Source organism: Amia ocellicauda, chromosome 10 (assembly GCF_036373705.1).
Source record: "Amia ocellicauda isolate fAmiCal2 chromosome 10, fAmiCal2.hap1, whole genome shotgun sequence".
Lineage (NCBI taxonomy): Eukaryota > Metazoa > Chordata > Actinopteri > Amiiformes > Amiidae > Amia > Amia ocellicauda.
This window is the reverse complement of record NC_089859.1, coordinates 4,836,914-4,909,002: the sequence shown is the minus strand read 5'-3', so window position 1 is coordinate 4,909,002 and position 72,089 is coordinate 4,836,914. Positions and strand designations below refer to the sequence as shown.

The 72,089-nt window shown below is 41.1% G+C and overlaps 3 protein-coding genes across 5 annotated transcripts; 1 reads left to right on the top strand and 2 right to left on the bottom strand.

The window, feature by feature from the left end:
• Positions 1-30,782: 30,782 nt before the first annotated feature.
• On the bottom strand, positions 30,783-38,920 carry LOC136759757 (LON peptidase N-terminal domain and RING finger protein 3). Its single transcript, XM_066714777.1, has 12 exons — positions 38,089-38,920; positions 36,832-36,950; positions 35,891-36,013; positions 35,503-35,655; positions 34,984-35,239; positions 34,534-34,624; positions 34,190-34,304; positions 32,901-33,022; positions 32,616-32,774; positions 31,772-31,934; positions 31,188-31,337; positions 30,783-31,069 (listed from the first exon to the last, which is right to left on the bottom strand). Exons 1-12 carry the CDS (start codon positions 38,759-38,761, stop codon positions 30,911-30,913), a joined length of 2,283 nt encoding a protein of 760 aa, XP_066570874.1. The 5' UTR covers positions 38,762-38,920; the 3' UTR covers positions 30,783-30,910.
• Positions 38,921-40,303: 1,383 nt separating this feature from the next.
• On the bottom strand, positions 40,304-52,065 carry commd5 (COMM domain containing 5). The gene is made up of 7 exons (XM_066714781.1): positions 51,673-52,065; positions 49,538-49,698; positions 49,166-49,194; positions 47,014-47,064; positions 44,552-44,647; positions 42,517-42,592; positions 40,304-40,659 (listed from the first exon to the last, which is right to left on the bottom strand). The coding sequence occupies exons 1-7, from the start codon at positions 51,821-51,823 to the stop codon at positions 40,558-40,560; spliced, it is 666 nt and encodes a 221-aa protein (XP_066570878.1). The 5' UTR covers positions 51,824-52,065; the 3' UTR covers positions 40,304-40,557.
• A 1,829-nt stretch (positions 52,066-53,894) lies between these two features.
• On the top strand, positions 53,895-63,050 carry fam199x (family with sequence similarity 199, X-linked). Of its 3 annotated transcripts, none has more exons than XM_066714780.1 (7): positions 53,895-53,993; positions 54,843-55,029; positions 55,696-55,915; positions 56,875-57,027; positions 57,950-58,111; positions 58,384-58,644; positions 60,232-63,050. In XM_066714780.1, the coding sequence occupies exons 2-7, from the start codon at positions 54,863-54,865 to the stop codon at positions 60,400-60,402; spliced, it is 1,134 nt and encodes a 377-aa protein (XP_066570877.1). In that variant the 5' UTR covers positions 53,895-53,993; positions 54,843-54,862; the 3' UTR covers positions 60,403-63,050. The 3 variants fall into 3 exon arrangements, with proteins under 3 accessions (XP_066570877.1, XP_066570875.1, XP_066570876.1); XM_066714778.1 differs by having other exon boundaries at positions 53,988-54,087; XM_066714779.1 differs by lacking the exon at positions 53,895-53,993 and adding an exon at positions 54,119-54,348.
• The last annotated feature ends 9,039 nt before the right edge of the window (positions 63,051-72,089 follow it).

Here is a 72,089-nt window from a genome sequence, read left to right as displayed (position 1 = left end):
GTGGTTTTAACACTGACACAGAATAGTGCTGTTTGTTTTCCAGGAACTAGCCCCCACAGAGCCCTGATCTCAACATCATTGAATCTGTCTGGGATTACATGAAGAAAGAGAATGGGCATTGAATGATCTTTTGGACGCTTCCAATTTCCTACCAGGATGAAAGGTTGTTTGTTTTTGATCATCTCTGTCAGGGGGTGGGCTAAAGTTGCGAAGTCAGGAATAAAATGTCTGTAGTAACTGGACAAGGAATGTTTGCACTTGCTTTTTATTAACCGGACCACCGTCAGATGGTGATCACTTTCTTTTTTTGTGGCTTAAGTAGTCCTTGTTCTATGGTGAATCCCAGGTATTCTGTTTCTTTGTGTCCCTCTTAAAAATTAAATTCACAGGTATTTTAACGTACCGTGACAGATAAGAAAGGATCAAAAACTCCCTTTCAGTTTTGACTAATTAGCTTCATTTTATTGGCAACATGAGTGTGGTTGAATGGATCAAGCAACTTCCTGATAGTACAGTTTAAATCTGAAGCATTTCTCTAAGCATGACAACATATTGAAATGAAGTGCAAATCGAATCCATTTAGATAAGGCATCAACTCCATTGAGTGATATCTGTGGGTAGATAAATGTTGTAAAGGGTTGGTGTGTCGATCGCTGAGTGCCAAATTAATCATCAGGCACACCATACGCAAGGTGTTTAACACAGCTTGCACCCCTCGGAGGTGTGAGGTCCAATCTTTGCTATGAATAACAATATAATGTAGATAGACAGCTGCGTAGGGGTGGTGTGGTCTTGTGATCGCATTCATGAAGCACTAGAAGATAGCAGGAGCAACATGTAGTCCAAAGGGCAGCCATCTATATTGATACAGACCATTTTCACTGGGAAAAAAGGTTTCTCTTTCAAACCTGGGTTGAGGGGTACCTGCCAGTAGCCCTTCAGAAGGTCAAGAGTGCTAATAAGCCTTTCCTAGTCGATCAATTAGCTTGTCTACCCTGGACATAGGATAGCAGTCAAAGGCAGAGATTTCGTAAAATGTACGAAAGTCATTACAGAAGCGAAGGGAACCGTATTTGATTAGGCTTGAGCAAGACTGTTTTTCTTGGGGGCGTGTGGATGTGGTGTGTATGAAATTAATCCGGTCTTCCCACTGAGATTTGAGAAAATTTGGGCAAATAGTTCCTGAAGCTCCTGTTTTTGGAGAGGTGCTAATTCAGGCCCAGAGCACACGGTCATGTTGGGGAATACCTGGAATGCTGGACCCAGGTGCAGAGTGCAGGAGACAGGCCAGATAGACCGAGAGGTCAGCGGCAGGCGGACAGGAACAATAGAGGCTATGCTTAACTCATAATCAAAGGTTCAGGCAAAAGGTCAGGCTATCAAAAAATGGTCGGGGATATCCAAAGGCCGGTGGTCAAAAAAGGAAACACAGGACTGATACACAGAAAGGCTAACACTAGGGAAAAAGGCTCAGTATTACTACTCAGAAGAATACAAAACTGCCGGAAAATTGCATGCAATGAGATGGGAGAGGAGCAGAGCCGTTTCTAGGCATAAGCGACATAAGAGGCCGCTTAGGGCCCCCAGTCTTTATGGCCCCCCTCGAAAAAATGAATAATTCATAAATTGAATATATTTTCAATTATTTTCTATAATTGATCACAGTGATCAGTTTTCAGATTGGATTTTTTGTTTCATCATGGAATCAAGCATAAGTTAGAAACCCATCATCAATCTGGTTTTGGTATGCATTTTGAAAGCAAAAAACCGACAAAACCAAATTATAATGGCGGAAAAAAGACCAAGAATGCACCAATCTGGCACACAAAAGCACAAAAAAAAACTGAAGGAAAAACAAGCACAAGAGAAAGGTATTGTCATGTTTTTTGATCATGCTTCGTTTTATTGCTGTACAGTAGCTCGCTTGCATACAAACTGTTTCAATGACAATGACATTTATGTGTAGCTATACCTTGCTTTTTTCCCCTCATTACTTTAACTGGACAGTCCAAGTTCACCTTACCTGCCACCAAATAGTGTTTTATTATAACATGGTGGCAGTGTATTTGCATCTGTTGGGAGTTTTACCTTGAATAGGATCTGAAAGAGGTTTGTTCTTTTTTATTTTTCTTTCTGCCTCAGTGAAAATCTATGGACTGAGCTTCCTTCATTGTGTGGCTATTGGTTCTAATCAGGGCACCGGTTCGGTTCAGACTCACTAGCAAGAACTAGTCAGGAGAGAAAAACGATACGTCAGATGGCATTCTGGGCCGTGTCATCAGAGCATGTGCGAACCAGCTGGCTGGTGTTTTTACGGACATTTGTAACCTTTCCCCCTCCTTGTCTGTGGTCCCCACATGCTTTAAAACATCTATCATTGTGCCTGTACCGAAGCAATCCAAAATCACTGGCTTAAATGACTGGTGTCCTGTTGCTCTGACACCCATTATTAGCAAATGCTTTGAGAGGCTAATCAGAGACTATATCTGCTCTGTGCTGCCTGCCTCATTGGACTCCCTGCAGTTTGCTTAACCGCTCCACTGATGATGCTATTGCTTTTACATTACACACTGCCCTTTCCCACCTGGAAAAAAAGAACACATATGTGAGAATGCTGGTTGTAGATTACAGCTCAGCATTCAACAACATAGTGCCCTCCAAGCGTGATGTGAAACTCTGGGCTCTGGGCTTAAACAGCTTGCTGTGCAGCTGGATCGACAGAATGGGCAGTAATACCTCCTCATCAGTGACCTTAAACACTGGAGCCCCTCAGGGCTGTGTTCTCAGCCCACTCCTGTATTCCTTGTACACACATGATTGTGTGGCAACACATAGCTCCAATGCCATCATTAAATTTGCTGATGATATGACAGTGGTAGGTCTGATTACTGATAATGATGAAATCGCCTATAGAGAGGAGGTGCACATTCTGACACGTTGGTGTAAGGAACATAATCTCTCCCTCAATGTCAGTAAGACCAAGGAACTTGTGGAAGACTTCAGGAGAGAACACAGAGAACACAGACCCATCACCATCAATGGAGCACCAGTGGAGAGAGACGGTAATCTCAAGTTCCTCGGTGTCCACATCACTGAGGAACTCACATGGTCCGTCCACACTGAGACTGTTGTGAAGAAAGCACACGAGCGTCTCTTTTTCTTGAGACAGCTGAGGAAGTTTGGAATGAACTGTGACATCTTCATATGGTTTTATACCAGCACCGTAGAGAACATCCTGACTAGCTGCATCACTGCCTGGTACGGCAACAGCACCGCCCTCAATCGCAAAGCACTGCAAAGGGTGGTGCAAACCGCCAGACACATCATTGGAGGTGAGCTTCCCTCCCTCCAGGACATCTATTGATTAGTATGCGACCATCTCCGTAAGGGCTGCTGGGAGATGAGTGAAGGGACTGTATAAAGTTAATGATGTGTTAATTGTAATTGTTCACCCCGTTCTGCATTGTTGTGTATTGGAGTTGTTTATTTCTCTTTTTCTGTATTTCTGTTTTACATTTGGTTTCCCCTGTCTGTGTTATAATAATCAGGCTCTGAATAGCCCCAGTACTTCTCCTGCAGTTCAGCAGCTATTTTCACTGCTTGATCTCTTTTTGATAAGATTGATTGTTTTGTTTAAATGTTTTTTGTTGTTTACACTATAGATTCAATACTTGAATTTGAATTCATTTTGCTAAATGGTTTATTAGGTTTTGTTTTGTTATTTGCATTTAGAGCCATTATGATGTTTCTGTTAACTATTGATTCTCTTCACTAACAGGACTGAGATTTTCTCAGAGTGCGAGAATTGGGGGAGGTTTTTCTTAAGAATGTCCCTTATTTGGGCATATTGATTGCATTGCATGAGAATGTGAGACATGGAGACAGATATACACAGTGACCACAATACCGGTCCTCTCTGGGCAGCCAGGTCTGCCTGTCTCGGCCTCTTTCTCTGGCCAGGCGGTGGGCACTGACCCTGCACTCGGTCAGGATCTGTCTCTGCTTCGTATCTCTGCCTGTGAAGAGAGAATCTGCCAGGGTTTCTTCTCTGTTTGGGCCCAATAGCAATCCAATTTACTTTGGGATTAAGTGTCATTGTCCCAGTTTTCCAGATAGGAGGTGTTTTGTGTTTATTAATTTCTCTCTCTCTCTCTCTCAAGTTTGTGCTTCCATGACCGTGTGATAGATGCAGACACTGTAATTGTAAAGTAACAATTTGCAAAGTAGATTTCTTTCCTTTATTAATAAGACGTCACGTCATCGAGCGATTCAAACACGAGCACAGGACAGCACTCAGCACATTAAAGGAACTGAAACCGCATCAACAACGCTAATTTTACTGACTGTTTCTAGGACAACTATATTTTTGTCTGTGATGCCATGCACCATTTGAGATAAAATAAAAATCGAAATACTTGTCAAAACTGCTGTCGCTGCTTCTCTTCAGGACTGCCCTGCTGGTCAGTCGGTGATCAGAGCAGTCTGTGTGCAGGAGCGCTCTTCCCCCGGGACAGAGGACGACTCCACTGGACAGCACAGGGGTCTGTGAGTTATACAGCGGGGGCTGCTGCTGTTCTCCCCTTTTCTCACACAATTGGACAGCATATGCAACAGGTGTGTGTTGAGTTGAATTTAATGTCAGCTACTGAGAGTTATAATTGAATGGGCAAATGTTTGTAAACTTTTGATCACAACAGGAAGATTGAATTGTGCAATTTTACTGCATTTTTCTGTAGATAGTTGCTTTGGGACTGAATACTATTTACTACATTTTTTCTTTTCATTGTTTGGAAAAAACAAACAAACCATGCTAATATTTGATCATCCTGTAAACGACTCCTGCACAACACTGTGACTTCACAGTCCACTAATACAGCACTTCTTACTGCTTTATTCTCAAAGCATGTTTAATGATGATTCTGGAAAGAAGTGACTCATTGTTTTACTGTTTAGGAAGAAACTCAGGAAGCGTTTAAACTCTCAGCTCTTGTTTACTGTGTCTGCAGTGCCCCCCCTATAGGAGGTGGTCTGACTCCTCATCACTGACAGAGAGCAGAAGGACAGAACTGAAGCTGCAGCGATGGGTGTGGAAGAGACACTGCGCTTACTGGGGGCGACTCTGCTCCTCCTGCCTGGTAACACTGCCTTCTGTCACCGTTTCACACACATATCACAATATCAAAGACATCTTCTTTATTATAGTGTGTGTGTGTGTGTGTGTGTGTGTGTGTAATATAAATATAACTTATATAATTAACATTACAAAGTAAGTAATATAAAATAAATAATTGTGAAAATTGAATGAGGACATTTTAAGACATGAAATGACAGGTGAGGGAAAAAGCCATCATTTATTTTCAAATGTTATAGACAAATGATTTTTGTAAAGAAAAACAATTGTATTGAAACATCCATTTGCTCAGATTCAGACTTAGCAAATAAGGACATATATTGATAATAATTGAGTGTTTGCTGACACTTCACTGTGTCTGGAGTTTGTCTGTGTCCTGTGAGGCTGTCATTACTCTGAGCTCTGCTGGACTCTTCACTGGTCAACACTGACCACTGAGCTGCTGTTTCTGCAGGTGTCCTCGGTGGGAACTGGGCTGTGTGGTATCGACCTGCATATATCTGTGCTGTGAGGGGCTCCTCTGTGGTCCTGCCCTGTTCATATGATTATCCTGATACCTTTACCAGCAATTTAAGAACATATAGATATGAAATGAACACAGTGATGTGGTGTCACAATGATCGGCACTGTCATGTTGCCCCATGCGTGTATCACAGTGGAGGGGGTTCAATCAGCCCTGAATACCAAAACAGAACAGAGTACCTGGGAGATAAACTGAAGAACTGCACTTTGAAGATAAAGGACATAAGAGCAGCGGACAGTGGAGAATATAGATTCAGATTTGAAACCAAAGATCCTAGAGGTAAATGGACTGGTCAGCCTGGAGTGACTCTCTCTGTCTCTGGTAAGATCTGTGATTGTTTTAATGAATCAAGAGTCTGGTGTCTGAAGTGTAGATTCAGCAAGAAGCCACGGCCAGTTTTAGTTCAGTGGTGTTTTAAGACGAAGAACAGTGTGTAGGAATCAGTCTGAGGACTCAGTCAATAGAGGCCACAGTGCAGAGGTCCAGGGGAGAGACGTCTCTGTCATTCACTCATATTCAGTGTGCTGCCCTGGCCAGTGACAAGGCCTGCACTCAGTGGATTGACACACCAACCCTTTACAACATTTATCAACCCACAGATATCACTCTATCTAAATGGATTTGATTTGCACTTTATTCATTTCAATATGTTGTCATGCTTAGAGAAATGCTTCAGATTTAAGCTGTACTATCAGGAAGTTGCTTGATCCATTCAACCACACTCATGTTGCCAATAAAATGAAGCTAATTAGTCAAAACTGAAGTCAACATTTGCATTCAATTAAATAAGGGTTACGACAAATCTTGTTTGTCAAAAACAAATCACAAGTCTTTCCTGCTTTGAAGTCATAACTATAGGTTTATTTTTCATAATGAAAGGGAGTTTTTGATCCTGTGACTGCTTTCTTATCTGTCACGGCACATTAAAATACCTGTGAATCCCACAGTCACCCGGCGTCTGCTTCCTTACACTGAGCTGCAGTAATCTGCCTGCCATAACCAATCCAGGATCTGCAATTTGCCTCATGCACTGGACTGCTGTTTAATAAGCAATACTGGATTCTTATTCATCAAAATAATGTCACTCATGGCAGTGCCCTTAAGATTTGAATATGATTAGATTGTTTTCCAAAATGTGCTTTTAAATAATTTCTAAATGTAAACATGCTCTTCCTGCAAACACCAGTGAGGTCACGGGACGTGGTTGTGTGGCTCCAGCACAGACTCACCCTTAGTAACTGTACTGTGACAACCACAGTCTAAATGCACTTCCACTGTTCCCCACCTGAGGTCACCATCACCCCTTCCATACCAGTCACCTCTCCCAGCTTCAATCAGTCACTCATTCAATCTTCACAACAAACACTCTGATTATTCACCACACATCTGCTTCTCCCACCGGCCTTTATAAACCCCTCCCTGACTCTCACTCCCTGCGAAGCTTTGTCAGTTCATACTACATGTCTGAGCAGTCTCCTTGTGCCTTGTAAAACCATTGTATCCTCGACCCCCGGCTTTACCTCTCGACCACGACCTTGGACTTCCCCAGATCCTCTGTCTGCCTGATCTCCCGACCCTTGCCTGTGACCATGACCACGTCTTGCCTTGCCTTTGTTTGCCCTGTCCTGCCGGTATCTGACCCACGCCTGTCTGACCACCTCTACCACAATCCGCAACTGGGTCTCCATTCCCCTGTTCCGCGGGCCATGATGTGTACAGCCCTGTAGCACCGTGTTAATCCTCAGCAGCACGAACAGAGTCCTGCTCTGCACACAGAGCCAGGGGAGCTTTATTACAGAGCTGCCTGCTCTCTCTCTGTACTGAGAGCCTGATCGAGGCTCGGAAACTTATAAACAGGCACAAAGGTTAGGAAATTACTGAAGCTGAATGTATTCTTCTCTTCATCTTCATCTACTTATTATCATTATCATCGTAAGATTATAATCATTATTAATCATATTTTAATTTCAAATTGTATGAAAGATGTCGTAAGTTTTTGTTGCACCTCCACTAGAGGTCACACAGTCTTTAACCCTGCTCTGGTACCATGAAAAAAGTTATGTTGACAGTATCATTTGGGGTGGGGTCACAGAGACCCCATGGTACCACAGCAGGGTTAAGGAACAGCATCTGTTGGCAGTCTGCAAATTGAAAGATTCTTGTTCACATTTATATTTTTGATTAAATTGTTGCCCACAATAAAAATGTTTGGATAATTGCTAAAGAATCATATTCTCATATTGACTGGTCTTCATAAACCCTTTAACTTCCGTCAGAACTACAGGTGAAGATGAGCTCATCAGGAGTGAATGAATCAGTGACAGAAGGAGACGCTGTGACCCTGACCTGTGACACAGGGAGCTGCTCTCCAACACAGGCACAGATCACCTGGTTTAAGAATGGCCGGCCGATCGCTCACACACAGACACTCAACAACACACTGCGCTTTAACCCTGTGTCCTATGGTGACTCTGGACACTACTCCTGTGCTCTTAGAGACGACAGAGAGACCCGATCTCAAGAGTTCACTGTGGACGTCTACTGTGAGTACCTTCAATTACAGCCTGTGTGCAATTCCAGTTTGAGTTACATTATTGGAAGCTTTTCACAGAATTACAACTCCATTTCTCATCCAGGTTTACTAGGCACTTGTTCTGCTTTATTAAAATCTGCTCTTTTAAATGTTCCTTATTTCAATGTTTTAAGGACTTCATGACAGCTGACTCTGCTTGGTAGCTGTTACAGGAAAGTGGATGAGGGTTGACTGTTTGACTGACTGATGCCCCCAAAAACACCTCAATATGACCAGGAAGAGATCAGTTTCACAGATAACTGATTTTGGTCAAAGACAATACTGTGCATTCAGTAGTGAGGCACATTCTCCCATCAGTGAAGCGGTTTAAAGCTTATCTTTTACATGTTGAATGTTTATCAAATGCTTACAATTGTTAAAAAACAGATAATTGCTTTACAAGGGATTTAAGGGATTACACCTTAGCCTTAGACGAGGGATAGCCTTGTGGAAAGCTGTCATCCAACCCATTGGTTGCCCTGAGTGTTTGCACAAGGGGAGTAGTTTCATGTCAAAACTAATGGCTGACCTGGCAAACATGTATGTGGTAAGAGAGCAGGAGAATACCATCCACATGGCATTGGGATCTGAGAACTGATGAACTGGACCCTGCTCTCCCTGCTGGGGACATTGGAAGAAGCATCCTCAAGGCCCGCATTTGGCCCCTGGGCCGCACTTTGGGAACCCCTGCTTTAAAGTATTTAAAGAATAAAAGCTAATATAAGTTTCCGTTGACAACAACACATGCAGTTCAGTCCCTCTGCTGAAAATGTCACTTGATGCTGTTTTAACTATTTCTTTGAGGTCCAGCCAAGTGGAAGACAGTGCTGCCAGCTGTCCTGGGCAGTGCGCTGTCTGTCTGTATCGTCACTGCACTGATTCTCATCTGTGTCAGGAGGTCAGTGGGATTGATCTTCAGTGAGATTTGGGTCAGTGAGTCAGGATGAGGCTCAGACTCTAACAGAGTGAGCACAATGGAGCTGCATTGTCCTGTGTAGCTCTCAGAATAGTGCTGTCTGGAAACAATCTGGTGCTCTTGGGGTCTGTAATTTTAGGGAATCTTTTGTCAGGGATTTTGAATATTAATAATAACAATAATGCTACTGCTAGTGCTGCTACTGCTGCTATATCACATGTGGTGTTGACTCCCTGTGCTTGCTCTGATCTCTGTCTTCTGCTCTCTGAAGGAGGAAGGCTGGTCCACCTGGAGAGGAGAGCAACACAGGGACTCAGGAAAAGGTTTGGCACTGAAATACAAGCCGACGGAAAGGAGGACATTGTGTTGAGCACATTGTACTCCATGATCCATCCACTCTCCACAGCACAGCCTCTGCTCTGGCCACACAGTCTTCACACTGAGCACAGGGGCACAGAGTGAGAGACTGTGATACCCCTAAACATGGTGATGATCCGGGGGCTTACTCTCTGTACATCTATTCATCACTATGTGTGCATGTATAACTGTGTCTGATTGTCCCAGCCTTTCTGCACTTCTCTCTCTCTCTCTCTCCAGAGCACCCCATCTGACTCACACAGTGACACTTACACAGCTCTGAGTATAAGGGCTGTGTCTGGAGAGTACGACACTCTGAAGGTGAGTGTGTCAGTGAGAGGACAGTGGGGGTCAGTAAGAGCCTGATCTGACCCTCAGGACAGTGTCCAGTCCAGCAGCTGCAGAGTGACAGTGTGTCTCTGGCTTTGTGTCTTTCTCAGCACAGCAACACCTGCACTGCACTGCACACACCAGCTCTGTCCTCAGAATACAAGACTATGAGATCAGAGAAGTGATGGGGGAATGGGCACAGTGGGGCACAGGATGAAAAACTGATCCAGGCAGGGCAAAAGGACAAACAAGAGAAAGAAGAAAGTGCACAATTTTAAAATTGAAGCGGATTTGCAGAACAAATCTCAGTAGAGGAAAATAATATTTACAGTATAACATATATTAATGGGATACTTTATTTCTCAATCAATCAATTTATTAAATCTTAATATATTTAATATCAGTCTGTCAGAGAGCGATGTTCTCTTCTATGAGAGCTGCCTCAGTGAGCTGCTGTGATTTAACAATTGAAATACATCATTGTGTGAACCGCCCCATTGCAGTCCAGAATCACAGCCTGAACCCCAAGCAGAGCCAACACCTCCACTTCAAGCAATGCCATACAAACCTACACTTATTGTGCTTATTGTGTGGTCTCCGTAGAGAAGCTGAGTTTACTGGGGACTGGCAACAGCCCGGGCCAGCATGCAACTCGAACATCTTTAATACATTACAGTTTAGTGCCCGATTGAGCAAAATCAAAATAATGCTCTCTTTACAATGTTAGTGTAGCTAAATAGTCTAACCTTTAGTTAATAGAGATATTTCAGTTAAGTTGCCTGATACCTAAACAATATTCAGATAATTTTTCTTGACTGTGATACTTTGTTGTCTGCAGTATCAGAAGATGAGACCTGCAGTAATAGGATGGTGTGTAATGTGAGAAGACCTACATTAAAACCTACAAAAGGCAAATTGTCCCATTTCAAATGTGCCACATCATTTTGGAAGACATCCTAGTGAAATAATACATTTGAAATGAATGAATGAATCCCAGCAGAACTGCACAGCTCTGGACATCAGGACCAGCTCAGGCTTCTCACTGAGAGTCAGTTTGTTTTTGAGTTCAGAAGAGGTTGGTGTGCTGAACAAAATGTGATATCTGTGCAACAGCCTCTCCACATCATTAGAAACATGCAAACAATGTGCAAGGGGTTATTTCTGTTTGTGAGTGGATGCTCTCTTCATCACGTCAGGGTTTCTCCTGCCCTCACAAGGACCAGGGGTGACTGGGGCCTGCGTTGGCTCTCTGTTGGCTGGAGATTGTTTCGCATCTCTTGTTGCTGAATCCACTTCACACCTTGTAGCTACTTCCTGTAAAAACTGACCATTCAAAGGCAACCTAGATTGACACTTTCCTTGTGAAAAGAGCTGTTAATCCACACTAACAGCAACACATACTTGACAGACTATAGCTGAGCACGTCTCTGTGGGTCAGTCATGAGCAGAGCAGATTCTGAGCACAAGCAGCTCTTCATCAGACACTGAGCACTAATCCACTGCACAGCAGAGGGGCCTGAGAGTCAAACAGCTGCTGCTCTTATCAAGGACAATACTGCACACGTCCATATGCATCCAGTGCTGCTGGAATACGTCCGTAGATTAACTCCTGTAAATGTATACTTTCATCTGCAACATACAACTCTGTGAATTTGTATTGGTTTACCAGATTGGTTTATAGAAAATAAAGCTATGCTGTTGACCACACATGACACTGGGAACACTTGAAATCTATATGGTTTTATTTTGTAGTTGATATTTAAATGAAAGCAATCTGAAATCTGTTACAGCCAGTCTGTACCAATGTGGACACCATCCTCCCCACCACTGTCTTCACCCGCCCTGCCCTTGAGTATTAGCATAGCAGTGTCTTAGCAGCTTGTGACGTCCCCTGAGCTCCTGCAGTAGCCACATGGGGGCGCCAGAGCCCAATTGTATTTTTATAGATGCATTTGATCCTAGCACTTAATCTAAAACAGCTATGGCATTTATATATTTTCACCAATTAATTATATACAAAAAGTAATCTTTTAATATTAACTTGTGAATGATATAGACATGGGATGAGCATACGGCCCACATCCCTGTCATAGGGTCCTGCTGAAATATTTTTGACAGCCTAATTGATGCGGAGTTGTGATTCATCCTCCCAACACATCGAATGTTCAGCAGACAGGCAGCTACAAACGCAGCTCAAAAATCATTAGGCTAATAAAAATATTAAAAGCACCTTTAAGCCCAGTACAATTACTCTAGCCAGCAGCAGAGGAGCCAGGATACAATGATTTCTAAAAAAGAAAAATTGATCACGAGAACCATGTGTTCCAGTCAAGATGTGAGACAGATTATCTTTTTACAGAATTCCATGGCAAACCAATGTGTTCAGTTTGTGTGAGACAAAATCGGTCAGGAAGGATTTCAACTTAATTCACCACTCACAAAGAACAATGTGACAAGTACACCAGAGCTGCTACAGCCAACATCATCGCTGACAATAGGTGTTGCCCATTTCGCAAATTGAACAGGTTCTATGATTTTCTATTCATGTTCTACCTATCAACAGTCATTCCAGCTGTCATCCAACCCATTGGTTGCCCTGAGCGTTTGCACAGCAACGGGGGGGTAGTTTCAAGTCAAAACTAATGGCTGACCTGGCAAACATGTATGGGGTAAGAGAGCAGGACCACTCCCTAACATCCACAGGGCATTGGGGTCTGAGAACTGATGAACCGGACCCTGCTCTCCCTGCTGGGGACATTGGAAGAGGCCAAACAGAGTAAATGGTTCAGTTCAAGTCAGACTCATTAGCAAGAACAGTCAGGAGGGAAAGACAAGCGATACGTCAATCTAGGTGCGTCTTCACGCTATGACTAGTTCTGTATGCTTGTGCATATTTTTGATTATTAGCTGCTAAGAGTTTGTAATTGTTTACCAAGGAGGAAAGTATTTTTTATATACTTTTACTTGCTATTTTCTTATTATTTCTTTGTTATTTTGGGTAGGGTATTTAGTGTTTTATGCACCAGACTATTAAAGGCAGATTTTAGTATTCGGTTTTATATATATATTTAACTTTTCCCTATACAAATACAGTTTGTTGATGTGTTGTGTTTTGATTGACTAGCGCAGCCTTCGTGCCCTGTGCTCGGAATTAACCCTATGAAAATAAATCATTATTATTACCGTCCATGTTGTGGTGTCATGGGGACCCAACGAACCTGCCAGGAGAGAGAAACAGCAGGGGTGTAAGGAGTTCCTTCTCACTTGTAAACTGAGATGGCGTAGTCAGATTACGTGGTCATTACCAAGCCCTCTAAGGTGTGACACGGTTTATTGTCACTGTCGGATGGAGGTCACTTTTTGTCTTGTGGCTTAAGTGATCCCTATCCCTTGGTGAATCCCAGGTATTCTGTTTCTTTGTGTCCCACTTTAAAACATTTTGTATTAGTCATCAGGCACACCATACGCAAGGTGTTTAACACAGCTTGCACCCCTCGGAGGTGTGAGGTCCAATCTTTGCTATGAATAACAATATAATGTAGATAGACAGCTGCGTAGGGGTGGTGTGGTCTTGTGATCGCATTCATGAAGCACTAGAAGGTAGCAGGAGCAACATGTAGTCCAAAGGGCAGCCATCTATATTGATACAGACCATTTTCCCTGGAAGAAGCAGTTTTCTCTTTCAAACCTGGGCTGAGGGGTACCTGCCAGTAGCCCTTCAGAAGGTCAAGAGTGCTAATAAGCCTTTCCTAGTCGATCAATTAGCTTGTCTACCCTGGACATAGGATAGCAGTCAAAGGCAGATATTTCGTAAAATGTACAGAAATCATTACAGAAGCGAAGGAAACCGTATTCGATAAGGCCTGAGCAGGACAAATTTTCATGGGGTCGTGTGGTTGTGGTGTGTATGAAATTAATCCGGTCTTCCCACTGAGATTTGAGAAAATTTGGGCAAATAGTTCCTGAAGCTCCTGTTTTTGGAGAGGTGCTAATTCAGGCCCAGAGCACACGGTCATGTTGGGGAATACCTGGAATGCTGGACCCAGGTGCAGAGTGCAGGAGACAGGCCAGATAGACCGAGAGGTCAGTGGCAGGCGGACAGGAACAACAGAGGTTAGGCTTAACTCATAATAGATCAATCATCTTCAATCAGGTTGGAACGTTTGTTGCAATGCCTTTAATACACGTGACGTGGAGAACAGCAGTGAATCAAGAAGAATCCAAAGTTGTTCTGCTTTAATTTTAACAGTCAGAGCTTTTATACACAAAAATCAAAGATCTGGTTATAATCAGAAAGTCATTACTATGTTATCTTAAAAGTTAGCTAAGCAGAATATATATAATTATAGGACAGAGCTCATAGATCAACACATGGATTAGGGAGCAGGCACTTCAATCATACTGTTTGACATTGTCTCCAAGATTCTCATCGTAAATAACAAACAGAAATCAAGCTTCCTTCTGGCCTGATCTTCTAGCTTGACCTTATCTTTCTTAAGTATACAAGAGAGGAAAAACAGGTATTAGAAACTGAATTTCTAACTTTCCTTCCACAGGAAACAGAGGTGAGGAAACTTTCCTATTATATACATTTGTTTAACAGATTTACATTATTTGTGTAGGTTTTCACCTGTTGGGCTAGGAAACCTTATAGTTGACAGCACCCACTTGATAGTCCCTTTCAGTGGATTAAAAACGTTTTTAGTGATGGGAACCAGGGGTGGAAAGCAACGACTTACAACTACACTCGTTCCTGTAATCGAGTAACTTTTCCATGTACTTGTACTTTTTTGAGTATTTTTCAAATTTGGTAATTTTATTTTTACTTAATTATGTTTTGAGTAAAGTATTGTAATATATTGTAATTTTAAAAAGGCATTCGTTAAACAGCACAAATAGGCTGTCTTTGGAAAAAAAAATGTGTGTGATAGACAAATGGACCAATAAATGAAGCAGCAATTAATTCAAATGTCAAGCTTCCCGGCCACAGCACTCAACAGGCCAAACACATTGTGTATCTGATGTTATGGTTGGTCAATCATTAATCACAGATTTGAAGTCAGTCCTCCAGTCCAGCAGCAGTGAGGTCATTTAACTGGCTGTCTAGCCACCACTATTAGTCAGTAGGGTGAACAGTTTTTAATTGAAATCGAAGATCGATCAAAACGAGTGTTTCATTCGACCATGGAATTTAAAGATGGGATTGTGATTATTTATTTGTTTTGCTTTGCCAAACTAATATTAATTCAAGTGTCAGCAAAAACAAAACGACAACAGACAGTAAATACCTCTGCTTGTGCATTTCTCCCGCTTATCAGTTCTTATGTTGATAAATATTTTAATTAAATATCTATACCGCGTTTCATTTGTAAACTCCTCAACATTAATAAGTTATAAACACTTTCTTCTCCAGCCGCCGGACCTGCAGTTTATGCGGTAGGATACACTGAATATAATAGAGCCGACAATCTGGGCTGTGTAATAACATTAGTCATTGTGAAAGTTATAATCGTGATGATTGCTGAAACGATTTTCTACACATCATATATTATTATTATTATTATTATTATTATTATTATTATTATTATTATTATTATTATTATTATTATTAGCAGATTTGCAAGTGCTATATCTCTCATCTGTCTCCTCTGTCAGCTTTCCTTTGGAATTAAATCTTGACACTTTGCAAACCCAGGTCTCTGGATCAATGTTTGATCTGTTTGATCTGTTTGATCTGTTTCCATTATAGCGCACTAGTGTTGAGAAGCGCGTTTTCTGTTTGATGTGCGCATGTGTAAGACCGAGCCATTTCAAAGCGCTTTCACGTCGCTTGGCTCTTCCAGTTTTATGCTATTTTTATAACTGGTTCTTTGTTGTATAATTGTATATGTCTGCTAAAATATATGCATACTGATTTATACACCAGTTTACACACTTTATTGTGCAAGGTTTATTGTATTGTAATTGTTCTTGTATATGTATATGCTCCCGTTTTGATAACTTGAAGAATCGCAGGTGATCCAGCTCGTCTGTCTGTCCTCTGATCGGATCAGCAAATTTCAATCATGAAACTCCAGAAAAGTGTTCATGCAAACCTAGAACTCCTGAAAGTCCATTCAAGTGTTTCATAAGCCCTTACTGTTCATTTACTGTTCATATACTGTTATTGGTGATTTCCTGGCTGGCAGTGTTAAAATAATTTTTCGTCAAAAAAGGTTATTAATTTGGAGACAAGTGTGTGAAGAAAAATAAAATCGAAAATTAAATTGAATCAAAAATGTGTGGAATCGTTACACCATACAGTGAGTAAACATTTGAAGAGCTTTGTGGCAAAACGTGATAAAAGCCAATTCCACACATAATTCAAGATAGTCCTATGGATATACTCCTAGAGGGTACCTTTTTCACATAGTATACACAGTTTAATATCACAAATTACAAACCCGTATAGCAATATGCTCTTTTGAAAGATGTTTCTGTAAAATACAGACTCCTGTCCTGACCAGTGATGTCCCCCACAATAAACTAACAATGAAGTTATATCAACATTTGTTAGTGTTCTAGGTTGTGATTTTATTTGTATTTATTTATTTATTTATTTATTTAAATATCAGCAACAGCCATTTAGAAATAATAATACAAACTTTAAAATCAATAGAACAGTTACTTTATTGTTATACACTCACCTAAAGGATTATTAGGAACACCATACTAATACTGTGTTTGACCCCCTTTCGCCTTCAGAACTGCCTTAATTCTACGTGGCATTGATTCAACAAGGTGCTGAAAGCATTCTTTAGAAATGTTGGCCCATTTGAAATGATTCGACCTTTGTGACATGGTGCATTATCCTGCTGGAAGTAGCCATCAGAGGATGGGTACATGGTGGTCATAAAGGGATGGACATGGTCAGAAACAATGCTCAGGTAGGCCGTGGCATTTAAACGATGCCCAATTGGCACTAAGGGGCCTAAAGTGTGCCAAGAAAACATCCCCCACACCATTACACCACCACCACCAGCCTGCACAGTGGTAACAAGGCATGATGGATCCATGTTCTCATTCTGTTTACGCCAAATTCTGACTCTACCATCTGAATGTCTCAACAGAAATCGAGACTCATCAGACCAGGCAACATTTTTCCAGTCTTCAACTGTCCAATTTTGGTGAGCTTGTGCAAATTGTAGCCTCTTTTTCCTATTTGTAGTGGAGATGAGTGGTACCCGGTGGGGTCTTCTGCTGTTGTAGCCCATCCGCCTCAAGGTTGTACGTGTTGTGGCTTCACAAATGCTTTGCTGCATACCTCGGTTGTAACGAGTGGTTATTTCAGTCAAAGTTGCTCTTCTATCAGCTTGAATCAGTCGGCCCATTCTCCTCTGACCTCTAGCATCAACAAGGCATTTTCACCCACAGGACTGCCGCATACTGGATGTTTTTCCCTTTTCACACCATTCTTTGTAAACCCTAGAAATGGTTGTGCGTGAAAATCCCAGTAACTGAGCAGATTGTGAAATACTCAGACCGGCCCATCTGGCACCAACAACCATGCCACGCTCAAAATTGCTTAAATCACCTTTCTTTCCCATTCAGACATTCAGTTTGGAGTTCAGGAGATTGTCTTGACCAGGACCACACCCCTAAATGCATTGAAGCAACTGCCATGTGATTGGTTGATTAGATAATTGCATTAATGAGCAATTGAACAGGTGTTCCTAATAATCCTTTAGGTGAGTGTATATCTGTGCACTCTGGTCATGATTGAAAATGTATTTATGTATTTATAGTTTAAATTATGGTCAGAGTGCACATATATGTAACAATGAAGTAATGGTTATATTTAAAAGTTTGTGTTAATAATAATAATAATAATAATAATAATAATAATAATATTTATAAATGGCTGTTGCTGATATTTAAATAAATACATATTCAGATGGGTGACACATTAAAGGAGAAACCTGAATAAATGAGTGGAGGAACATAACGAATGCAGATGCCTCCAAACAGGTGAACTGCATGATACAATTAAGCAATTAACATCCTATCCTGCTCTGTGGCATGTATACAAATGCTGAGCAGCAGAGTGACCTCGATTTTGGATCAAGATGGCAAGAGGAAAGGATCTAAGTGACTGTGAAAGAGGGGTCATTATTGGGGCACAAATGGCAGGAGCTTCAGTCACACAGACGCTCAACTGGCTCGTGTTCTGGACAAGTGGGCGAGTGCATGTGTGGGACACCAAGAGAACGGGACAGGCCTGACTGCTGGACCCCTACAGTGAGGGGGTCTGGAGGCTCTGTTATGCTGTGGGGGCATTTTCCTGGCATGGTTTGGGTCCACTTGTCCCCTTAGAGGGAAGGGTCACTGCAAATCATGACAAAGTTATTCTGAGTGATCACCTTTATCCTGTGGTGACACATTTCTCTCCTGATGGGAGTGATCTCTTCCAGGATGACAATGCTCCATCCACAGGGCACGAGGGTCACTGAATGGTCTGATGAGTATGAAAATAACAATAACCCAATTGAACACCTATGGGAGATTGTGGACCGACGTGTTAGACAGCGCTCTCCACCACCATCATCAAAACCCCAAATGAGGGAATATCTTTTGGAAGAATGGAGTTCATCCCTCCAGTAGAGTCAGAGACTCTAGGATCTGTGCCAAGAGCATTGAAGCTGTTCTGGGGCTCGTGCTGCCCAACACCTCACTGAGACGCTTTATGTTGTTTTTTTCTTCTAATCTGTCACCTGTCTGTGTGTGTGTGTGTGTGTGTATGTGTGTATATATATATATATATATATATATATATAGTATATATACTCAGCAAAAAAAGAAACGTCCCTTTAACAGGACACTGTATTTTAAAGATAATTTTGTAAAAATCCAAATAATTGTACAGATCTTTATTGTAAAGGGTTTAAATCATGTTTTCCATGTTTGTTCAATGAACCATGAACAATGAATGAACATGCACCTGTAGAACGGCCATTAAGACTAACTGCTTACAGACGGTAGGCAATTAAGGTCACAGTTATAAAAACTTAGGACACTAATGAAAGATGCCCAGGGTCCCTGCTCCTCTGCGTGAACGTGCCTTAGGTACAGGTACAGGACGGCCAACAACTGCTCGAGTTACACCAGGAATGCACAATCCCTCCATCAATGCTCAGACTGTGTGCTGAGAGAGGCTGGACTGAGGGCTTGTAGGCCTGTTGTACGGCAGGTCCTTACAGACATCACCGGCAACAGCGTCGCCTATGGGCACAAACCCACCTGCGCTGGACGTGATTTCCTGCAGGACAGGAATGTCAGTGTCTGCCACGGCCAGCGAAGAGCCAGATCTCAACCCCATTGAGCACGTCTGGGACCTGTTGGATCGGAAGGCGAGGGCTAGGGCCATTCCCCCAGAAATGTGCGGGAACTTGCAAGTGCGTTGGTGGAAGAGTGGGGTAACATCTCACACAAGAACTGGCAGATCTGGGTCAGTCCATGAGGAGGAGATGCACTGCAGGACTTAATGCAGCTGGTGGCCACACAGATACTGACTTACTTTTGATTTTGACCCCCCCTTTGTTCAGGGACACATTATTCCATTTCTGTTAGTCACATGTCTGTGAAACTTGTTCAGTTTTGCACAGTCTTAGTTGTGTAAATATTTGTATGAACATAAAAAGATTCAACATGTTAAGTTTGCTGAAAATAAAAGCAGTTGAAAGTGAGAGGACATTTTTTTTTTTTGCTGAGTGTGTGTGTGTATATGTATATATATTTTGGAGTTAGTGTTTGCTTGGAGATCATGTGACAATGCTTTGTTAAAAGTAACTAAGTAATTTGTACTCAGAGTAATTTTTAAATTACTACTTTTTACATTTACTTGAGTAGTTTATACCAGTACTTTTACTTCTACTTGAGTAAAATTTCATCAAAGTAACAGTACTTCTACTTGAGTAGGATTTTTCAGTACTCTTTCCACCTCTGTCCCCAGTCCCTAGTTAAAAAAATTCTCCACTACTCTCCACATACGCTCTCCCAATGCATTTGCCCCAATTCTGTTTCGATGTAGACCGTCTGGTTAGTACAGGTCCCATCTATCCCAGAAGAAAGATCAATACCCATAAATCTTAAGCCCTCTTCCCTACAGCAGGATTTCCACCACATGTTGAACTTTCTAATCTCTGGCTGTCTCCCTGGCCCGGCACGTGGTACTGGAAGTATTTTGGAGAAAACTACCATGGAGGTTCTGCTCTTTAATTTCTTATGTAACTCTTTAAATTTGTCTTGCAGAATCACTGGCCTACCCTTTTCTATGTCATTGTTCCAATGTGGATTCCCCCGTCTACTAGTTATTATTATCTTTGTCATTTAGCTGACGCTCTTATCCAGGGCGACTTACATTTGTACCCATTTATACACTCACCTAAAGGATTATTAGGAACACCATACTAATACTGTGTTTGACCCCCTTTCGCCTTAATTCTACGTGGCATTGATTCAACAAGGTGCTGAAAGCATTCTTTAGAAATGTTGGCCCATATTGATAGGATAGCATCTTGCAGTTGATGGAGATTTGTGGGATGCACATCCAGGGCACGAAGCTCCCGTTCCACCACATCCCAAAGATGCTCTATTGGGTTGAGATCTGGTGACTGTGGGGGCCAGTTTAGTACAGTGAACTCATTGTCATGTTCAAGAAACCAATTTGAAATGATTCGACCTTTGTGACATGGTGTATTATCCTGCTGGAAGTAGCCATCAGAGGATGGGTACATGGTGGTCATAAAGGGATGGACATGGTCAGAAACAATGCTCAGGTAGGCCGTGGCATTTAAATGATGCCCAATTGGCACTAAGGGGCCTAAAGTGTGCCAAGAAAACATCCCCCACACCATTACACCACCACCACCAGCCTGCACAGTGGTAACAAGGCATGATGGATCCATGTTCTCATTCTGTTTACGCCAAATTCTGACTCTACCATCTGAATGTCTCAACAGAAATCGAGACTCATCAGACCAGGCAACATTTTTCCAGTCTTCAACTGTCCAATTTTGGTGAGCTTGTGCAAATTGTAGCCTCTTTTTCCTATTTGTAGTGGAGATGAGTGGTACCCGGTGGGGTCTTCTGCTGTTGTAGCCCATCCGCCTCAAGGTTGTACGTGTTGTGGCTTCACAAATGCTTTGCTGGATACCTCGGTTGTAACGAGTGGTTATTTCAGTCAAAGTTGCTCTTCTATCAGCTTGAATCAGTCGGCCCATTCTCCTCTGACCTCTAGCATCAACAAGGCATTTTCGCCCACAGGACTGCCGCATACTGGATGTTTTTCCCTTTTCACACCATTCTTTGTAAACCCTAGAAATGGTTGTGCGTGAAAATCCCAGTAATTGAGCAGATTGTGAAATACTCAGACCGGCCCGTCTGGCACCAACAACCATGCCACGCTCAAAATTGCTTAAATCACCTTTCTTTCCCATTCAGACATTCAGTTTGGAGTTCAGGAGATTGTCTTGACCAGGACCACACCCCTAAATGCATTGAAGCAACTGCCATGTGATTGGTTGGTTAGATAATTGCATTAATGAGAAATTGAACAGGTGTTCCTAATAATCCTTTAGGTGAGTGTACAGCTGGGCATTTTACTGGAGCAATCTAAGTGAAGTACCTTGCTCAAGGGTACAACAGCACCACCCCACCTGGGATATGAACCCACAACCTTCCAGTTAGGAGTCCAGAGACCTAACCACTACTCGATAGTGCTGCAAATGGAGTTTAGGGAGATCTGCAACCTGAGCACCAGGCAGGCAAGATACCATGCGGGTCTCCTTGTCACTAGAACACACTGTGTGATCTACACCTCTAAGAATTGAGTCTCCTACTATAACTACCTCCCTGTTCTGGGGGGGAGTAGACACCATGGTGCTCTGGTGCTCAACTGCCCTCCCATCACCCTCTGAGCTGTCACTGTCCAACTCGGTGTCCAGCAGTTGGAACCTGTTGGGCATTTCTAGCTCTTGGCGTGTCAGTTCTACAATGTGTGCTCGTCCTTTTTTGTGGTTATGACCTACTGTAAATACACTTTCCTGCTCTAAGGTCTCAACTCTCCTAGGGTTTGGCTGCACACCATAACTCCAATTATTCCACATTACTAATACAGCACAGATCAGCAAGCTGAGCCTCAAGATCATGGACTTTGATCTCTAGGACCTCAACATACTGACATAACAAACACAGCAGCTTTACTGAATTAACTTCAATTAAGAGCAAAATAGAAATAAGGTTAGGAGTGCCAAGACTATCTGAAATTAGAAACACAACAAAGTAGCTCTCACCTGTCCTGTGTCTGTTTTAGACAACCTAATCTGGGGCGATTTGCAGTTTACTTAATACATTTTTTACAGCATTTCAAATTTGCAGTAATTTAACCAATACAAAAAGCAGAACTAATACAGTTAAGTCGCAGGTATGTGCTAACAGCAGGGGTAGGCATAGGAAAGTTGCAGTTAAACTAAATGTGCTAACAATATAAGTAAGCAGGAGCATAAAGAAGCATAGTTTAATAAGAAAGGTAGTCCAGGAGATTGTGTTGCTGTATTACAGGTACATATTAGAAAGAAAATATAATTGTATTTCACAGTATTTCAGGACATGTCATTTTACAGAAGCTATACAAATGTGCAGTTACTCTGATAGTTCCCACTATCATTCATATATCATTTCAAGGTTAATGTTCTCTACAGCTTCTGTATTTCTCACCATGCTGTCAACATACTGTACATTTAATGCTCTTAAAACTCATGTCTGCAATTCTTACTGTGTCCACATGGTGGAGACAAACACCAAAAATAAGATTTATGCTTCTTGTGTTTTAAAAATACACTGCAGCTTGGTGTTGGAAGGTTTAAATACATGTGAAAACAGTCCAAGAGGAGTGGATTCAAGTGTACATACGTGAGTTTCAGCCATTTTCAGATTTTTAATTCCGAAAATAAAGGGATTGAGAGAAAAGGAGTTATCGAAACCTGTTTTTTTTTTTTTTTTTTTTTTTTTAACAAAACCTTTGTCTAGTTAGCAATGTATTTTCCTGGAATTCTTAGACTAAAAATAGTATTTATCTTTCTCTGAATGAAAACTGCAGTTTCTTGGCACCAATGCGTTTTCTTGAAAAATGCTGTGAGGATCAGCAGTTTGAAAATTAACATAAATATTTAATAATCACAATATACATTTACAACCTGCCTTTCCTTGGAAATGTTTGAATTTCTAAATACAAAAGGTGAAATCGAAGAGTGCAGTTTATGTAACAAACCACATTTTTCATCCCCATCTTTTCAGCATTGTTTCACCATCAACTGTCTCAAGACTTGTCTCTTCTCCCCATACTGTCCCTGGCCCCTTTCTCCAGCCCTGTCCAGTGTCAGCAACCATTTTCTCCATCCTGTTCTCATGCAAAGAGCTTTTTTCAATACTATAAGAGCAAGAGGTCAGTAAAGGAGGAAGTGAATGGCTAAATGCTAAAAAATGGAAGTAGCATATGTCCTAATTAACTATTTTACATAGATTTTTTACCAAAGAAGATACAGATAACATGCCACAGGTTAACAATAAGTCCAGTCAAACCCTAAGAGAGATCAGGATAAATAGGAGGAGGTACTAAAGGGACTAGCAGAATTAAAAACAAACAAATCACCTGGGCCAGATGGGATATTTCCAACAGTACTTAAAGAAATGAGGGAAATGATTTATAGGCCGCTAAGTCAAATATTCCAAATGACACTTAGAACAGGGGATGTGCCAACTGACTGGAGACAGCAAATGTCATACCAATCCACAAGAAAGGAGACAAAACTGAGCAGGGAAATTACAGACCAATCAGTCTCACCTGCATCACCTGTAAAATGTTGGATAAAATGATTAGACAGAAAATAGAGGAGCATCTTAATGAAAACCATATTCTTGGAGATAGTCAACATGGGTTTAGACGAGGGAGATCATGTCTTACTAATTTATTAGAGTTCTTTTAACATGCAACTGCAGCTGTAGATCATGTGAAAGCATATGATATGATATACTTAGATTTCCAAAAAGCTTTTGATAAGGTTCCACACCAAAGACTGATCCTCAGATTGGAAGCTGTAGGCATTCAGGGTAATGTAAGTAGATGGATAATGAACTGGTTGATGTCTAGGAAACAGAGGGTGTTGATTAGAGGAGTCGCTTCTAACTGGAGTGAGGTTGTTAGTGGAGTTCCACAGGGATCAGTACTAGGGCCTTTGCTTTTTCTAATCTATATTAATGATCTGGACTCTGGGATAGTTAGCAAACTTGTCAAATGTGCAGATGATACCAGAGGGAATACTACCTGGTGACTTGATTCAAGTCTTCAAAATCATGAAGGGCATCGACCACATCAAACCAGAGGAGCTTTTCCAGATCTGCAGGGACACACGCACCGTGGGACACAAATGGAAATTGGGCTTCAAGGCATTCAAGACAGAAAACAGGAGACACTTATTCACACAGAGAGGCGTCACAATCTGAACAAACTCCCCAGCGATGTGGCTGAAGAGACAATTTGGGAACATTCAAAAACAGACTGGATAGGATCCTTGATCACTTAGTTATTAATGGACACCAAACCAGCACGATGGGTCGAATGGCCTCCTCTCAACTGGACACTTTCTTATGTTCTTAACTGCATGTGATATTTCATTTCAACTATGCTTTAATATTGCCATTACCAAAATATATTCCCTTTTTCTTTTTCATTGTAATGGATTATGGGATTATTTCCCAGAGTGCCTTGCTGTTGGACATGAGATGGGGGGATCTTCGCTCCTCTGTGTCTCATCCTCTTTAGTCTTGGCACCTTGAGGTTGTGCTGGATCCACTTTATAAGGTTGTTGGTCCTCCTCTGCAGAGTCGAAGTTTGCTTTTCAGTGGTGATTTATGCCTGATTTATGATTCTGCGAAGGTACATGAAAGTGTCTGCGTAGCAACACGGAGAAGGGGTTTCTGGGTAAGCGTATAGCTCGCAGAGGCTCGCAGAAGAGCCGATCTCAAGAATCCAAAATCTCAACAACACGTTGTGTGTATCTGCAGTCCTGTGCGTCAAACAAACGCTGATTAGTTGAGCAGGGAGATTGAGAGAGCCGTGGCCAATCGCTCAGCTGTGAATTTGCGAGTGGTGGGTCGACTTGTGTACAATGTGGCTGCAGGTTTTCTGCAGCGGGTCAGAAAAATGATATGGTGAGATACAAAAGCATTTAAAATACATACTTCCATGAAACACATTTGTTGCACTAACGGACTGTACCACACTCATCTGGCCTGGATATGTGCAGAGCTCTCCCAAAACTATGCAGTTTCTGAAATTCATAATTTTGATGCAGAAATCATAAATCAGGCTTAACATGCACTTTTGCTTTGCAGGCGACCAGTCTAGGTTCTTCCTGCATCCAAACCCTGCCTTCTTCCCCAAAGTCCTTTCTTCTCCCTTTGTGAACAGCCCCCTCCACCCCCATTCTTGAGGAGGAGAGACTGCACCTGCTTTGCCCAGCAGGGCTGTTAACACATGGCATTTGGCAGACTGACCAGTTATTTGTCTGTCTGGTTAAGGGGTCAGGCACTGTCCAAACAACAAACAGTGCCAGATAGGCTGGTTGCGCAGAGTTTGGTTGCATCATTGATGTGCTTTGCTCCTTGGCTGATGTGTGTGCTCAACTTCACCAGACACCATTGTTACATTTTCCAGGCTTGACTTTCTCTGGTGGAACAGGTTTTGAGTAAAATTAATTCCCTGCTTTTTATTTTTCTTATGTTCTTTGTTGCTCAGCCAGATCCCTTGGACAAGGTGTTCCTCTGCCTACTGTGTGTTTCCTGTCAGCTTGTTGCTATTGTCCTCCCTCACAACTGATTGGGTACATAGTATCACATAACCCTTTCCTGGGAACTGTTTTGGAAATGAAATGGAGGTTGTGGAGTCAACCTCGGCAATCTGAAAGAGAAAATAGTTCCCAACTTTGCAAGGCTGCTCTGTAATCCTTTTGGCTCTGGCACAAGAGGAAGTGTGTTCTGAGTGCAGGGAAGGTATGGAGGAAACGGCTCACAGCACACAGCTTTGATACAAGACTTTGGTGGTTCTGGTTGAAAGGAAAGATTCCCACTATCAATTTAATCCATTTATCTTTGTATTCCTGCACTTTTGTAATGCTTGTGTAAACTGTAAATCACCCTGGATATGGGTGTCTGCTAATAAACAAACAAACAATCAATGAATCAAACAAACAAACACAGCATTTGTATTATTTCGGTGTCCCAGCCATGCAAATTATTATAATTAAAATAAACATGTTAAAGTGACACATTCAGTCCTGAAATGTGTATTGCTTTCTGTAACCTTTGATTGCATAAGAGGTCATCAGCTTTCAATGTATTTGCAGAATTGTTTTACTATGTTTTACAATCCACACGAGAGCGTGCTGACACTAATGAATGCATTACTGTCAGGGATTGGGGACGTAACTCGGGTAGGCTTACTTATTTGGTATCCTCTTGTGCTCAGTTTCATTCAGTATAATATTGAGCAAGTGTATCGGCATCTGAAATATTCAATGCTTATGGATAAATGGATAGAAATATATATACAATTATATTATTCCAAGAAATAATATAGTATACACAGAATAGACCGTTTATACAAATATGTACATTTTAGAGTTATCTGAATATTGAAGAGACCTGATTATTGCATTGATGCATTCACATGAAAATGATAGTTACAAATATTACATTTACACTTAAAACTATTAATTCAAAAAGCAAACAAAACTTATTAAAATACTTGTTTTTAACCCGCATATATTTCAATGTAGCAATATTTCTAATAAAAATGTTTATGGTTTATTAAATTATCCATGCTCTAAACTTTTTAAATATTTCTCATGATTCAATTACAAATCTTTAATAATTCTACTATTTTAGCTTGCGGCTTTCTGACTAGATATAATGAGAGCATCCCAGGAATGGTTAAAGACAGGTTACACAACCATCGCACTATGTGGCAGTATTCGAGGGAACAGCATTGCAGCGTCGAACACTGAGCACAGCCTCCCTGCTGCGTGTTCTCACTCAGGCACTGAACGCCACGCAGTTACGCTGTCACAATGTTTACACGCTTGATCCTGCACAGCCGCTCAGTGGCGTCACTTCAGCACACAGTCCACTTAACCTCGGAGATGCCTTTTCTGGGTGAGTTGGGTAACAGTTTCCCAGAGGGCACTGCTCTGGCCTAGTTTTGTCAGAGTGTTACATGTTTTTTATTGAAGGGTTAGGTGTGTCTGCCAAGTCTCCATAGCAACTCTTGCTTGAAATGACCTTATCCTCGCAATTATGCAACCGCACTTGTCAAGAGAAATGAGACATTCGATATGGGGAACGGCTCGAGCACAGACGCAGTTCTTAGGGATTTGATTCCAGGCAGATGTAGAGAGGCCTTTTTGCACTCCTTTACATGTATTCTATTAGCTATATTATAATAATTCTTAACAGCTCACAAAGTCAGATTGAACAATGTTGTAAAGTCTTCTGATTACGGTTTTTACAAATTAAAGGTTATGGTTAAATTAAATGTTTTTGTGTCAGTGATTTAAAACTCATTAAGCTGTTACTTATTTTTAAACATAAAAGTATCTTTCTTTACAATAAGTGTAAATTTAGGTTATAATAAGCTACACTATGTAATATATCTGTACATTTTGTCTTCATTTTATTATTTAGGGATTAACATTAGTGGCATCTACAAATAATGTTAATGAATTGATTAATAACATTGAAAGGACATTGTACAAAGCAAATATATATACACACACACACGTTTGTTCAGAAGTAAAAACCAGGCCAAACAAAAAGGAAGAAAATATCACCAGCTTTATGTAAATTAACTCATTAATTAAAAGGTTAATATGTGTAGCATGTATCCACTCTGAAATATGAATAGTGACTCTCTTACATACATAAGACTTTTACAAATAACTACTGGTCTAGCCCATTGTGAACATTTTGCTGAAAATATTAGTCTCTCCCTTCACACAAACACTTCACAGAAAAATTAAATAATTGTATGTCTATAAAGTTTAAATATAAGGCACATCAAATGTAAACCAATGCTACTGTGCTGATGCTGATGTGCTTCACCCATGTTATGTGCATGTACGCGTTCCCGGTCCTGTGCTGGGACAGTCGCTGTCAATCGAGGCCGTCCACAGGGCTGCCACGAACTCACAGCACTAGATTACATACAGAGTTCTTATCCAAAAAAGGCAGGGCAAAGAAATGTAGGTCAGTGGGGCGGATAAACTGGAGCAGTGATTCCTCCTTCCTTTCAGTCGACCTACATTCATCTGCATACTTGGCTAATTTTGCAAAGTGAATACGCCTTGTCTGTTCTTTCTTTCTTAGGGTTCTTGGGTTGTAAAAATCATTCTTTAGCCTTTTCTGTCTTCTAAAACTAAATGTTTCCTGAGCTTTTAAAACATGTAATATTGAGTACTCTGGCTTCTTGACACTGATGATGTGGATTTGAGTGATGAAATACATGCCTGAAGTCCTATGTTGTGGGGTCAATGTGTAATGACGATGTTAAAGACACGCAAAACACAGGGCCTTAGCAGAACGCATTGTCTGTAAACACTAACAAACATGGGATTCTGGATTTTGTGCATTTATTATGTGTTCCGATTTCAAAGTACAACATTGATGTGCATTACATTTAAAAAAATCGAATGTATTGTAACCAAATAGTGAGATCATGTTCTTGAGGATTTTAAAGGATCAGTGCAACACATAGTAACTAATTACATGGATGAAAAACTGATTTCCCCACCTCCACCACACTACCACACCATTCTCAGACATCAGCCCTGCGCTGTGACTTGTTCCCTGGGCTGCCATTTGGGCTCTTTAATAAACAGACCGTGTGGATGGGGTCTCTCCACTATCTTATATCTCACTTCTGTAAGTCCTAGGACAAGGTGAGCTCTGACTTGTGAGGAAGCACCCTGTTATACACTCCTTGTGAAAGCAATTTCCTACATAATGTGTGGATACACAGTCGCTGATCTCCATGTTTCTGTTTACAATGCATTTGCGGTTTGTGGTGCCTGACGCATTATCAGACGCCTGTCATATCTGGCTTTCATTGTGGGAAATTCAGAAGTATGTTCCACTTCTGTACAATATTGTCCATAGGGAACTTTAGACATCAGTTATTTGACTGTGTATATATCTATATATATCTCATAATCAGCACATATTATTCCACTCCTGCGTGAAGGCCTGCCTAGAATATTTCCACTTGCTTTGAGCTACAGCTTGTCTTTTCTATGTCACGTCTGCAAAGATTATATTTTCATCTTCCCATCTTTTATGCGATTCCTTGGTCTGTATTTGATCCCGGCCCATTGTCATTAACATTTTTACTCTTTCAATAAGGTCACATTTTAATTTGCTCTTGGTTTCATTCATTTATTTTTCGGTCTCTTGTTATTCCAAGCAGACATCTCTTTGCGCTTCTTTGTGTTGTCCGCAGTTATATTCTAGCGTAAGTGACAAGGTTCACAGCCATAAGCGAGCACTGATAGTATTAATTCACAAATACTTTTCTCTTCAGGAAAACAAAGATTTCCTTTCAACTGTGGGCTATTTGTTCCCAATGCACTCAATCCAATTTTCAATCCTGCCTTTTAGCAAACTGTGTCCCAGAGCTCTTCTGAATGCTCCTTGGTGCTCACGGTTGAGACTTTGCTTTCAAATGCACATCCCTGCACAGGGGACCCACAGGAACTGACAAATTGTTGCTGAAATCATCTGAATCGCTGCAATTTAACACAGGCAGAGGCCACTTAACTTGCTGTGTGACTCTGAAGGTGAGTTCATGAAGAATTCATATTACAAGGAGGGTGGACACTTATCCAACCAAGCTATTTCAATTTTTATTTTTAAATATTTTTTAGATTATTGCTTTAATTTGGAAGGTGAAAATGTGAAAGGGGGTGTAGACTTTCTATAGGCACTGTATATAGTGTTTCATTGGATAACATATGTTATTCCTAGGCAATTACCATTGATTTGCCCAGGTACTGTTGGTATATGCATAGAAAACCCCATTATGTTTCTCCAGTGCTAAGAGTTTGGGTTTTTACTGGAGTGATCTGGGTGCAGACCCCGGCTGCAGGGGTTAAGTGGTTATAACAGTAAATTCCCCCCAGGAATCTGAACCCACAACTGTCTGGTTATTAGTCCAGAGTCCCAGCCCTTATACTCGGGGTAGTAGAGGTAACATTTTCATGCCCTAGCCTATGAACAAACAGAGCTACATGGCAGCAGTATTCTAGTTCACATTACTGAGCTGTCTTTGAGTACTTGGCTTATCTGTCCTGTACAGAAACTATAGAAGTAATTATGTGCTGGGGCAGACAGAACAATAACCAACTATCTCCCAGTCTGTACATACACTTTACTCAAAGTAATAGATGGATAGACAGAACACCATAAGGTCTGTCTCTTTTAATAATACTCTTCCCAGTTTTACCCAGTAAATACTGTAAAGAAAAAACTGGAAAAATAACTAATAATAATAATATAATCTTTGGAAAAACACCCAGAATCATATTTTCATTTCTTTACGAAAGCAGATCCAACCCTTGACCTTTCACTTACATTTCCATTTCTGTCAGCTGTCATGGATAACAATATCACGGACAATGTCCAAAATGGTAGAAACTAAGGCGACAATCTCTTGAATGTATATGATCACTAAGAAACACAAATAAACAAACCATTTTGATGGTCATATATTTCACCCTAATCTGTCATGCTATACATGAAGTTCACTGGTTTCATCTTTCAGATATAGTTCAGTCAACGTGAAATGTAATGGAAAATAACTTGAGAAATGTAATATAATAATATATTTTTATTCATATCTTTTTTTTACCTACCATTTTTTTTTTTTTCTTCTTTTATTACAAAAAAGGCTATTTATAGTTTGGTCTTAAAAACAAGCGAGTGCAGGCGGACGGTCGGTCACCGGGAGCGGTTGTGGGACATGAACAGCAGGACCCTGCGGATGCCTGTGAGTCGGTCTCTGAGGGACGTCAGGGCCAGGAACGGCAGCTGGGCTCTCCCTTCCAAGGGCAGGACGGCGAGGAGCCACCAGCACCACGAGGGCCCGTTGGGACTGACCTGAGAGGGAGCGTCAAGAATGAGACCTGGACCACAGCAGAGCATCCCACGCTAGGTGGTCGTTCTTAACCACTGCAAAATAATCACGTAACAGCAGATAAACGAATGTGCGGACTACCTGTGGCTCGGGCTCCTTCTGTGGCATGGGTCCAAAATGCCCCAAGATCCTCTCCTTCTGCTCGGACTTGAGGGAGTTGATCCAAGTTAAGGCCTGATCATAGACGGTATCGTGTAGTGACAGCAGCTCGGCCACTTCTTCTCCTTCCACCTGCCATTGGAAAACAGACTCTAACACCAATGTCTATACGTCTACAGCAGGGGTTCCCAATGTCTGGTGATGGAGGGCCAATTTGATGAACCACCGATTTTATTTCCTATATGTTTCTGTTAGGGAACACTTATTAACTTTTGTTATTGTTGTTTTATTATTTTCCCGCAAGTTACATGTGCCATTTGTAACACAAAATGTTCATGAAGTATACAAATATAGTAAATCTTCAGAAAAGGGGTGGTTGAAGGTTGGCTTTGGGGGGCCGCCCCAAACATCCTCGAGGGCAGCATCTGGCCCCCCGGCCGCACTTTGGGAACACCTAGTCTACAGGATGATGTGAACCGTCTTTTGAATTGCTATCTAACTCATCTTCCAAGATTCAGGGGTTTTAAATATAGCTTTAATTCCATGTATTTGTTTATTTATGCTACCTTCTTGTCTTCCAGATACTCGATGTCGGCGGTGTTGTATCCGTCACGCTGGCTGTGCTGCAGCACTTTAAAGCGCCGCTTCCCAATCGTGTCGACGACAGAGCGTCCATCCGCAAAGAACTCCACGTTCCTGATCTCCAGCATGCAGCCGTAATCCGCAAACCTAAGAGGAGGATTATATGTTTACAGCGCTGTTACACGACAGGGGCTCAAACAGAGCAGAGGGACGTTTAGTAAATATAGGATTAAGATCCAACGATTTGAAAAACAAATATCTGGGAAAGAGGGTCATATTTATGCAAATAATGCAAATGAAAGTTTCATTTCAATAATATAGAACAAAGGACAGTCCAAGATGGTTTCCTTTCATTCGCATGTGACCCATATCAAACATGTTTGATTATATACCAGCCTACAGCATGTGAGGTTTGATTCATATTCAACTTGTTGCACTTGGTTTCTGTGGACATCTGAGATTTAATTTCAGATCAGTCTGTTTAGGTTTTATTATATTTTGAGTCCTCAAAATGGCTAACACCGATGTAGTGTTGCTCTGGATTACAATATTTAAATACAAATGTGTGTCACACCCAGGCCAGCGATGGTTATGATCGCTGTGGCGATGGAAGCTGGATTACATCATCTCCTTGTTCATGACTGGCAGCTGCAACAGTGATTCATATTCATGATGCTCACAGTAATAACCACAGAATGAGTAAACAGTATTTTATATGGATCTGTGGCATGTACCACATTTTTAGTTTAAACACATATTCTTCATTTTATTGGAACTGAAGATTCTCTACCACTCTTTATTTATGTTGCGTCTTCATGCCTCTCTTACCCTTTGACGGAGTCGCTGATGCACATGCCGAACTGCTTGGTGCCAGTCTCGATGCACCTCCGAACCATGAGCCGGTAGCAGGGCTCAAAGATGTGCAGAGGGCAGGGAACGGTGGGGAAGGCCATGGTGCACACAAATATAGGCACATTGATATTCAAACTGTAGAGAAACATGAAATATAAAATAAAATACACATAGAACTCATCTCGCCCAAGATGCAATACACACGGCACTAGTTAGGTAATGGTTGTCCATTTCAAGCAACACATTTGAAATGACTCTTACTTGGATAGCTCTGCCATTTCTTCTTCATAGATTTTTCTTCTTTCCACAAGCTCCTCTGGCAGGTAGTTAGCGATGAGGTCTTCCATCAGAACGGTTTTGCTGTATTGCCTCTGGGCCAGGTACTGAAGAGATACAAAGGCACCGATCACTTCGATGTACAGCCAGCTTTATTCCACTGTCTGAACAGCGAACCTTAAAGGAACAATCAAGACTACGTAGAGGATCAAAACTAAATGGGTCGGCATTGTTATCTGTTGGAATTAAATCAGAATAGAATCGTTTGCTCCCAAATATCTTCACAATGCCAAAATGCCACATTCGAATTGTGGAGTAAATAGAGTGTAGAAAAGGTCCCAATGTCTGCGACTCTTGTGTGTTTGTGAGGGAAAGCAAAACAAACTAAAGGGTTACAGTTTCTTTAATCAAAGGTGACATCATGTTCAAATAAAAAGACAAATCAAGTTGTAATTCCAGTTTTAGATCTAAAGCCCACTTTCCGATCGCTGACCTATATATCAGTTTCTGTTCTGCGGCTGTAACTATATCGGTTGTATTTAACTGAAAACAAATGTTTTAATGCAAATATTTCCAGAAATCATAACACTGTACTCCACTTACAATTCTGCACACTTAGCTGGAAACAGTCTAGTGCATGCTACTGGTATTTATTTTTATCCAAGAAAGGTGGAAGTTTAGTTTATTTTTCTTCTTGAACTTCAGTCTCCATATATTTGTTATGATGAGTGTGTTTTTATTACTTAAGGTGCAAACATTAAAAAAAAAAAAAGAGAGCTTGTTCTGCAAGATTCAGAACCTCTCTGTCTGCCACCGATGTGTGTATACTTCAGCACAAACCGCATTGTCAGAGGGATGTTTGTTTTCATTGGATTGAACCGCAGTTTTTGTACCTTAATTTTGGCGAGTTGCCTTTTACAATCGACTCTTTCTACACCAGCTGTGGTATTCGTTTGTTGGAACAACATGTTATTCATGCGCAGTGAATTTGACCTGCTTCATGATGTGGGTTAGAGCGTATTTATATGTTACAGATATACACCAATGTCTACCTGTCTTATGGAGCTTCAAATAAATACTAGAATGTATGCATCGAATTTTGGAATACAAAAATGGGAAAAAAGCCCAAGTCATATAAAAATGATGAATCAGAGCAGAAAAATACAAATATTACTTTGTTAGTAGTCTTGATTGTCCATTTAATGTGAACCTACAAATGACTAGCTTTCATCTTTAAAAGCATCCAAACAGACTAACTCAAAGCAGATCCATACCTCTGAAAGTTCCTCCTTGCAGAGAGCACACTTCGCATTGTGGTCCAGACACCTCTCTAAACACTTCAGACAAAACGTGTGACCGCAGGGAGTCGTGACCGGCTCGTAGAACAGTCTGGAAGACACAAAGCAGCCACAAGAACGTGATATTTAGCTCAAATCTGTGTGTTTTCATGCTGAATTCAGTCCCTTTAAAAACGTACACCAAATTTAATTCAGTGCATCTTTGAAAACCCCAGAGAGCAACTGTACTCAGTCAAGGGAGTAATGCCTGACAAACATTAGGTCGAATGCGGGTTAAATATTGATACATCAAAGTGAGATCTCTAGGAATCGGAGCGTACCTCATGCACAGAGAGCACTCCAGGTCACCGGCATCGATCAGGTCCCGGACCACCGAGCACCAGGGGGCCGACGTCTCCTTCAGCACGGCTTCTGTGGAAAGCAGGACAGGCTTGTCTTTAGTTGAGTTGGACAGATGTGCGTGTTCACATTTAAATATAAGCTAGGACAGCGGTTCGTTTCAGAATTGTTCAGAGGTTGTAACATTTCTGTAACTGTATTAATGGGTTAATGTAGTCGTTTCACAGCTATCCAGCTCTAAGTGCACGTTGTTTCTTTGTTGCATAGCTCCATTATCACCGCTCTCTGTGTACTGTTCGCCAAACCTTAGTATGCTCACATTTAACCTACTTATATAAATACTGACTTATTGTAACTCAATAACAATACGCACTCTTAATAAAAGGCTATTGAGCAAATGATTGCTTGAGCCCAGAAATCTGTCAGCGCACCTGATTTCACGTGTTTGCACAACTCTTCGATGTTTTCTGCCTTGTCTTCATCTTCTGAGCTGTGTTTCCGTTTGAGAAGGCAGCGCCTGTCAATGACAGTCGGGTGGCAGGTTTTGGAAAAGTCTTTGCTGTTGCCTTTGTCTTCAGAACATGGAAACCTCTGGGTCGTTGCATCGGTTGCTTTCCTGGGACAGACAGATAGAGTTGACTTCGATTTCTCCTGTTGGGCTATGCTGTTATTACTCTTCATACTTTCCTGAAAGAAAGAACCATATTTGCGAAAGAATGACAATTGCAACTTGAAAATCTGTGTATTGAACATACATGTTCTAAACAATTGGGCTGTTCAATTTCTTTGGGAAAACAAAAGCCTCTTGACTGAAAACAAGCACTGAATCTCTCACTATTTCACTTTTAAACCCTCATATTCTATTTCCACTGTCTTACCCCTTCAGGTGAATTAATTTGTTCTATTAAATACACTTATGTAAAGGCATGTAGAATTCATATGAACCTTACCTTACACAGCCTCGGGGTGCTGGGTCTACCGTTTAAACTCAAAGTGTTCAGTGCATTTCCCTTTAATCTCATTCGGCCGGACAGCAGGCTGATGCAGTTGGGGATTCTCTCCTGGACGTTATCCGGCACTGGAGCAAACAGATCACTCAACAGCTGATCAAAACAGAAAATACAATCAATGCTTGCATTTGTAGCTCAGGGCTACTGTTTGCATTTGCAACATTTAATATCCTTTATATTAGTTGCCAAATGCTCAGTTTAATTCAAAATGTGACTGAATTGTCACACTGATAAAGTATTGGAACAGTGTTAAACATACAGGCACTGCAAATTAAAACAAGGAGCAACAAATGATGTACAAGAGATACATTCAGATAACAAATTGTACCTTTTGAGCTTCAGATTTTGCCAATTTGCTTTCTGGGTCCAGAGCAATGCAGAACAAGTACTCAGTTAAAGCTTCTTCCGTTTTCCTAAGAGTGGCCAGAACTTGTGCTTTTCTTAAACGTCCCTGTAGAAAAATGTGTGTTAAAATTAAATGCTTTTGTGTCAGATTCATGACATACAGAATTGTGTTTAATGTGTTATAGCAGTCACCTTAACATATAAATATACATTATACCCAAGTTCAAAATTACAATTTCAAGATTTTACTAATATTGTCAAAAATGTGGCACTATTTCTATTAGGGGCTGGTTATTTAGGCATCTTGCTTATTTTTTTCTTTTAGTGCATTAACATGAAAATTACACATTGTGTTTCCAGGGCTGGGAATGAATTTAGTATTCAGAATGGCAGAGGAATATTCCACCCCTAATATTCTGAATATTTAAAGCTGGAATATGCTGTTTATATGATGGATAATATATTCAGTGTTCAGAACACTAGTGGGATATTAGTGGTCATGTAAACACTGTTTGTTGATGTTGATAATGATGTTAAATACCAGTTTCACAAAGTGCATAAAACATGTGCAACAGTGTGAAGAAAACAAAACAATGGTATTTATTTTTGTTTGCTTGATACAACCTATTCAGCTTTTCAGCTAGGTATCAGTCAAATAATCACACGAGAAACAAGCTATGCATAGCTTGTGACACGGCACACCTAACTTAGATGAACTAGGTAACACTGAAAGAAATCTGATGTGATGTGTAAATTCTACCAAATATAACACATGGTTTGCTATCTTAGGCATGCATACTTTAAACGTATGTTGAAAGTTATTAAAGGCAACTTGTAGAAACAACTTCATTTGTTAGAAAGTTGTGTGTAGACAAGATATTCCAGTGATGCTGAATGCATGCTGTATTGTGTAAATGCATTTACCTTTAACCAAAGAGGCTGAAGCCTGCACGCCATCTCTGCATCGCTCAGCGCCTCTTCAAAGTTTCCTAGACTGGAGTTGATCTGTGAACGATTGCTGAACAGCACATGGTCCCTGGGAGCTGAGAAACAAAGCCTCTGTTAAACCACTAAAACTCAAGAAACACGCTTTATAAACACTGAGGGTGGATGTCTATACATCCACAAAGAGCACAGCATGAAAGGTTTACTTGCACTATTATGAATCAATGTAGGTCTGCCAAGAAAATGTCTAACCTATCAAGCCTACATATAAACTCACATTACAAATGTATTTTCTCTAAAATAATACAGGATCACTGCTTTAGAATATCTAGGTAAACTACAGGATTTTTTATCATAAAGAACAACACTAAACATGGGAAACAAATTCACAAAACTGGTACAAGCTATCTATCCATCAATATATACATCAGCATAGATTAAAGGAAAAAAGCTTCAGTAAAGAAATGCTGATGAACACACACGCCCCGGCTGACTGTTGTGTAAGCCGTGTTTGGGACGCAGGCATGCGGTTGAATAACAGGGTGATCTCAGTGTTAGATAAGTGTGGCCGCTCCAGCACTGGCACGGCACTGCCACGACACACCGGGGTGTCAATGAAACAGCACAAGGCCTGCCATCTTACTGGCGCTGGCAGCAGGCGTGTTACACACAGATACGCAATGCACGGAGAGCTCATTCGTGTCCTCGCTGTTTCTCCACAGACTGACCCACATCTGAGCGCCGAGCGCGGGTTACACAACGCCGGCGCGGGGGCTGCTGGGCCGCGGTGACAGCGCCGCGCCGGGTTATGTAACGTTTGCTCTCCTGGCCCAGATTCACTGGCGTCTTATTCAACCTCCCCGCCGCTGCCAGCGAGCTTAACCTGGATCTTATCTAACTGCGAGATGCACATTGCCGCCAGGGTTGCACACCCTCCTGCCAACTCACTTCTGTCATGGCATCTGAGCCGACACTCTGCACCCCAGGTGACAGCACAGCGTGCAGTGAGGAGCCACGCGTTCACATCGTGCGGGACTGAGCGTTTCGTTGCCAAACAAAGGGAGCAAATCTGCGGTTGCTTGAACGATGCATGTAATACATATTTGTGGTAAACATTTAGTTGCATTCAGCATTAAAATGCAACCCCCCCCCCACCACTTCATCAGCAAAAAGCATCAACTGTGTGAAGTCACACTGCAGCAGCGCGGAGGAGAGCGCAGTACCCGCCATACATACCCAGCTGTACCGCCTCGCTGTATTTCTCCCAGGCGCCCTCCACTCGCTTCTCCGCGTACAGCGCGTTGCCCTCCTGCCGCAGCCGCACGGCGCGCTGCTGGGCGGGGAACCACTTGGACAGCAGGTTGCTGAGGATGACGTTGACTCTGTAGCTCTGGATGTCGGCGAGTTTCGCGCTGTCCCCGCAGTGTCGGCAGCACACGGGCGTCCTCTCCCGGTCCAGGCACTTTCTGCAAAACGAGTGTCCGCAAGGCAGGGTGACGGGCTCGTACAGGAATCCGAAGCAGATCCGGCAGGTGAAAGCCTCGAAAGCGCCGGGCTCCTGGACGCACATGGGGCTGGCGAGCCCCTCTTTACTCCGGATGCTGCCGATGAGACACTCGATGAGGCTGTCCAGCTGCCCCGGGCGCAGCCGCTCCAGCCGGGACGCCTGCTGGTACACCTCGAAGGCGTCGCACAGCCGCCCCCCGCACGCCAGCGCGTCCGCCCGCTTCAGCAGCAGCTCCTGCGGGGCGCCGTGCTCGCCCGAGTCCCGCAGTTGGCACTCGTAGATGTCGGCGGCCAGCTCGAAGTTTCCAGCCCGAAAGGCTTCAGCCGCCAGCTCCAGCATGGCCCGGCTGTCCATGCTCTCCGTGTCCTGAGCGGCCAGCGGCGCTGCGGGGATGGAGCTCATTGGTGCTGGTCTGGGGATAAGAGTTTATTAAGACATAACTGTGCTGGTGTCATTTTGTCCACACCTCGCCTCCTGCCCTGGTCACACGCACCGCGAACACCCATCGCTGCGCTTGAGGTACTGATCCGGAGCAGAAAAAGTGTTACATAAACGGCACCATGTGACCCCCGTCAGCGGCTCTCATTGGACAGGTCTTAAAACTGTTACAAAACAAGTGCTTTTTGTATCATTTTTTAAATTCTTCCAGTTTAAGCGTTTTTCGATGTATTGTAAACTTACATGTGCATGTATGAAAATGCAGCCGTGTTATTAACAGCAGCCTGGCATTATTCGGGTTAAAAACTTTTCGTGCACGCCTGCACCAGGGCCAGCTGCAGCTCTGGGATTGCTAATGCAGATGCTGCTGCTCCTGTCTAAATCAAATCTGCAGGCTTTGTGCCATCATGCTTGGCAATGACCATACACTTTTCTATGCGAATTTTAAAGGCAAGTGTACAGTACATCTGGTCTTATTACAATTATACAAATAAACACAATTCACGTACATTTTAAGTGTGTTTATATTTATATAACATTGCCAAAACAAAACAAAAAAAACATTCCGTGCCGAATTCAGTGTAACAATGTTTGACTACTTAAGATTGTGTAAACTGCGGTGCTATAATACATGTATCATTACATGGATACATATTTCGTTTCAAGTCAATGCATACTTAGTAAAATAGCAATGCATGTATATTAATACAGCAGCTACGTCAGTAATTATAAAGTAAAAGTCATACATGTCTTCAAATGGATTAGGGAGGCTGCCCTACATATATCGGTCGTATTGCTCATACGGTCTCAATCCTATTTTCAGACACGACTCCTAATACTGCGGCGACGACCTTAATGACACTTTTGCTCGTCTGTAAAGTGGGCCACTGCGGCCACCCAGCCAGACTGTCTGGGACTTGATTAGGCTGCGCGATGGGTCGCAACTTGCACTGAGCATCTGCAGTGCGCTAATACTGATAGGTCAGCATCACATATCTGCATGCATGGATATTATTTAAACTCATTTTAATCTTGTTTTCAGATGTTATGCCAAGTAAAATGTTTTACACACCAAATACTGAATAGGATTCTCATTGGGTCGATTTTCAGAGAACAGGGCATCATATACACAGGAGTTATATGGTAACAGCATTTGATCAATATACAAATAAAACAATTAAAATATGAACATAATATTTAATTAATAAGGCCAATTTCAGGATTATGTCTGTAGTTTGTACATACAATCTAAAAGCTGCAAGGCTCTGTGGGGTTGTGTAACAATAACAAGGGAAAAGCTACCTTCTAGACTGGGCATTTTATATAGAAGTTGAGAACATATATAGGCATTTATTTACAGCACAAAAGAAATGTATTTTCCCCAAGTAACAAGTTTACAAATTTAAAAGGATTTAAAATAGGAATATCACTGTAGTTGTAGATGTGTGCATCACAGCATTATAAAAGTACAACAGATGGATATCAATGAATACTGCTGCTGGACAGTTTTAGGTAAACCAAGTTTATTTGCTCAAGAAGTGTTGGAATAAATTCATTTTGTATTTTTCTCAACAGTTCAGAATTCAAAATTAGAACAGAGACTTGTTCTGGTGATGCAGTTTGCTGAGGTGCTATGGTATCAAAAAGATTTAGCTTACACTTTTCTAAACATGTATAAACATATCATTAACTTCCGTATTCATGGCTATAAAAAGACCCATCAGATCCACCCCACTGTTGTTAAAAATGGCAGAAAGAGGTCAGTCTTGGATTTTCAGGACATTTCTTTTCTCCAAATCATTCATTTCTTTCAAAATAAGGGCAACATTGTAGCGGAGTTCCTGGAACTTGGACACTGGTACCTTAAAAAAAAAGAAAGAAAAGAAAACACAAAACAAAAACAAACAAACAAACACTTCTTTAACTGATATTTCATAAACTAGCAAATGCTCACCTACTGGTCAAGTTTGTTGCCTGAGTTGAAGCTACATCTTTGCAGGGTGAAAATAAGTTTTTATATATAATAATTATAATTAATACATTTATGTATAATAATACATATTATTACATATACCCTAATGAGCTGAGGTTGAATATGCTGCCTGACTACTGTGCTTATTTGTGGTCTCAGAGACAGCAGTGGGGGGGGGGGGGGGGTAGATCTAAATATGCACATTTCCTGTAATGTTGTATTAGTGTACTATTAGCTTAAATACATTTCAATCTGGTACCTGTTTACCAGGAGACAGAAAATGTGCACATAAATGATTATATAAATAATGTAATGCATCTGTTGATAAGCAGAGACAACCACCCATTATACACTCACCTAAAGGATTATTAGGAACACCATACTAATACTGTGTTTGACCCCCTTTCGCCTTCAGAACTGCCTTAATTCTACGTGGCATTGATTCAACAAGGTGCTGAAAGCATTCTTTAGAAATGTTGGCCCATATTGATAGGATAGCTTTGTGACATGGTGCATTATCCTGCTGGAAGTAGCCATCAGAGGATGGGTACATGGTGGTCATAAAGGGATGGACATGGTCAGAAACAATGCTCAGGTAGGCCGTGGCATTTAAACGATGCTCAATTGGCACTAAGGGGCCTAAAGTGTGCCAAGAAAACATCCCCCACACCATTACACCACCACCACCAGCCTGCACAGTGGTAACAAGGCATGATGGATCCATGTTCTCATTCTGTTTACGCCAAATTCTGACTCTACCATCTGAATGTCTCAACAGAAATCGAGACTCAACAGACCAGGCAACATGTTTCCAGTCTTCAACTGTCCAATTTTGGTCTGCTTGTGCAAATTGTAGCCTCTTTTTCCTATTTGTAGTGGAGATGAGTGGCCCGTCTGGCACCAACAACCATGCCACGCTCAAAATTGCTTAAATCACCTTTCTTTCCCATTCAGACATTCAGTTTGGAGTTCAGGAGATTGTCTTGACCAGGACCACACCCCTAAATGCATTGAAGCAACTGCCATGTGATTGGTTGGTTAGATAATTGCATTAATGAGAAATTGAACAGGTGTTCCTAATAATCCTTTAGGTGAGTGTATATGGATGCACTTGCAATACGACTTGTGTTAAATGCCACTTTACATGTTAACATGTACCATTAAGATATTACTTTCTTTACAGTGTAGTTTTACCTGTGAGAAAGTGAGAAATAATGCACTATTGTTTATATACATATAGTACAATAATACCACTATAGTATGAATGTTACATTTCTATCATATTATTATGGAAATATTCCTTCTACTGTTCAGTATTCGTGTTTTGTGTACAAAGCATTCATCCAGACCACTGACGGAGGCTTTGTGGCCAAAATGTAGATTTTTGTGTGTGGTATCTGTTGTCTCAAATAATTAAATGTTTATGTAAATATTTTATCTCTGAGTGGCATCCTCTTTCACAACCAGTAACTCAAGAATGTAGACACTAAACAACTACAACTAAAACTATCATAACACTAAAATATTCTTTATACAATATAAAAATTATATTGATCATATGCCCTTTAAATGCATAACTGATTGCCTTTTGTAAGTAGTAATTGTTTAAACCATACTTTAATTTCAAATGGTAGAAAAGTGCCTTAGTTAAGTAACTGAACATAACACGTCAAAGTTTATACAGATTGTAATAATGTAATGCATGATATATTAGCAGATATTCACAATTATATATATAAATCCTTACCTCAAAGCGATGGGGGATTCCATTCGTTAACTTCATCTGCATGAGAATCGAAGGTTGCAAGGCACGGGACAAGGAGCTGCAATGAAAACACGTCTGTTTAGGCATCTTGAAAATCTGTATCTGTCGAGCATTTTAGAAGATGGTCCATAGTCATTAAAGATGCTGGTACTTTCCATCAACTATAATAATATTATAATTGCTATGTAATTAATAAAACTACTGGCTGGATATTGTACCAACAAGTAATGGTTTAATGTATGGTATGTATGTATACGGAGAGATTTAATCTATATAAAGTAGTAATTAATATTAGCTAATAACTATATACAATTGTTTAAGATCATGAGAAAGAAGACTGCATTCATCCCATACTGTGTGGTTGGTTGCTAGCAGCTTAATGATCTAAGAATATAATCTCGGATCACAAAGAATCTGCTTCAGCAACGCAAGTGTGAAGTTTCCTCCCGTTTCATGCTTTCTGTGCTGAACGCTGTTACACTTTGAACTCGAAAACTTATTTATTCAATTGACAGATGCGTTTACAACGTTGTACTGGTTCCTCTGTGCCTGTGACGTTCGTTTTTAGGATGTCCCCTGGCATTACTATCACTACCAGGGTTTTCATGTAGTTTTCTCTACTCCACACAGAGATAAAATGAGTTGTTTGAGAACAACATCCCTTTCAAACCAGGAATTGCTCTGGCTCCCCAATTTAAACAATTTAAATAGGTGAGCTTTAAATTTAAATATTTCACCTAATACATAAAATTTGTTGTAAACGTAAACAAATACACCACTGATTCGCAGAATATTTTATATAAAATCTTGAAATGCCAACATCAATGTGGCAACATTGGAAACCCCAAAATAAACAGGGGGTTTTACCACCATGTGCAGCCAGTCCGGCCTTATGCGCCACGGTTTAGAGTCTACCAGCCTGGCGCTCTGCACGAGGAACGCAGCACCTTTCTTCCATCACCCCCCGCCTGGCTGATGGAGGTGGAGAACGCCGAGTCATTCCAGAACATCCCATAAATGCTCGATGGGGTTCAGATCTGGTGACAGGCGATAATGGCGGTGTGCATTTCCAGCCACTGTTGCCCATTGCTGAGCATGTCTTTCCCTCGGAGTTCCCTTAGACATCGTTGCTTGTGACGCATCAGCTGTCTTAGTCACTGAAACTCCTGCCAAATACCCCCCGACAATCACCCCTCTTTCAAAGACACCAAGGTGTCATTATAGGCAACCAGGTCTGTCCAGCATTTCTATACATGACCCTAAGCATGCTGGGATATTATTTGCTGAATTAACATGAGCCACACCTGTGTGGAAGCCCTTGCTTTCAATATACTCTGTGCCTCTCACTTTTTCAATTTTTTGTAAACTACCTGTATGATGATGATAATAATGCAAGCAGCACATTCAGGGTCACTTACAGTTTAATGAAAGAATGCATTCAATTTGGCTATTCAATGTAAGCATCAGTTGGTTAACCCTGCCTTCTTTCATAGACCGATGTGTAAAAACATGGCCATAACAAGAAACACGTCTTTCAGAATCTACAGAATAACAACGGATAGATATATTTGAGCCTTCCATGCTAAATTAGGAAATCATTAGTCAGCTTTAATCCAACATTCACTCAAAGCCATTCCACAGCAGTTTTCTATTGCATATTGTAGGCATTTCTCCATTCCTGGAATGGAACATAATGGAAGGGCTTCCAGATCCAAACGACACCCCTGAAGGCCCAATATCCGACACGCACCAGAAGGTTATCAGCTGGTTGAATACAAAGTAGTTTTTCTTGCATTGATCCATGGTGTTGTAATTAGACAGTCTATCAGAAACATCATGGAAGGTTTTTATACAGTTTGTTTGCTGCAGTGTTTTGCAACATTTTTTTTAAGCAACTTTATTATATGTTTGATGAACTCTGACTTCATGGCTTTCAAACCACTGAATCGCATCCACCAGTTCCTTGCCATGTGTTGAAATCAGGGAGAGTTGAGAAATAAAAAGTCCTGTCACTTACCTTGTTGAAATGGCCACGTCTACTCTCCACCGGAAATCCTCAATGCCTGGTAAGCGAGGGCCCTGCCGTGCAGCTGCAGCCTCGAGTGCTGTGCGTCTGTAACAATTCATGGCGACAGTCAAAGAAAGCTTATTCCAGAGCTCTGACACCACCTGAAGTTGCTGAAGTAACGTGATAATTAACTCTGGTCAGTGATGGAAAACATTAAAGAATTAAATGTATTCTTAAAAAGGAACACACAATAATTAGTGCAATTAAACAACTGATTTACCCTGATATGAAAGTCTGGGGTTGTGTCTGAATGTGGGGGTTCATTCACATGAGTCACTAAGACAATGAACTACAATTTCACAAGGTGTTACCACGGTATAAATGACACCTGCAGACCATTCTAACCGTCTATTAATGATTAATTTAATTAGTTATTTGTAGATTCATTTATATAGTGGTGAAGTTACCCTTATAATTGTGTAAATGTACAACATAGTATGTTAGCGATTAAACCATGTATATTGATCAAAGTTTCTGCCCAAATCATACAAAATACCAAAAACCTATAGAGGAAATCAGAACACCTCTCTTGCCTGCCTTTTTTAATTGAGCTTTTCTTCCTCCATTTTAATAATCTCTCAATGAACACAATCCAATCAAAGTGTTTTCTTCATTTTTGAGCTAGGACAATCTACTGCAAATTGCTGATTTGCACAAGATGAAAACTACATCAAGTAAAGATGTCCAACAGTGTAGTGTAGTTACTGACAAGTCTAGTGATAAGCCTTCTGTAAGTATGAGGACTGCCTGTGTGTATGCCAGGGTTTCCTACAGCTATATTCATAGCGTGACATACCACCATGCCTATGCACATTTCTAGGGGAAACCCTGGCACACCGTATATATTTTGTATAGATTATTTTAAAATATATATTAATTTTCTTAAAATGCAGTCCTTAAATGTAAAATTTCAAAACACATACACATAGATCCTGAAGAAACAGGAAAGCAATTGAAAATAAATTTAACAATTCACACACAAGTTAGCTCCTAAATACTCTGCAGATTAACATAAACATACAATATACAGTGAGGGAAAAAAGTATTTGATCCCCTGCTGATTTTGTACATTTGCCCACTGACAAAGAAATGATCAGTCTCTAATTTTAATGGTAGGTGTATTTTAACAGTGAGAGACAGAATAACAACAAAAAAATCCAGAAAAACGCATTTCAAAAAAGTTATAAATTGATTTGCATGTTAAGGAGGGAAATAAGTATTTGATCCCCTATGGGAGAAATGGAAGAAACACAAAATAACTGTCAGTCTCCCTCGGTCTGGGGCTCCATGCAAGATCTCACCTCGTGGAGTTTCAATGATCATGAGAACGGTGAGGAATCAGCCCAGAACTACACGGGAGGATCTTGTTAATGATCTCAAGGCAGCTGGGACCATAGTCACCAATAAAATAATTGGTAACACACTACGCCATGAAGGACTGAAATCCTGCAGCGCCCCCGCAAGGCCCCCCTGCTCAAGAAAACACATGTACAGGCCCGTCTGAAGTTTGCCAATGAACATCTGAATGATTCAGAGGAGAACTGGGTGAAAGTGTTGTGGTCAGATGAGACCAAAATCGAGCTCTTTGGCATCAACTCAACTCGCCATGTTTGGAGGAGGAGGAATGACCCCAAGAACACCATCCCCACCGTCAAACATGGAGGTGGAAACATTATGCTTTGGGGGTGTTTTTCTGCTAAGGGGACAGGACAACTACACCGCATCAAAGGGACGATGGACGGGGCCATGTACCGTCAAATCTTGGGTGAGAACCTCCTTCCCTCAGCCAGCGCATTGAAAATGGGTCGTGGATGGGTATTCCAGCATGACAATGACCCAAAACACACAGCCAAGGCAACAAAGGAGTGGCTCAAGAAGAAGCACATTAAGGTCCTGGAGTGGCCTAGCCAGTCTCCTGACCTTAATCCCATAGAAAATCTGTGGAGGGAGCTGAAGGTTCGAGTTGCCAAACGTCAGCCTCGAAACCTTAATGACTTGGAGAGGATCTGCAAAGAGGAGTGGGACAAAATCCCTCCTGAGATGTGTGCAAACCTGGTGGCCAACTACAAGAAACGTCTGACCTCTGTGATTGCCAACAAGGGTTTTGCCACCAAGTACTAAGTCGAAGGGGTCAAATACTTATTTCCCTCATTAACATGCAAATCAATTTATAACTTTTTTGAAATGCGTTTTTCTGGATTTTTTTGTTGTTATTCTGTCTCTCACTGTTAAAATACACCTACCATTAAAATTATAGACTGATCATTTCTTTGTCAGTGGGCAAACGTAAAAAATCAGCAGGGGATCAAATACTTTTTTCCCTCACTGTAAACTAATGCAATAGACGAATTATACCTGTAAACATATATAAATAAAAACTTGAGCATCATGTATAAACCTTGAAAACAGACCTGTTGCCAAACACCACACTGGCAAAGTCAACAATGAACTCCTCTGATATCCTGCAATGAAGAAAATAAAACTGATATGAATATGAGGTTTCTTCAGTCACACCACACCAATTACTCCAAAGGCCCAAACACTTCCCTTTAAAGCGGGAATGACAACCATTACCAAATGGGAAGAGCCTCTATCCACCAATCACAGAGCACGTGTACAAAAGAACCTGCTGTGAGAAGGAATTCTCCACTCTTCCTTTCCTTTAAGAAGGACCTCCTCACAGTAGCAAATTACCATTTTCTCTCTTACTTCAGAGCCTTCATGCATTGCAATTCCTCTGCATGAACTGATCCAATCTGGTCCGATTACAGATGAAAACTCTTTTGGGAAGTGTGTTACTTGTAAATCTCTCTTCATGCAATTCTAATCAAGCTAAGCACTGAGAACTGCAGGTTTAATCAGCTTTATTCTCTACACATTAGCCTGGCCATCACACAGAGCTGGTTTCTTCCCCTCTGCTGCCCTTTCTGTTCTATTGTTTTCCAGCTCGCTTAACTTGTCGTCCTCCTCCTCATCGTTCGCCTGATGTGCTCTGACTTCGACACCTATACTACACCTGCAGCAAGAACAGTATCTCGGCTACGTAGACCGTGTCGCAGGACACTCAGCGGGCATGAAGTGCAGGTCGCAGAGCATTAAGGCAGTACAAGTAGGCACTGGCTGTAAATGCTGCACATTGAACCGGCAGTGGAAAAGGATATGAATCTATTATATCAGAACCAGAAGTCATCGCTGAGGACATTTAGGACCCAACCAACAGACAATGTCCATCTTCAGGCCCCCGCAGTTCTCCCCTCATATCCCAGGGATAAGATCTCCAGACCGTTCTCCTAGGAGAGATGTCCACAGTGGATGTCCTCAGGCCTTCCGAACCAGAAGTGCAGCAGAATCACACTCCAAAACACAGGTCACCAATCAACATTTTCCCTTCCACTCTGTGAGGAATTTGTTGAGGTAGTCTGGACCTCTTTGGAACCCCTACGTCAGCCCCCTCAGTGATAGGAAAGCAGACGCTAGTAAGCTCACCTCCACACTCCAGAAGCCTAGGAAGTTTGCATGGAGACATGTCCATTAATAATTGATGCAGTCATAATCCTTGTTCAGGGCTCTACCTTCACCCATCTCTCCAGGTCACACACGATGACAGATGCCAGGATGAAGAAGACATGAATCATGTCCATCTTGGTGCTCTACCCAGGACAGAGTGTGTGGGATCTACTGGGGCTGTAAGGTCACTCTTATGGCCCTAGTAGTGGCTTGGCTACACCTCTAGCGCACCCAGGTTAAGGTCCTCACAAGGTTGTGATACATGATGTTTGAGGCAAGTGTGGATGTAAGCCTTGCCAGGTTCCACAAGGTCAGGCAGGTCACCTCACTATGTTCTGCCAGCACCAAGATGACTCCACAATTCACAGGCAGAAAACAGTACAGACAGGATTTGTTGATGTCCGTTTATTAGACATTAATTTAGCTATTATACAGTGTCATGGCTGGGTAATGTCACCCCACTGATGAAGCCTACAGGGCTTTCACTGGAGACTACAGGTGGGGTCATCTAAGAACAAACCCAGCCTTTTTACATCAAGTGTGATCTCTGATTCACAATAACCAACCTGTGACATACTTTCAACCACCTCAACATTGAAGAGAGGATGGCAAACAAGCATGCTCTGCCCTGTCCAGGCACTACAGAGCTGTTGGACAGGTCCTGGTCCTGGAGACAGCCTGTTTGTCTGCTATGGATCATACTCTCTAAGCAATGCCCGGTGCACTGGGATTGGACACTATGCTGCTTGTGTACAGAAACAGAGGGCAGCCCTGCGCCTGGTGGTGGTGGCGGCGTGAGTGGGAGGTCAGCCTCTTGGGCTTCATTCCTTGATTCCAAAGTAAATAAATAAACAGAGTGCCGCGACCTAGAAGGTGATAATAACACTTTTGCAAATTTTCACCTCCTTGACATTGTGAACTAAACGCAGCCCTCCAGAGTTTTACAGACATCCTGCTCAGCGCTGTCAGGAAGCTCTGCTAGTTACTGCCATTACAAATGTGCTTCTCGATGTCAGGAATACTTTGGTACAACCAAATGCAGAAATATAATATTACCTCAGATCCCTTAGATCTTCTTTAAAGACCTGAAAAATAAAATTATTTAGAACTGGTTTATCATCATTAACATAATTATACAATTATTAACATTACAATATTACAAACTAATATACTATTTCATTGGTAATCCATACTTTGTTGTATAGTATTACTGAACAGACTCTATAAAATAGAGAATTATAGACTGTGGTTGCAGTACATTCAGATCAGTAATAATGAGACATTGAGGTAAAATGTTTAGCAGTGCGTTAAAATGTGAAGGAGGAGGAATGGACAAGAGAATGTCATGTATAGTGATACAAGACTTAAAATGCTTTTCGTATCACTATGAAGAATAATTCACCCAGTAATACAAAGAATAACACTCACCTCCTGCTTTAGTGACGATGCAGGGAGACGCAATGCTTCCCTGAGAAGCGCATACATCCCTGCGATGATGAAGCGGAGCTGCTCCTCAGACAGAGCTCCAGAGTCACAGACCACCCGGACCGCTTCGGCACAGTCCTTTCCTTCAAGAGCACCGACAACGGCTAACAAGTAAGAGTATCATTTTTAAAATAGTCTTTGCAATGTGCCACAGTTCAATAAAACAAAAGCACTACTCTACATTGATAATCGATTCATTAGTTTCTAATGATAGGCTTTATATTTTGAAGGCAGTATACACCGATCAGCCATAACATTATGACCACCTGCCTAATATTGTGTTGGTCCCCCTTTTGCCAACAAAACAGCCCTGACCCGTTCAGGCATGGACTCCACTAGACCTCTGAAGGTGTGCTGTGGTATCTGGCACCAAGACGTTCGCAGCATATCCTTTAAGTCCTGTAAGTTGCGAGGTGGGGCCTCCATGGATCGGACTTGTTTGTCCAGCACATCCCACAGATGCTCAATTAGATTGAGATCTGGGGAATTTGGAGGCCAAGTCAACGCCTTGAACTCGTGATTCATAAGACCAGGCCACCTTCTTCCATTGCTCTGTGGTCCAGTTCTGATGCTCATGTGCCCATTGAGGGTCCGACGAGGCACCTCGTCCCCTACCATGGATGTCTGACGAGGCACATCCCTCTTCTGAGGCACCCCATCATGGATGGCCAACAGAGCATCCACACCCAAGGTCTGATGAGCCATCAACACCAAAAGGCTGTTGATGGTCCAACCCCCCCACCCCCGATGGCCGGCAAGAGGCCTCCTCCAGAGGGAAGACCACAGCCAGCAGCACCGATTAAGAAATATCTGATCTCCTTGCTGCTGTAATAACCATACTGCCTGGAGGGGAGGCAACCATTAGGCCTAGGCACTAAGCCGTGGACCCCCAGAGACTAATTTTTCTCCTACATGCCATACATAGGAGTTTTTTGTTTTTCTCTCCTCTGTGCCTAAATGGTTTATTTATTGAAATGTTCACTTACTTTATTTTAGATCATGTAAACGGTTTACAAGTCCATATTTATTTCTTTTACTTTATTGTATTTATGTATTTTATTTTGCGGTCTTGTTTTCCAGTCTGTAAAGCACTCTGTGGCTACCCTGCAAAGGGCGCTATACAAATAAAAATTGATTGAATTGATTGATTGATTGTAGGCACTTTTGGCAGTGGACAGGGGTCAGCATGGGCCCCCTGACTGGTCTGCGGCTACGCAGCCCCATACGCAACAAACTGCGATGCACTGTGTGTTCTGACATCTTTCTATCAGAACCAGCATTCACTTTTTCAGCAATTTGAGCTACAGCAGCTCGTCTGTTGGATTGGACCACACGGGCCAGCCTTCACTCCCCACGTGCATCAATGAGCCTTGGCTGCCCATGACCCTGTCGCCGGTTCACCGCTTTTCCTTCCTTGGACCACTTTTGATAGGTACTGACCACTGCAGACCGGGAACACCCCACAAGAGCTGCAGTTTTGGAGATGCTCTGACCCAGTCGTCTAGCCATCACAATGTGGCCCTTGTCAGAGTCGCTCAGATCCTTACGCTGCCCATTTTTCCTGCTTCTAACACATCAACTTTGAGGACAAAATGTTCACTTGCTGCCTAATATATCCCACCCACTGACAGGTGCCATGATAACGAGATTATCAGTGTTATTCACGTCACCTGTCAGTGGTCATAATGTTATGGCTGATCGGTGTATGTTGCATCGGTCTTGAACATGTACATGTATGTAACGTCCTACAACACTGCAGTCTGTCTTGCCCAGTTTTTTTCTTGCTGGGCTCAGTTTTAGGATATGCGGGTAGGTTTGCATCAAGTTCATTATAGAAAACCGTTTCAAACTGGTTTTTGTAGGTTGTGCAATGGGTTCATATTATTAAGGCTCCCTAGTAATAGAAAACAATAGGAATCAATTGAAACCGCACTAGTTCTTAATATTATTGCAGTCTTATTATATTTATTGTTAGTAGTAGTAGTATTTTAAAATAATCAATTCAGGTCAGTATTAATGCAAACACAACAGATAAACACATACAACTGCAAGTCGTTGATTATACATGAACTGCCTACCTTTCAGTATCTTCCTGAATAATTCTTTATCTAAATCCTTCAGGTGCTTGGCCATGATGTCCACCTCGGCGGGGGCTCTGGCTCCGAGGAAGCCGCTCCTGTCGGCGCTCTGGGACGGGGCTGCCCTGCTGCTGCTGCCGGGGACCGCCATGGCTGCCGAGCCTCCTGCTTCCCTGACTCACCGACACACGTCCAAGCAAAGCGATTTTCTTCCAGCTCTTGCCACCAAACATAGATCCGATAATCTAGTGTGACGTTCCCATCGGCTTTTCTGTTTCAGTTGTTCGTTTTCTCTCATCCAAAATGCAATGCAATGTCAATGAAATCCCAAACACCGACCAGTCTGTTATTAAACAAGTTTTGTGTTTCCGTGTTTGAGACACGTGACAGAGGAGCCCACAATTAACGCACCTACAGCGCAGGCGCGCCACCTGCCGAGCAGCGCGTCACATTGCAGCTGTACTGTCTATTGAATGAAGAGTTTATTTGAGGGTAGTGTTCAAATCCTCTAGGTAGGTGTTATGAACTTGTAAAAACATATTTAAAACATATATATTAAAAGGGGAAACAACATACACACTTAGGGTACATAGATGATGTTCTGGATCAATTTGAGCCGGTAGTTAAAATTAATAGGACTTGTTGTGTTCTTGCACAAAATAAACTTATCTGCTGTTCTCTCTCTCACTCCTCATCCTCCTTCATCTTTCTCTCCCTCATAGCCTTCACATTGCTGCATGTGCACAAACAGTCATTTTTATCACATTGACAGGAGAGCACACAGTTTCTTGAGAGAAATGCAGAGGTTATATCTGTGGGAACTTACTATTTTCTTTTTTGGGGAAAAAAAGTGTCTATTTCTGTGGGAAATGGAGCCTCTTTTTCCCTCTTATCTGCATGCATAGGGGTGTACGCACACACACAGACACACGCACTGTTTTATTTCGGCTGGAAACTGAAGCTCTCTCCGTGTTATCCACACAGATACAACACTATTGTAAACAAATACAAATATTATAACTGAATTATGAGGTTTCCTGCAAGAACTGTGGAGCCCAAACTTGTGGGGACTCAATGTCTTCCCTGTAGGGGGAGGAGCGATACTGATAAAAGGATCCCACACAGGGTCCTACTGAACCTTCACTCTCTCTGTACAGCAGAAGTGCATGTTCTATTCTTGGTCTCTTGAACAAAAGACTTTCAGTCGGTAAGTTGCTAGAAAGCCTCTTTGACAATGATAATGAGATTGAGGAAGAGGTGTCTGAGGCTGAGGACTCATCCTCTGATGAAGAGGACACTTCCTCACAGCCTGAAAATGGGTCTTTATGTCAAATAATTGAAATATTTAATGGTCCCAATGCCCAATGAAAGTCAGTGAAGAGTGCCTACTGAAAACATTCTAAGAATGGTCCCAGGTCCTACACAACATGCTATAATGCATGTCAAAGACATAAAGTTAGCATTTGCATTGGTCACCCCAAGAGCAATAGAGAAAATAACACAGGATATGTCAAATGTGGAAGGGAGATGTGTGCTTGCAGACAATTGGAAGAAGCTTGACAAAACACACTCACATGCATACATGGGGCTTCTTGTACTGGCTGGGGTCTATAGTGCAAAAAATGAATCTGTTGCAAGCCTATGCAGTGCAGAGACTGGCATGGCAATCTTTCATGCAACCATGTCACTGGAGACCTTCTATATCTCCATATATTCAGCAAGTATATGTCCATTATAGCATAAAATGGTTGCAATATGTGCATTTTATGATGAACGAGTGGATAAATATAAGACAAATGTGGTATATATGGAATAAAAAAAATAAAAACAAATTGCCAAGAACATAAATAGTGTAGGCCTATAGCGTTATCGAACATAACATGAGGGTTCATTAATCACAAACAGCACCTCTATATCTCATTTCTAAGAGTGATTAAATGAGTCAGGTTAACTATATTAATTGTGAATTTAAAAAGACAACAAATAAAATCAATGATAATCTGATAAGTGTGTACATTATTAGAAATGCAAAAAATAGATTAGGTCAAATCTTAAAATAAATGTTACGAGACTAACCCACGAAGCAATATCAGAAACAAATGCGTAATAAGAACAAGCCAGTTTGTGTAATTAATCCTCCAAACCTCTGTAGACAGCGAGGTAAAAACACGGCCTGCAGTGCCAGTCCGCCCGGGCAGGCGGCGCTGTGGCCGCGCTCTGCTCCCCAGTCCGGCTCGGCCCCACAGACTGCAGACAGAGGAAGAAAGGAAGTGACGTAATCCGCAAATGGAGTGAGCAGACTATAGCGACAATATTATCAGGTTCGTGATGAAAGAAGCGAGCTGTTCTCGGTGGTACCGTCACATTGCGCGGCGTGTGACTGCTGTCTGATGGCGGCGGCTGTCTCGGCCGCAGGTGGGGTGCTCTGCGGCGCCGTGGTGTGCGCGGTGCGGCGGCGGTGTGCGCAATGGCCCCGGCGCCGCGTCTGCTTCTGGTCTCTCCTCCCTGCGGTTTCGGGAGAGCCGTGTCCGACTGCCGTGATTTCTGTTCTGCATGAAAACTGCGTGACATTGCGGCAAATCAGACGTACCCGGGAAGCGTGGTTACATTGTCTAACCCGGTGAAACGCGTAAAACCGTGTTGCGAACAAACATCAGGCGAATCGTTTCATGTGCAGTGAGTGCATTATGCAATTAAATGAAGCAAAACATCAGATAAACGGCACGATGCACCGCTCTTAACTGCAGTCCGGTGCCCCAGTCTTCATGATCGAGATCGGTATAGATTTATAGGTTTCTGATCAATAACATTCATGCATCAAAACACGGCCACTGGGACTCATTCTGGGGCTAAAGTGTCTGCTGAGTCAGTGTTTCCCTTTTTAAGTTTGTTTTGCCGGTTTAGGTGTAGAAGACATGAATAATGCAGCTTTGTGTAACCCTGGACAGTATTGCACTGTTTCCACAGTAAACACACAATGCCATCGGTGCATCAATTTGCATAATTTTAAGTCTGTCTTAAGAAAATGAAATCCTAAAATTAAATCAATAAAATGCCAGATAAAAGCTGCTAGAGTCCAGGATGTTTTCTCTTACATTTTGCAGTGTCATGTCATTTAAGTACTGGATCCTTTGGATGTTTCATATATCCCATGTGTGTTTTGTTTTAAGCTTTTCAACTACTTGCACAAATGTCTGAAGATCTGTATGAGAAGTTTCTGGCCCCTGAGGAGCCGTTTCCCCTGCTTTCCCAACGAGGAAACCTCAGCGAAGAAGCAACTCTAGATGTGAGTGATATCGGCTGCCAGCTGTCCTCCTGCCACCGGACAGACCCTCTGCGCCGCTTCCACAGCAACAGGTTGGTGTCTGGAAGTGTCCTGTCCCGGTTTAAAGCACTGGTACTGGATAAAAAGCAGTGCTACTGGACATCCTGGTTTAAAGCACTGGTACTGGAAGTCCCAGTTTAAAGCACTGGTACTGGACATCCCAGTTTAAAGCACTGGTACTGGACATCCCAGTTTAAAGCACTGGTACTGGAAGTCCCGGTTTAAAGCACTGGTACTGGATAAAAAGCAGTGCTACTGGACATCCTGGTTTAAAGCACTGGTACTGGACGTCCTGGTTTTTGTTCAGACTGCCACAATAATTGGCAGGACAATTTGAATTGGACTCTGATCTTTTCATTCAAAACATTTACAGAAACTTTTTATTTTTACAGCAGGAATTCTGTTTCTTTTTAGGCCTGAGTTTATTTGTACACTAGTTTGGTGTTGTAAGAGAGCAGTTAAGATGTGTAACTGTCACTTTGCATTTTGATGGTGCACTTATTTTGTTATTCATATTTCATACACTTTCTTGAATGCTGTAGTAATTGCAGAACAACTTTAATAAACACATTACTGTATTTTATACCTGTCATTACTGGAGCATAAGGATGAGAGAATAAATGTTAGGAGTTTCAGAAAAGTGAATTGAGCCGTGCCCAGGTCAGGTTGTCTGTAATATTTGGATGCTGTGTTGTCAGGTGGAACCTTACCTCCTGTGGCACCAGCGTGGCGAGCTCTGAGTGCAGCGAGGAGCTGCTCTCCTCCGTCTCGGTGGGGGACCAGGAGGATTGCTATTCTCTCTTGGATGATCAGGAGTTCACGTCATTTGACCTGTTTCCAGAGGGAAGTGTGTGCAGTGATGTCTCCTCCTCCATCAGCACGTACTGGGACTGGTCAGACAGTGAGTTTGAATGGCAGGTAGGTCAATCCCATGTGAGCAAGTCTAGGGTTGAACAAGGGTTATATTACAGTTTAACCAGAGTTGTGTGTCAACTTGGGTCTTGCTGAATTTGAGACATAAAAACATAAGAAGGTATCCAATGGAGAGGAAGCCATTCGCCCCATCGTGCTCGTTTGATGTCCATTAATAGCTATGGGAGGAATAGAACTAGATGAAGTAACGCATGAGAAAGACCTAGGAGTCTACGTGGACTCCACTTTCTCCATCCAAACAATGTGGGGAAGTGTGAACTCCACACTCAGTGCTCTAGAGGCAGTTCAGAGGAGAGCAACCAGACTTATTCCAGGTCTGAAGGGAATGTCTTACTGAGAGACTGAGGAACTGAACCTTTTCACCCTGGTACAGAGGAGACTACGTGGGGACTTGATCCAAGTCTTCAAAGTCATGAAAGGCATCGACCACATCAAACCAGAGGCGCTTTTCCAGATCAGCAGGGACACACGCACCCGGGGACACAAATGGAAATTGGGCTTCAAGGCATTCAAGACAGAAAACAGGAGACACTTCTTCACACAGAGAGGCGTCACAATCTGAACAATGCGATGTGCGATGTGGCTGAAGAGACAATTTGGGAACATTCAAAAACAGACTGGATAGGATCCTTGGATCACTTAGTTATTAATGGACACCAAACGAGCATGATGGGGCGAATGGCCTCCTCTCGATTGTAAACTTTGTTTCTTATATACTTCTGTTCCACTTGTATATTCATATGTTCACCAACATATGAACTTCAGTGTTGGTGGGGTACTAACTGGGGTGTTATTTTTTCGGGGGGAAATCATGAATGTGCTTTTTAACATTGTTAATGCTGGATATGTTTGGAAAAAGGAAATGCATGTTTTTTTTTAAGTCAGTGCTAAACAAGCAAAGCTGCCTAAAATAAGTGAATAACTATTTTGGTCTTATTTTTTAGCTGCCAGGAAGTGACATAGCAAGTGGCAGTGATGTGCTTTCTGACATAATACCCAGCATTCCCAGTTCTCCTTGCCTTGTCCCAAAAAGGAAGAGTAAACCACACAGGAACCTGGATGAGCTGCCATGGAGTGCGATGACAAACGATGAACAGGTACAGATTCAGCTCAAGTGGTATGATTGTCACGTACGAAGAAATGCATGGTAGTTAAAGTTCGTCTTTGTGGTGTCCAGTTGTATATGCTTTAGAAACGAATGTAATGATAACAATGTGGTTCTAAAATGAATCGCAGTGACAGAAACCATCTTCTACTGTCAGATATTCATAGAAAACACTGTTCAACTATTCTAAAAACCTGCCATTTATGGGTTTCGTTTGGTTTTATATATGATTTTTTATGTAATATGAGAGAATACTATAAGAAACTGGCAACTGGTAATATCAGTATTAACTTCAGAGACGATTCGTCTTGAATATAAAACATGTCAAAGTGTGCGACTTGTTGAACCTAAAGCAGTGAGGAGTGATCAGCGTTCAGTTGGGCTGAAATACGTTATTATTCATTCTTGTATCTGTGAAGCACAATGTGGTGGTTCTTTATGCACATTTCAGATATATGACCTTGACTGGACTAATATAACTTTCAGGCTGTTAGTGAAAGCCCTCCGTTTACAGTAGAAATGTGAGTAAATGTGCCAGGTTGGTTATTACATGTGCAAGAAAGCATGTAGATCAAATGGAAAAACATTTCTCTTCAGAGAACTAAAAATGATGAATGTGTGTACAATATATACACACAGGGGTTAGCTCCTCACAGCGTTGGGACCCAGCTGTGACTGGACTCGGATGTCTGCCTGTGTGCAGGTTGTATGATCTCCACATGAGTCGGGGGGGTTTAGCCAGGTGTTCCGTTAATCTGATTTAATCTTCCCAGGTTTTATGTGGTCTCCTAGCTTCCTTTCTGTAGCCTCCTTCGTCCATCTTTGGTCTGTTCTTTCGGAAATGTCTGATATATATAGTAATATAATATATATGATCTACATGTGGCTTATTTGTTTTTTACTATTTTTTCCAGGTTGAATATATTGAATACTTGAGCCGAAAGGTCAGCATCGAAATGGGATTAAGGGAGCAGTTGGACATTATAAAAATAATTGATCCATGTGCTCAGATATCACCCACGGATAGTGAGTTTATCATCGAACTCAACTGCCTGACGGACGAAAAGTTAAAACAGGTGAGATGTTATAATCTGATGGATGCCAGCCCTTGTGATGCTCTGACTGTAGTGCATTGATCGTGTCTGGCCTGTGATGACATTTGTCAGTAAACTATCCCATTTCAGCGACCTGTCTTAAAGCAAGTGCGTGTTCTCTATATTCAAAAGCATCAAATTACATCTATATTCAAGATCATTACAGGCGCCCAGTGCTGTGCTGGAGGGAAATGTTGACTGTCAGTCCAGTGGTCTGGTCAGACTGTGTAACAGCCCAGTAATGTGTGCCACAGGTCCGCAGCTACATTAAGGAGCACAGCCCCCGGCAGCGGCCCAGCAGCACCAGGGACAGCTGGAAGAGGAGCAGCTACAGCAGCGGCAGCACCAGCGGGGTCAGCGCCACCGGCAGCAGCAACGCCAGCATGGTGAGCACCACGAGCAGCAGCACCGGCTCCGTGGGCTCCAACTCCAACGGCAGCGCGGCCAACATCAGCCGGGCCCACAGCGACAGCAACCTGTCCGCCAGCGCCGCCGAGAGGATCCGGGACTCCAAGGTAAGAGCGCATAGGAGTGTCTGGACTCCTTAAACTACTGGGATTGATTGTTAATAGTTTACGCTTTCAAAGTTAACAAAACTATACATGTTTTTGATTATTACATAAACATTGAATATAGAAATAAAATAAGTCATAATTGTAGTTACTGTTCAGTAAACCTGATTTCTTTGTGTTTGGACTTCATTGATTATTGTGCCCTTTTTTGTGGAGTTTGTATTGAATGTGTTGATCCAAAACAACGCTGATACAATTTGGGCATGAGAGGGTGTTGTCTCAATCGGATCATTTATTTAATTGCATTGTAGATCTAAGATAATGAAGCGAAGCGGATCTGTATTCAGGAGGGGTGTTAGTCTGCCTGCATACAGAAGTGAATGATGTGAATGCTTTCTTAGTACCAAAGTGATTTAAGCGCTTAAAGGAATGGGGAGATTATTAAGTGGTTTAAGTACAGACTTCATTACCACTTTGCCTTAGAATGCAAGTCATGTAAAAACTGAGCCCTAACTATCCTAACTATAACACATCATGTTAGGAGCTGTGCTAAGTTAAGCTCACTCTAAAGAGCTCTATCACACCATCAGCCATGACGTAAATCAACACGTAGCTAATTCACAATCATGCACAACCGTCCCCAGAAGATGCATGTATGCAATCTGTACATGTTGCCAAACAAGAGGAGCAAAACGGAGGTCTTCTGCAAATTAGGATTCCTGGTGTTGCTGGAAAGCTGGTAATGTAAGCGTCTCAACGCTACCCACCACTCTGGGCTACAATCCCCCAGAGCCGACCAGGTAACAAACCCAAAAGCAAACATTGCACATTAGCCCTTTAAACTGAGAAGTGTCCCGAGTGTGCGATGCTGCAGCTCAGGCGAGTAGGACAGCTTTTAAAAGCTCCGCGTCTCTATTTCCAAACTGCATTGGTTTTGTGGTTTTTGTGATCAACTGTAGTGCTCAGATTGTCGGCAATATGAGAGAAATAATTGTTAACAGTATTTTTTACTGTTAAATGTATTTGGTGTTTTATATTAACTTTGTGTTGGTGTTGTTTACTTAACCCAGACATTTACATGGGTTTCTCTGGGACTGTGCCTTTTCAATATCGTGATTTTACTTAACGTAGTGATTTCCAGGAATGTAACTGCTGTTATATGTGCTTCAGCCAGTAAGCATCTTTCAGCTGCCTGTTCAAGTATAATATGGAAAATCAAGTCAACTCAATTTGAGGTTTGATTTTGAGGCCATTGCCTATATTGATGGATGCCTTTAGTCTGAGAAACCAGTTACTGAAATGAAAGTATGACACCATGAAAGATGCAGCTGGAAACCATGAGCTCCAGTGGTTAAAACTGAACACGACGATTTTCATTCTTCCTGCATGTGAATTGAGAACTGTTTTGTAGGGAGCCTACTGTAAACTGTTTACAATAAGTCCAAGTGACTACTGCAAATTAGCAGAGAAACAAGTAAAGGCTGCAGAAAACCCCACAAGGGTGAATTTTAATAATTCAAGGAAAAATCTGTTTATCTGAAAGATAGTTTCCCACTCTATGCCAAGGTTGTCCCCTAATGTCTTGAACAGAAGCGATCCAAGCAGAGGAAGCTGCAGCAGAAGGCTCTGCGCAAGAGGCAGCTGAAGGAGCAGAGACAGGCGCGCAAGGAGAGGCTGAGCGGCCTCTTCCTCAACGAGGAGGTGCTGTCGCTCAAAGTCACGGAGGAGGACCATGAGGGCGACGTGGACGTCTTGATGTGACCCGAGTGAATCCCTCAGTGTTCCCTCGGAGCCTCCGCTTGTTGCATGTGGAGAAAGTGCCACAGACGTTCGCTTTGCAAACATGACATGAGTTTTCTGAAAGATCTCGGAATGAGTCCCAGATGAAGCAGACATGCTCTGAATCCTAGTGGCGCCACTGTGTTTACAGCTTGCACACAACTACCTATGCAACTAAGCTTTGACCTTCATAAAGTGGGATATTTTCAAATGTAACATAAGGAGGTTAGTCATCTTTAAATGGAGAGCACCTTACTTTTTGATGTAAATAAAGCACTTGTTTATTATGTAAGATATTTATTTTCTTATCTCATGTGCTTTAAAAATAACACAACTGACCCTACGGGAGTTTTACTTCAGACCTAAAGGATGAAATATGTAAATATAGCACTAAAAGTAAAACACTATCATGCTTTTGAAACATTCAGATATTACAGACAGAACTAAGAAAATTACAATGTGTTGACCTGACGTCTGTCTGTCGGACCAGTGTGCAGTACGAGGCTTCGAGGGGACACTGAAGTTCAGACTTTTTTAGTAGGTCATAGCAGTTTTGTGTTGAATAAAATTAAAAATGTTAAATTTTTATGTAAAGTTCTGTTGTAAATACTATTGCTTTTGAAACAGATTGTGTATTTACTGTATTAGTTTGGAGCTGTTAAACAAGGGAGTAAATAACATGGTTATAATTTCTACCTGAATAATGAACTATTCATTTCAATTTTATTATTGGGTTTTTGTTTATTTTCTTTGTAAACCTTTACTTTTCTAGGCAGTGAATCCTATCTTCAAGGAGTTTAATTCTTGGTTTATAGGAATGGGCAGAATGAGGCTTATTGCTTTAATTGGACAGTGCTTGTGTTAATGAAGAGAGAAATATAGAGGGTGTCCTTTTTGTTTTTTAAATTGTGAAAGAGATTTAAAGGACATTTATTTTGTGAATCCACTCCACTGAGTGCAGTTGACTTGCTGTGTCTGTAGAAGCAACGACTCTGCCTGAACACTATGCTCGATGTAAGCTGTACATTACTGTAAATGTATTTCCCATCAGGAATCTTGAACTTGAGTCAAGATAAAGACTAACATATCATAAGGTTTAGTTTGTTGTCGTATTTTTTGTTGTGTGGATTTAAACTTTAAAATATTATTTTAAAAAGTATTTCCCTTTCTAACGCTGGTATCCTTATTTTACTAGCCAGCTCCACTAGAGCAAACAACACTGCAAATACATGAACCTGCCATTTCAGACAATATTTTGCTATTTCGAGTTTTTTTTATATGTGGTATTTAAATTATGGAGAATGAAATAATTGAACAATAGGATTATCTTCTATATATATATATTTTTTTTCTCCTCTTTGATTATTGACTCTTGATTATGTCATAGTCTTCATACAACAGTTGCGTTGTTCGGCTGAGCCCTAGGGAAGCTTTGTCATAGGGACTATTGGATATTTATTTGGGGTTTTAGAAAACAGCAAACTGTGGTTACTGTAAATACACACTTTTGTAATGCAATAGTTTCTACTATACAACTGAAAACAAACCTTGCTTTTAATTACATATCTATCTATATATAAAACCAAAATCATTTCTAGAGTGTACGTTTTCTGATAAAGTAAAGCAATTTTACCCAGTTTTCCAGTCTTGGACATTGACACTGGTTTAATGCTGTTATAATTTAGAACACAGTATATTATTTTTCCAAATGTCATTTTTTCTGTATATGATGAAAAGCATTTCAGCTCAAATATTCCTTTCATTGCTCATGTTTATTAATCACATAGCTTCAGTACACACTATACTGTACTCTAGTAAACTTACCACACTCGCACACACAGGGTTACAGCTTTGCAGCGTTGAGGCCTCAATGTTGTAGACAGTGGAGGGAGTTCCATTCATCAGGAAAATGCTCTGGATATTTGGAAGTTGCTGAATATGCACGAGATCATATTAGAAATCAAATATCAATCTAATAGATGGACCTCCTTCCATTCTTCCTGTATTATCTGAACTGTTTTGAAAAATACTTTAATGTAAACAAGTTTAATTAAATTCCTGCTCTGTATTCGATTTACACTTATTGTAATAACATCCGGGAGTCCTGAATGTTAGCCTGCTACTCTGAGGTTCCTACATTTGATAATTACATATTGTTTTTGAAGGCACTTGAGCAGTAAATTTTTAATCTTAACATGAATTATGTTCATTACAAATCTTGCTTTCAATCAGATAGTCAGAGATCTGTATGTATCTGCTAGAGTGATATTAAATAATTTGACTAATTTAATGGAGTACAAGTCTGTAACATTACTTTTTTAATTCTTGAACGGGGCAAGATCTATTCAAAGATAGTGTGGCTATCTTTTTTTTTTTTTTTTTTTTTTTAATGGATACATACATAATAATAAAGTCGGTGTGTATGTTAATACCAGAATTTGAGTGGTTATGTTTGTTTCTGTGCTTCGCTATGGAAAGTGCAAGAAAGCCCCCCTCCCCCCAGAAATAGCACACATGTTTTGCTTTGTACAGACATTGTTCAAATTAAATTAATGTATTAAAATGTTTCTTTGCCTCTCTATGTATAATAAAATATACTTTCGAATGCAAAAATATAATTTGTATAGTTACATTTGTTGTTGGTGGGGGCTTTTCTATATTATTTTTAATTGTCACTTAGTTTCTTGAATATAATGATTGGCTTTTGTTATTATTAGTCAAAAAGCATCGTCTCCTCACATTCATTTCCAGTAGGTTTCTGAGGCACTAAAATGCATAAAGCAGCATTTCTGTTTTAAAGATCAATGGCTCAAGTTTATATTTTGGGTCTGTGGTAAACCTGCTCACCGTGGACGGCCACTTCACTCTACCCCCCTCAATATGGAACCAATATATAGAACAAATATCTCTATTCATTATTGGTTCTCTGCCATGTGAAGCCATAGTGGAGTGATTTTGAATGTATATTGTATTTAATCTTAATTTTCATAACAGCCAAATTTTAAATTTCACTAATTTGTAAATTTATAGTAAAATTACATTAAATGTAATCGAACAGGTTCAGCATCCCTTGTAGATCAAATTGGAACTGTAGAAGCACAACCTTAATAATGGAAACTATTACTTTGTACAGTTTAACAAATACATTTTATCTTCAGTGTTTGTATCTCATTTTAGTTTTATCTTCAGCAGATTATAAATCACTAAATTTTGTAAAGGATACAACTTGATTTTAGAAATGGCCACAAGGTGGCAATAGCTGACCTTACAATGAATCTTACAATACTCGTATACTGGGTAGGTGTAGCAACATTTCAATCCTATGGTTACATATTTACAGTGCCCTCTCACGTTTATTCATACTGTTGATGAACTGTAAACACGGTTTCACAGAAGAAAGGCAAGTGTGGAATAATTCTGGTGCTCAAATAATTGGACGTGTAAAATGTTAATACTGACAACACTGCGCAGAGCAACATTATGTTTTACACATAAGGGCATGGCAAGAGAATTATCACATTTCTCAAAGTATCTCAAAATTAATTTCTGCAAGAATAATCCTGCATGAGCCTCCTGTTGTCTGATAGATAATAATAAGCTTCTGGAACTTTTATAGAAATTGTATCTATGGGTGCAATCAATATTGCAGAATATGTCTGTTCATAATCACGTACGCAGGAAGACAGTATCATAGCAGTGTGTGTGTGTGTGTGTGAGATCATAGTCACTGCACAGAGACCCCAGATGTACATCATAACCAGGCTAAGATAAGTGCCTGTCTCTCTTGTTGTTGGGGGAAATGTAGTTTACCCTGTTAAAGCATGAAGCCTAATGAATGCATATTTTTGTTAATAAGATAATTAGTGTAGATTGTTTCTTCTGTGTATCCTGTGTTGAAAAAAATGTATATAAAATATGACAACTCCTCCAAGACAAGACTCAGATCTCTGAGAATGGGTTCCCAGAGTGCAATGAAACAAGCCTGAAATATATATAAAAAAAGAGCTCTGTCCTGTCTTATTTGCTGAAGATTTTTCTTCTCCTTACACTTCTAAAGGTCACCTGTTTCCACAGGGTGTATAAAGGAGGTTGCACAAAGAAACAATCCATTAGTAGCATTCACTGTCATGGTCAAAGTCAGAGAGCTGTTCGAAAAGGCAAAGGGCCATTGACCTCCATCAGTCGGGTGATGGCTAAAGAAACAAAAAAAATGAACCTACCAGTTTCTACTACAACATCCATCATCAAGAACTTCAGTGCAACTGGAACAGGAAGAGGATGCAAGAAAATATTAGCACTGCATATTATGAGAAACATGGAGGTTAGAGATCTCCAAGAGCACCTGGCATCATCAGTACAATGTCTCAAAAAGTACCATTTGACAAAAAGAAAGAATTGCAACTCAGTGGCACTTGGGACAGTGTTTCAGGGTAACATGAAACACGTTTTACTTTACAGACAAACTCATCAGTGTTATATTTGGCACTGAAAAGATTAGGCTCATTTTGAGGAGGACATCATCCCCTCTGTGAAATATGGAGGTGGATCTGATTTGCTTTGAGGTTGTTTACATCTTCTGGTTCTGGTGCCCTTGTTATAATTGAAGGAAAGATTAATTCAAGCCCCTACCAAGACATTGTGGCCAAAAATCTGTTTACCTCTGCTGCACAGCCCCAGCTTGGTTGAAAATGGGCATGATGTAAGAGCATGCATCGAAGTCTACAAAGAAATGTGAAACACAAAATCAGCATTCATGAATGGCCATCGCAATCCAGACCTACAGCCGATAGAATATCTGTGGTTTTTAACAAGCAAAAACCAATGGATCAGGAAGCTGGACATATTCTGTCAGGAGGAGCAGTCGAAAATCCATCTTGAGAAGCACCAGAATCTACCAGAACCTACCAGTACCAGAACCCAATTAAAGACTACAGGAGTCACCATCTCTGTGTCATTCGAAGGTGAATGCTCAAAGCACCGATTGCAGAGACGTGCGTGTGATTTTTGTGTTTTTTGAGAAACATGCCATTATTAGTAAATCCTAAATTAGTATATTCCTCAGCGCAATATACTCAATATTAAAAAATATATATATTTGAGAAAAAGGAAAAGATTGCACACTTGAATTTTCCTGTTATCAAGGGTATGAATAAATGTGGAGGCCACTGTATGTATTAAACCAAAGGTTATATAAAAGGATACTCAATATAATATAATGTAATCCACAAATGTACAGCTATTTTAATGTCGGCAAATTAGTCGAAACAAACTAGAAAAAGACCTTTTGATCATATTTCAATTGCATACACGGGAGGGAAAAAAGTACTTTGTTTCACCTTCCCATGACTCTTTTTATTATTGTTAGTATAGCTATTATAATGTGGCACATAAACAGGGAATGACCACCGTGTACTTAATAAACAATGTGTTATAAACCAAGCAGCTAGAGGCAATACAATAAAAACTATACAATTTGATTTCTTGAAGTTAGAAAGTAATATAAAATTCAAAACTCAAGGCACATATATATTGATTTTTAAAATGTCAGTGATGGGATCAGCATACTTTTATGGAAAGCCTGTTATTTGTTTTTTCTTAATTTTCACAATTCCAGAACATATTTGTACTGCCAGATTTTGAATTCTTGAATGACAATCCAATAAACTATTTTTTTGTGTGCATTACTATTGTAAGAAGTCTATTGTTATGACCAGGTCATTATAAATTATATTATTTTAATGCAAGTCTGTGTTAAGCAGTTGGGGATATTAACTGTATGTTGACCAAAATGACTGAGAAATTGTATGTTACTATATTGTTTGGGGAAATCAATATTACTTATTTAATTTTTTTCAGTACTTTACCCAAAACATTTGCAAACAGTTTATTCAATAACAGGTAGTACTGTTTGCCAGATCTATATATACTTTTCTGGTTACTCCATGCATTTAAGTGTGCCTTCTTAAACCACAAATTGATTTTCAAGCTCAAAATTGCATTAGTCATAATTTAACTTTACACCAAAACTTCATTTATCTATTTACACAAAACATTGAGAAATAAAGGGGGTGCTGAAGAACATCTCTTTGGCTCATCGTTTTAGCTTAATGGCATCAAATTTCCTGTACCATCAAAGATTTAGACTCAATAAGAAGAACATTAGCTAGAATAAATCCATTATATCTATGAATTAAGAGCATGAGAGGTGTTATGCAATGGGGTGATTGTCTCTAAATGAACCTGGTTACATCAAATTGTGATTAATCATTTTGCTAGGTGATTCACCTGAGTACACAGTGCAACAAAAATGTAATATTTACTAAAGAACATTAGTTCCATTTATCTCACATGTATTGGAAAAATGTCCTCGTTGTCAATGTATGAACTTAGATTCAATAATGTACTCTTGTCAAAGGTTATATAAAAGGATACTCAATATAATATAATGTAATCCACAAATCTTGAGAAAAGACATTCAGAAGGCATTGATGTTGGAGGTACTGTGCATAAATGTACATTGTTCATATTTTGTTGTGACACTGCAGAGTTTCATGCATTCAAATGAGTATCTACTCATCTCCACACCATATTCCACACGTGTAAGGAAAAAAAAAAAAATATATATATATATATATATATATATATATATACACTCACCTAAAGGATTATTAGGAACACCTGTTCAATTTCTCATTAATGCAATTATCTAACCAACCAATCACATGGCAGTTGCTTCAATGCATTTAGGGGTGTGGTCCTGGTCAAGACAATCTCCTGAACTCCAAACTGAATGTCTGAATGGGAAAGAAAGGTGATTTAAGCAATTTTGAGCGTGGCATGGTTGTTGGTGCCAGACGGGCCGGTCTGAGTATTTCACAATCTGCTCAATTACTGGGATTTTCACGCACAACCATTTCTAGGGTTTACAAAGAATGGTGTGAAAAGGGAAAAACATCCAGTATGCGGCAGTCCTGTGGGCGAAAATGCCTTGTTGATGCTAGAGGTCAGAGGAGAATGGGCCGACTGATTCAAGCTGATTGAAGAGCAACTTTGACTGAAATAACCACTCGTTACAACCGAGGTATGCAGCAAAGCATTTGTGAAGCCACAACACGTACAACCTTGAGGCGGATGGGCTACAACAGCAGAAGACCCCACCGGGTACCACTCATCTCCACTACAAATAGGAAAAAGAGGCTACAATTTGCACAAGCTCACCAAAACTGGACAGTTGAAGACTGGAAAAATGTTGCCTGGTCTGATGAGTCTCGATTTCTGTTGAGACATTCAGATGGTAGAGTCAGAATTTGGCGTAAACAGAATGAGAACATGGATCCATCATGCCTTGTTACCACTGTGCAGGCTGGTGGTGGTGCTGTAATGGTGTGGGGGATGTTTTCTTGGCACACTTTAGGCCCCTTAGTGCCAATTGGGCATCGTTTAAATGCCACGGCCTACCTGAGCATTGTTTCTGACCATGTCCATCCCTTTATGACCACCATGTACCCATCCTCTGATGGCTACTTCCAGCAGGATAATGCACCATGTCACAAAGGTCGAATCATTTCAAATTGGTTTCTTGAACATGACAATGAGTTCACTGTACTAAACTGGCCCCCACAGTCACCAGATCTCAACCCAATAGAGCATCTTTGGGATGTGGTGGAACGGGAGCTTCATGCCCTGGATGTGCATCCCACAAATCTCCATCAACTGCAAGATGCTATCCTATCAATATGGGCCAACATTTCTAAAGAATGCTTTCAGCACCTTGTTGAATCAATGCCACGTAGAATTAAGGCAGTTCTGAAGGCGAAAGGGGGTCAAACACAGTATTAGTATGGTGTTCCTAATAATCCTTTAGGTGAGTGTATATATAAAAAAATTTAAAACTGAAATATCTTAATAATTTGGATAAGTCTCCACTGTAGGTTTGGCTGTGTGCTTTGGGTCATTGTCCTGCTGAAAAGGTGAACCTCTGTCCCAGTCTCAGCTTTCTTGCAGAGGGCAGCAGGTTTTTCTAAATTACTTTTCTGTATTTCGATCCATTATTTTTCCCTTCCATCGGGACAAGAGCCCCATGTAATGAGAAACATCCCCATAACATGATGCTGCCCACCATGCTTCACTGGAGGTGTGCTTTGGTGCTGTGCCACACATTTCCATTTTAATTTCAACAGGACACAAATCTTTTTGCCACATGGCCACAGAATCTTCTGAGTTTTTTCTTTTTTGGCACACTTCAAATGCGATTCAAGGTGGCCTTTCTTGAGTAATGCCTTCCTGCTAGACAAAATTGTGACTTAAGGTAAGATATAAAATACAAAACAAGATAATAAGCACACAAAAACAAACTTCAAAACTCTGTGCAAACAGTAGCTCAGTATTCCGTAACACATTTCCACTTTCTTTCCATTTAGATAGCCAGGTTGAAGGAGTAGTATTATCATGCACCATTTCCTTTTTAATGCTTCTGTTTCTTTCCCTCCACAGGGGATGGGTGATTCAATGCCCAAATGGAAAATCTGCCAGCAGACTACTAGTAAAGTCACTTATGGAATACAAAACATCTTCAAATGTTTAGAGATAAACATCCAGTGGACACTATTCACTTCATTGTTTACCAACAAGGTTACAAAAATAGAAAAATATGAAGATAAAGTGACAAATTGACAAAAACGTCACCTAGAGTAGAGTTTATTGTGATAATGCACTCTGTCAAGATGAAGCAAATATCTGCTTCTTCAGCCGCAAAGAATTGTAAGGATGCATCTCTTTTTCATGGCTAGTTGAACAGTAATTTTCATAATAGGTGTGTTATTGCGGGTAAGTGTTCCAACCTCAAGATAAGGACTGACGAAAATATTCGCTTTATTAACCGGAGATTAATTGTACCCTGAAATAATGATTTACATTGTGCAGCTTGTCCACCCATTTCCCAATAAAAGGAAAGGTTTTTGTGAAACAAACATTCAATATTGATAGTTTTTATCCAAAACAGATTGTATGCTGCGGTTCAGTGTTTTATAACTGCACTGCACAATCGTTTTTTCAATTAATAAAACCACTTAATAATATAAACCTCAGATATCAGAGTATTAGGGTGCATTTTAAATCAGTAATTAACTTGGCACAATTTCATTGGAGTATTATTATTTACTGATATCTTTAGAGTCTTAGTGTAAAACATTTTTGCTAAAATAACCAATTGTAGTACAAAAATTTTTGTATTTCCTTGAAGTATTCTGTACCCATATATTTTTATACAATCTAACTAGCAGTGCAGAAGCTGACATTAAAATTGCAAAGATATATTTTATAGGAGATATTTTCTATTTATCTAGGGCTGCATTTAAATTTTCATTTCGTATCATAGGTTTTTGTGAATTCATAGACATACAGTTCCAATAGAAAGTCTACACCCCCTTGAACTTTTCATATTTTGTTGTCACTGCCTCAGAGTTTAATTATTATTCCCACTGATCTACACACCACACTCTACACTGTTAAGGGGACATTTTTGTAATGGGAATATATATATACAGTGAGGGAAAAAAGTATTTGATCCCCTGCTGATTTTGTACGTTCGCCCACTGACAAAGAAATTATCAGTCTATAATTTTAATGGTAGGTGTATTTTAACAGTGAGAGACAGAATAACAACAAAAAAATCCAGAAAAACGCATTTCAAAAAAGTTATAAATTGGTTTGCATGTTAATGAGGGAAATAAGTATTTGACCCCTTCGACTTAGTACTTGGTGGCAAAACCCTTGTTGGCAATCACAGAGGTCAGACGTTTCTTGTAGTTGGCCACCAGGTTTGCACACATCTCAGCAGGGATTTTGTCCCACTCCTCTTTGCAGGTCCTCTCCAAGTCATTAAGGTTTCGAGGCTGACGTTTGGCAACTCGAACCTTCAGCTCCCTCCACAGATTTTCTATGGGATTAAGGTCTGGAGACTGGCTAGGCCACTCCAGGACCTTAATGTGCTTTTTCTTGAGCCACTCCTTTGTTGCCTTGGCTGTGTGTTTTGGGTCATTGTCATGCTGGAATACCCATCCACGACCCATTTTCAATGCCCTGGCTGAGGGAAGGAGGTTCTCACCCAAGATTTGACGGTACATGGCCCCGTCCATCGTCCCTTTGATGCGGTGCAGTTGTCCTGTCCCCTTAGCAGAAAAACACCCCCAAAGCATAATGTTTCCACCTCCATGTTTGATGGTGGGGATGGTGTTCTTGGGGTCATTCCTCCTCCTCCAAACACGGCGAGTTGAGTTGATGCCAAAGAGCTCGATTTTGGTCTCATCTGACCACAAAACTTTCACCCAGTTCTCCTCTGAATCATTCAGATGTTCATTGGCAAACTTCAGACGGGCCTGTACATGTGCTTTCTTGAGCAGGGGGGCCTTGCGGGCGCTGCAGGATTTCAATCCTTCACGGCGTAGTGTGTTACCAATTGTTTTCTTGGTGACTATGGTCCCAGCTGCCTTGAGATCATTAACAAGATCCTCCTGTGTAGTTCTGGGCTGATTCCTCACCGTTCTCATGATCATTGAAACTCCACGAGGTGAGATCTTGCATGGAGCCCCAGACCGAGGGAGACTGACAGTTATTTTGTGTTTCTTCCATTTCTCCCATAGGGGATCAAATACTTATTTCCCTCATTAACATGCAAATCAATTTATAACTTTTTTGAAATGCGTTTTTCTGGATTTTTTTGTTGTTATTCTGTCTCTCACTGTTAAAATACACCTACAATTAAAATTATAGACTGATCATTTCTTTGTCAGTGGGCAAACGTACAAAATCAGCAGGGGATCAAATACTTTTTTCCCTCACTGTATATATAAAAAACTGAACTAAAATATCATAATTAGTTTTCACCCCCTGAATTAATACTCGGTGGAGCACCTGTGGCAGCAATTACAGCTGTGAGTCTGTTTGGATGGGTCTCTACCAGCTTTCACACCTAGATTTGACAATATTTGACCATTCTTCTTTATAAAACTGTTCATGCCACACATTTTCAATTGGATTTAGGTCGAGGCTTTGACTGGTCCACTCAAGGACATTGACCTTTTGGTTCCTTAGCCACTGTGCTGTAATTCTGACTGTGTCCTTCGGGTCATTGTCTTGCTGAAAGGTGAACCTCCACCCCAGTCCTTGCAGACACAAGCAGGTTTTCCTCGAGGATTGTCCTATATTTCACTCCATTTATCTTACACTCAAACCTGACAAGTGCCCCAGTCCATACCAATGAAAAGCATCCCCATAACATGATGCTGCCCCATCATGCTTTATCGTGGGGATGGTGATCTTGGGGAGGCTTTACCCCCCACATAGAATTTTGCATTTTGCCCAAAAAGACCACCAGAGAATCTTTTGCCACATCTTTGCTGTGTCTTCCACATGCCTCATGGGAAAATCCAAGTGGGATTTGATGTGACAGATTTTCAACAATGGCTTTCTCCACACCACTCTTCCATATAGCCCAGCTTTGTGGAGCGCCAGAGTAATAGCTGACATAAGGACAGTCTCTCCCCTCCTGGCCGTAGAACTCTGTAGCTCCTTCAGAGTTACCATTGGCCTCTAGGTGGTCTCTGACCACCGACTTTCTTGCCTGGTTACTCGATTTCAGTGGAAGAAATCTAGGCAGTCGTGATTTTTTT

Coding starts and splice junctions, on each gene's coding strand:
- LOC136759757 (XM_066714777.1), bottom strand. CDS start 38,761: ATGAGCTCCATCCCCGCAGCGCCGCTGGCCGCTCAGGACACGGAGAGC. Junction 32,775..32,900: donor GAAATGGCAGAGCTATCCAA/GTAAGAGTCATT, acceptor GTTTCTCTACAG/TTTGAATATCAATGTGCCTA. Junction 31,935..32,615: donor ATCAGCGACTCCGTCAAAGG/GTAAGAGAGGCA, acceptor TCCTCCTCTTAG/GTTTGCGGATTACGGCTGCA.
- commd5 (XM_066714781.1), bottom strand. CDS start 51,823: ATGGCGGTCCCCGGCAGCAGCAGCAGGGCAGCCCCGTCCCAGAGCGCC. Junction 44,648..47,013: donor AGTGTGGTGTTTGGCAACAG/GTCTGTTTTCAA, acceptor GAATTGTTACAG/ACGCACAGCACTCGAGGCTG. Junction 42,593..44,551: donor GACGTGGCCATTTCAACAAG/GTAAGTGACAGG, acceptor TTTTCATTGCAG/CTCCTTGTCCCGTGCCTTGC.
- fam199x (XM_066714778.1), top strand. CDS start 54,063: ATGGCGGCGGCTGTCTCGGCCGCAG. Junction 54,088..54,842: donor GGCGGCTGTCTCGGCCGCAG/GTGGGGTGCTCT, acceptor TTTTGTTTTAAG/CTTTTCAACTACTTGCACAA. Junction 58,112..58,383: donor CGGACGAAAAGTTAAAACAG/GTGAGATGTTAT, acceptor TGTGTGCCACAG/GTCCGCAGCTACATTAAGGA.